A 72,089-nucleotide genomic window follows, 5' to 3' on the forward strand; every position below is an offset into this window, starting at 1 on the left:
ACCCAGGTGGCCAAATTGGTGAAGTTATACATTTTGAATGGAATAACTATATACTGTACAAAATACCAAAATGGTATTCTAACACACCCCCACTCAAAAAATGAGAAAAAACATACATTTACAAAATAACACTTTCAATATTTGGAAGACCCTCAGTCCTCTACCCAATATTGTGCTGCTGATGCCAGGTGCTATAGCAGTTTATTTCTGCTGTAAAGGGTTTGGTCGGTAGGGATGTCCTTGTCTCATCACGCACCAGCGACTCCTGTGGCGGGCCGGGCGCAGTGCGCGCTAGCCAAGGTTGCCAGGTGCACGGTGTAGCCTCCGACACATTGGTGCGGCTGGCTTCCGGGTTGGATGCGTGCTGTGTTAAGAAGCAGTGCGGCTGGTTGGATTGTGTATCGGAGGACGCATGACATTCAACCTTCGTCTCTCCCGAGCCCGTACGGGAGTTGTAGCGATGAGACAAGATAGTAGCTACTACAACAATTGGATACCACGAAATTGGGGAGAAAAAGGGGTAAAAATAAAAAAAAATAAAAAAAATAAACTTGCAATGAAAACAACTTTCTGACAAAATTAAAAACGTATAATATCTGAAACTGTAGCTAGATTCTTACCCGAATACATGGATGAAAGCTTCATGGCAGACTGCAACCCCTTTTATTACTTTTTCAGAGTCAGAGTCAGAATGGCATGAACATCCTCCAGAAAGTAGCCCATCACAATTTTTTCCCACTGACCTTTGTCGATTGTGCCTGATAAATTCAGGGCAGCAATGTTATTGAGAGCAGTAGCAACATATTTTCAGCTCTTCATGGCTAATGTTATAATGTATTTCGTAAAAACTGTAGTAGAAAGGATTATCTACTCATAACGAGCAGCTCATTTTTATAGACACAAGCTGCTACACCGCAGACAAATCCAAACTCATCTCTCGGCATGTCCAGCCCACTCATTATCTCAGCCAATCATGGCTAGCGGGACGGTTGCTGTCTTTTTCTGTGGATAAACAAACTAGGCTCGTAGTTTAACAATTTTATTTGTATTTACACATGGCATACAAGTTTGTTATTAAGGCACATGAAAGTTCACATGGTCGAGAAGGCATTTCTGTCAAAAAAAATGTATAACGTTCAAACGGCTCTCCTGTGAAGTTGTAACTTGCGACATACGCCTAGTTTCCTGAATCGGGTCACAGATGTGGATATGTGTATGTATACCCCAAAAATATATGGGAGATTGGAAATTATGCAGACAATTACATTGATGGAAGCTACAATCTATCCGCTATATTAAAGCTGATCCACCCTGTTAAAAAAATACTTACAGTGTAGTGAGAGCGGCTTTATCTCAATGCTACCTCATACCTGCCAAATTTCTGTCTGCTTGAACGGCAATTTCTCAGATATACATGAAAACATGAATTGACCCAGGGAACCGATAGAACATTGCTCAGAGATGCACACAAACAATATAACATTCAAAATGGGTGAATATTTACTTTAATAGGCACTTACTATAGTATTTTGTTTAAATTTAAGATGGGAAAACACGTTTATTATTAACTTGAACATTTGCTCTTCATGACAGAATGTTAAAATTAAGTAAAATTTTGTTTTGTTTTTTTACTACTCAAAAGGCACCTAATTGGTGGAATGACCAACAAGCTCTGTGTCATTGCAGAATCTGATGTTTTACCATTAACAAACATTTCAATGGTTAAGTTTAGGAATTCATTCAGAATTGTTAAGGTAATGGTTAAGGTTTGGGATAGGGTTAAAATTCAAAATGCAAAACGAGGGTCTAGCCCTGGGATTGAAAACTTGACCCTCGGAGCTGGAGCTCATCCGCCATCCCCAACACCCTATTTGATGGTAATAGCTCTCACTGTTGCCCCTAGTGACCGGTTTTCAGTGGTGTAAAGTATTTAAGTAAAAATACTTATAGTACTACTTAAGTAGTTTTTTGGGGTATCTGTACTTTACTTTACTATTTATTTATTGACAACTTTTCCTTTTCCTCCACTACATTCCTAAAGAAAATAATGAACTTTTTACTCCTTACATTTCCCTGACACCCAAAAGTGCTTGTTACATTTTGAATGCTTAGCAGGACAGGAAAATTGTTGGGAGATTAATTCAAAACCGGCAGTGGTGGAAAAAGTACCCAATTATCATACTTGAGTAAAAGTAAAGATACCATAATAGAAAATGAAAAGTCACCCAATAAAATATTACTTGAGTAAAAGTCAAAAAGTATTTGGTTTTAAATAAACTTAAGTATCAAAAGTAAATGTAATTGCTAAAATATGTACAATATTTCAAAACCAATGTGTTAATTGGGGATATTCTCCCATTTTCACAAACACAAAACATAAAAAAATTCAATATTTTTAAGTACAAACAATTTCATAATTAATGTGGTTTAACACTTGGTTTAACATTGACAACAATGTCCTTTTTTTAACTATCTAAAACATAACACTTGGGAATATAGGTACAATGATTATTTTTGGGATTCTCTGCTAAATAGATTTGCTGAATTGTTTTCTTAAAACTGAACGATTATTCAGCTGAATTAACAAAGATTAAGATATGTACAGTATATTTGGGACTGATATGTGGACTAAATAACACCTTAGCATGGGAACGCTATGCATCAACAGCTGCATCACACCACGCTTTGTGATACATTTCCATATAAATATATACATTTTTCTTTTAAATACAGTGGCTTGCGAAAGTATTCACCCCCTTGGCATTTGTCCTATTTTGTTGTCATGCAACCTGGAATTAAAATAGATTTTTGGGGGGTTTGTATCATTTGATTTACACAACATGCCTACCACTTTGAATATGTAAAATATGTTTTATTGTGAAACAAACAAGAAACAAGACAAAAAAACTGAACTTGAGTGTGCATAACTATTCACCCCCCCACCACACCCCTAAAGTCAATACTTTGTAGATCCACCTTTTGCAGCAATTACAGCTGCAAGTCTCTTGTGGTATGTCTCTATAAGCATGGCACATCCAGCCACTGGGATTTTTGCCAATTCGTCAAGGCAAAACTGTTCCAGCTCCTTCAAGTTGGATGGGTTCTGCTATTGTACCACAATCGTTAAGTCATACCACAGATTCTCAATTGGATTGAGGTCTGGGCTTTGACTAGGCCATTCCAAGACATTTAAATGTTTCCCCTTAAACCACTCAAGTGTTGCTTTAGCAGTATGCTTGGGGTCATTGTCCTGCTGGAAGGTGAACCTCTGTCCCAGTCCCAAATCTCTTGAAGACTGAAACAGGTCTCCCTCAAGAATATTCCTGTATTTAGCGCCTTCCATCATTCCTTAAATTCTGACCAGTTTCCCAGTCCCTGCCGATGAAAAACATCCCTACAGCATGATGCTCCCTTCACTGTAGGGATGGTGTTCTCGGGGTATTGGGAGGTGTTGGGTTTGCGCCAGACATAGCGGTTTCCTTGATGGCCAAAAAGCTCAATTTTAGTCTCATCTGACCAGAGTACTGTACTTTTGGCGAACACCAAATGCGTTTGCTTATTTCTTTCTTTAAGCAATGGCTTTTTTCTGGCCACTCTTCCATAAAGCCCAACTCTGTGGAGTGTGCAGCTTAAAGTGGTACTATGTACAGATACTCCAATCTCCACTGTGGAGCTTTGCAGCTCCTTCAGGGTTATCTTTGGTCTCTTTGTTGGCTCTCTAATTAATGCCCTCCTTGCCTGGTCCATGAGTTTTGGTGGGCGGCCCTCTCTTGGCAGGTTTGTTGTGGTGCGATATTTTTTCCATTTTTTAATAATGGATTAAATAGTGCTCCGTGGGATGTTCAAAGTTTCAGATATTGTTTTATAACCCAACCCTGATCTGTACTTTCTCCACAACTTTGTCTCTGACCTGTTTGGAGAGCTCCTTGGTCTTCATGGTGCCGCTTGCTTGGTGGTGTTGCAGACTCTGGGGCCTTTCAGAACAGGTGTGTATATATACTGAGATCATGTGACAGATCATGTGACACTTAGATTGCACACACTAATTATGTGACTTCTGAAGGTAATTGGTTGCACCAGATCTTATTTAGGGGCTTCATAGCAAATGGGGTGAATACATATGCACCACTTTTCCATTTTTTTATTTATTTTTATTTATTTAAGTAATTATGTAATTTTTTTCATTTCACTTCACCAATTTGGACTATTTTGTGTATGTCCATTACATGAAATCCCGACAAAAAATCTATTTAAATTCTAGGTTGTAACACAACAAAATAGGAAATACGCTAAGGGGGATGAATACTCTCCAAGGCACTGTAGTTTATAAAATGCCATCCCTTCTCTCAAAGCTCAGAAGTCAGCCAATGTCATCTGCCACACAGAGATGACCGTGTGTCTAACTAAGGGCTTTCCCCCCAGCACCAGTAGCAAATCAGGCAGGTTTTGTGCTATGCTCTCATGGCTCTCCTCTGGTTTACCTGAACCATTCTCCTCTATATTCTCACAGCTCCACTGCTTACTGAAGGCCTCCTGGTTCTCAAAGGTCAGACAATTCCCCAACAGCTGAGTGTCATTCCCACTTAGACCATTACAATAGTCCTCCACTTCAGTCAATAGCTTCTCCGAGCTACTAAACGTCTCCAGCTCTATAGTGCCCTCTGTCTTTGAGGAGGATGGGAAGCATTTGTTCTTGAACGGCCGTATCTTGCTGTCAAGTCTGTTTCTGATGGTGGTGCTGGGGATCAGGGTGGTGCTGGTGGTTGTGGTCACGGAAGGCTGGTAGCTAGGGCCCAGGCCAGCACAGCAGTGGTAGATCCTGTGGGGAGGTGGGTTGGAGCCGGGTAGCACGGCTAGCTTCCCCCAGGTCTGGGTGGTGAAGCTGTACCTGTGGATAAAAAGCATCTGCTAAATGGCATATCTTATATTATTATATATTCAGTGTAGCTTGCTTCAGCAAGCGCACTCTAGATATTTCTCATACTTCTGACTTATAGTTATTACTATTATTTAGGACGCTATTTCTCTTACACCACCATTTACGATAGAAACTCCATTCAAAATGTGAAGAGTGACTCAGGTCTGAATGGTGAAGCTGTACCTCCATAGACAGCTCCTGGGTGTGTGCTGGCTCTCTCCTCCTCCAAACAGAAGCATGCTGTCCCGGTAGACCACAGTTGAGTGGCCCACCAGCTTAGAGGGTCCTGATCTGTATAACACATCCACAGGACAGACAGGAAGGAAGGAAAAACAACACAACGCATTGTTAAACCAGCAACACAATTCGTCTATTGTTCGTTTTTTTGCTTTGTGTGGAAAAGATAACATCACTTAGATTGCTGATTTACTTAATGTGCTGTGTGTACATAAACTGCACAATCCCAATTATTTATTCAAACATAAAAATTAAGAGTGAATTATGATAGAGGTTTGTGAGAGGTTAAAGCTACAAGTTAAGCAAATGAATCTGGTGGCTCGGCGCCAGATAACATTGTCTGGTTTCAGCTGTTTTGCATTTCCTGTTGAGAGTAGAAACGCTGAACAAATTGCCACACAAAATAACTGAGCCCATAAAGAGACATTATAATTGACATGATATTGCCCTCCATAAGGCTGTTGAGGTTGTCAGTGCCTGAAACAGACCTGGGTCAAATACATGATCTCAAATTTTTTCAAATACTTGACCGGAGCTTGACTTAGCTTACCCAGTACAATGGAGCCAATGGAACAGTCCTAAAAGTATTCTCCATAATGGTATTGAAAGTTGTCAGTGCCTGAACCCTTGAAAACTACTTTCACAGATCTGTAGTATCCAGTGAAACCCCAGAGGCAGAGAGAGAGAGAGAGAGGCAGAGCGAGAGAGAGAGGCAGAGCGAGAGAGAGAGGCAGAGAGAGAGAGAGAGAGAGAGAGAGAGAGAGAGAGAAAGAGAGAGAGAGAAAGAGAGAGAGAGAGAGAGAGAGAGAGAGAGAGAGATAGAGAGAGAGAGAGAGATCACTCACGTGGCGTTGAGACAGCTCCAGGAATGACTGGTAGAGTTCCATCTCCACAGATCCCTCTGCTCCCTCAGGCCTCTCAGACCCCCGAAAAGGTACATGCAGTCCAGGTGTGTCATGGCAGAGTGGCTGTGTCTGGGACCAGGACCCACCTCTGTCTGGGTACAGTCCAGCAGAGACCACAACATAGTGTCTGACACACACATGGATGGACACACACACACACACACAAGACAGTGTTAAGTGAAGTGTTGAGAAATTCAAAACATATTCCAGTCATGACATCATTATTGTTTTCTCTGGAAATGTGACAGCAATGCGTTGTTATTAAATGATAATCACGAAAACCAAATGATCTATCCATAGAAAACGTCTAACTCACCAAATTCTAACTTCCAAAACTCCTGTGATGAGGCTCTCATGTCAATGTATCCTCCGTAGATGTACATGGCAGAGCTAAACACCACGGCACTGTGGCCCTTCCTGTTGACTGGCACTTGATTCTGTTAACATGTTAGCATATGGACGGCCATGAGGGATGTCATCAATATCAGTACAAAGCATGGGAACCGTACTTGATCAGCTATTACTATTAATCATGCTATGGGCCAGTTTATAGAGCTACCATATGCTGTTGTTACATTTAGTTAATCAATTGATTATGTTTTTCATTCATTGCAGTTAAAACCGTACTTGATATGAGAGGGTATACAAATTCATATGTACTGTTCTTTTAATAATTTATAGTGGTGCATTTGTGCGAGTGCAAGCTGTGGAAAATGAGCATGGTTACATTATCACACTCAATTTCCCTGGTATATGGAGCATTTACTTTTACATTACATACCTGAGGGGGGTTCCTATCCTGCCAGGACACCCACTGCTCTTTCACTGCAAGAGATATGAGAAAGGACACTGACAACTGTGCAGGACTCACAGAGAAACAAAGGCAGAATGGCAGCTTTTCTTTGCCGTCACTCCCTGTGAGAACTGTGAGCAAGTACCAACTTTTTATGTTGTCAGGTAGGATTTTAAATGCCAGATTGCACATGTTTTAACACTTCTTTCTTGTGAGGAGTAGGAGTGTTTTGGATGTTGTTGGATCATTATGATTGTGTCAGTAGTTATTGAGGTGTATGTTGCCCACAGTGGATTTTACCAATATCAAACACCCAGAGGGGGGTTTTCCATATAGTGTACGCAGAATCAATCATTCCACCGAAGACATACAGAACACCCTGTAAAGATAATGATTTACAATCAACATTGAGCTACATGAAGCCTACCATGTACAGCAATGCTAAGCAGTCTGAGATACAATGACATTGATATTACCTTGATATAACCATACAGATGACATAGATAGAACCCTACCTGATGGGCCACCATGGAATGTTCCTGAAGCTCCTCAGGTGCTGCCTCACAGCTACAGTCCAACTCTGTCCACTCATTGCGTACTACATAGACACACACAGTGGTTAGGTCCATACCCACATTCCTAATGTGTAACAACATCACTGTTTAACACTGTTATAACATGATTGAATCACAGTCTGCATAACTGACATATACAGTTTGTAGCAGACCAGGTCACAATATATACAAAGTTATAATAATTATGACTTAGAAAAAGTATAGTGTATCTGACACTTACTAATCTTTTAATGAACCTAGAAGAAAATATTGGCTGCATGCTGGCCAGCTATATTAACAGCCTGTCACCAGAGACTAGTCACTTACCAACATTATACCTCCAGAAGTCCCTGAGCGAGTGGCTCTCCCTCCCTCCCAACACAAAGACACTGTCCCCGTAGGAGCAGCAGGCATGCTTGTAGCGTTCACATGGTGCAGGGCCACTCTGAGGCAGTACGGTCCACAGGCTGGGGCTGCTACTGCTCCTCCGGCTCATCCTAGGGCATCCTCAATCTCAGCTGTCATTGGGCTGCTATTCTCCTCAGGAAAATGACTGCATGGTGAAGAATAGGGCACAGCAACACTAGTTGTCAACCACTAACCACTACAGGTGTCATGTGACAGTGAAGAAATCTTTAACCAAAACAGTGAACTATTATCCTCAGGAAAAAACTAACAGTGAGGTTTCTGATGTCATGCTTCTCTCTGAGGGGAATGGACAAGTTCCCTGGATTATGAACGGCTTCTCTGTCCCCGGGTGTGACAAAAACCTGTTTGAAGAGGCACCTAATATAATAGACAATGCACTGCAACCCCAGGCAACACCATTGGTCAGGACACAAAGTCGGCCACCACCACACTCCATTATGTCGCCAACGTATGGATGACAGTCCTACATAGACAGTTACCAAGACAGCATTTGTTGTTGCTGCTGAAGTATGCTTGTGTGCTCATCTGACACCCTCTACAGGCAGAGCACCTGACTCTGTGGGTAAAGCAGCGAGGAGACTTCCCTATGCACGCAACATATTCATTATTTTAACTCCTCACACTCTTATGACTATATAATAGCCTGAGCCTATATCTGCTATGTTGTCTTGCCAACTTTGCCAGGCCAAACATACACAGCACAATTAGATCTGGGACCAGGCTAACTGTATACAAGTACTTCATTATATAATCAGAACAGTCAGCTTCATACCCAAAAAGAGACATTTGTCTTAGTACTTTGTATGGTTTTTTCAATATTCATAGTATATTGATTTGTAGAGTACAAACAAGCAACAAGTAACCATGGCAACAGTACACATGTTGTCACCACGAATGATGCAGCTCCCCCTTGGGCCAATCAGTGTAATTTTGTAAATGTGAATCTCTATGGCAAGACATATTATTCACCCAAGTTTCATCAACATTGGGCCAGTGCTGTCTGAGATATCGCATGTGACTAACGTACTAACGAGCTAATGGACAGAAACAGATCCACAGTCCCCTCCAGGGGTATAGTGCTACACAGAGCTGGTAAAAATATTTCTGGAAAATGTATTCCGAAGCAATGTCTCGCAAGATCACATAATGATTCATTCATATTATAACAGAACTGAATATAATAGCATGACATAATAGGCCTATAATGTTACTGTTACAAAAAAAAAACTTTAAGATTTTAGGATGGTTAGCTTTAAGATGCGCCAAAATCCGCACCTGCCACGAGGCAGAATATATACTTTGATTGAAACAAAATACAATGTTTATAGTTTAACAACATCTGGTCTAATTCGCTCACAAAACAGTAATTCAAGAAGATCTAAATTCATATTCCCATGAATCTGATTGAAATCAAATGATTGGTATGCAGACGAGGTTTGGACATTTCACCGGTAAAACATGAAGAATTAGGCCTATCATTCACGATTCACAGTGATGATGACATATTTTGAAAATAGGTATGCCTAACTTGGTGTTTGAGGGTGAAACAAGTAAGACATTTTCTTGACACAAACCAGGTTTCCATCCAACGTTTTTATGCAAGTAAAGTAGGCCTACATGTCGGATTACAAATGTCACGACAGGCCTGATGGAAACAGCAGATTTGTCCATAAACTTTCCAAATGTTGACAAAACAAAATACGTTTGACAAGATGGGATCTTTTTGTGTCGGTAAAATTAATTATGCAAAAAATGATGCACCTTTATATGCAAATATTGATATAATAACTATCATATCGATGTCACGCCATAACATGTCGTGTGGTCCTCCCACTAGGACTTGCAGTTTATTATGCTACAGATTAAATAAGTTATGATGAACTTCACAGGGTGGTGAAAGTGCATGGTGATGAGCTTGATGCTACTTTCTAATAAATATTGATATTATTCTGGTGACATGATGATCAATGATTGGCTGCCGTTTGACAAATAAAAATAATCTCGCTATTTTGTCTATAAAAATCTCATGTAGGCCTGGTAGGCTATACCTGCTCTGTATCTGCCAGCTGTTGGCTAGAGTGCATGTGCCATGACCAGTGTTTGCACATTCGCTATATAATCCAAAATAGTTGAAATAGTAGATGGAAACATCTCTGGTGGGAAAATGTGAATATTGTTTTTATGCAGATTTTTGACCTAAACTGTATCTGGGAAAGTCTACACTTTATAGTTATCAGATTCACATGGAATTGTTATCCAATTCCAATGTTTAAATATAAAAGTATTGGTGAAAAGATTAAATGTCATTTTAGCTTCCAAATGAGAGATTTGAGTTTTCATAAGGTTAGGGCTCTGCTGTCCCCGTAGGAGCAGCAGGCGTGCTTGTAGCGTTCACATGGTGCAGGGCTATAAACTATGAAACACACCCTTCTCCCTCCACTATATAAGTCCTTGATGAAAATATAACCTCTTGTTCCAGGTACATTAGGATGATGGTCCGATGTCAGAAGGGTTCAAATAATAACTACAGAATGAAGCCAACCTCAGCATGAGCTTTGGTTGCGAATGGTATGAACTCTTATTCACTATAGAAGTGATTCCTCCTAGCCGTTGAGTTAGCAGCAGCCGCTGTAAACGTGGGCTAGGAGAGGACAGACAGAGTATCCCGTCTACCACACAACGACGACACTACAACATTTCCACCAGAGACACTCTTCAAAGGACTCTATTGGGCAACACGGCCTTCAATCTACCACCAACCTATTGAAGCGCAGTTCAGAGTAAATATTTATTGCATTTTCCTTTTCCAAATGGCCGGTAATTTAGAATGCATAAGATTCTGTATTTACGATAGAGTAGCTGCCTACGGCCCGATAGAGACATCGCTTCTCCCTTTGTTCCTCAGTCTTCCCGCTCTTTCACTCAAACCCAACACCCGTTCTTTGTGTAACCAGCTGTCATATATGTTCCGTCCGCTAGGGATGTTTTCCTTTATGACATAATTTGTAATCATGTATGATTCAATCTGTGTATATGTAATTCTGTGTGATTAGTTAGGTATTTAGTAAATAAATAATTAAATCCAATTTTGTATTGCTGATTCAACTTGTTAGCCAGGGTTCGTGAAGATAACCAAGAATTTACAACTTTCAGATGAGACTGAAATAAGGTGACGATTAATATTGACTGCTATTGATGTAAAATATTACTAGGTCTTTAAGAGTTTATTCGGAAGATAACAGCTCTATAAATATTATTTTGTGGTGCCCCGACTTTCTAGTTAATTACATTTACATGATTAGCTCAATCAGGTAATATTAATTACAGAGAAAGGATTTTATAGAATAGCATGTCATATCACTTAATCCGGCATAGCCAAAGACACGACACACACCAACAAAAGCTGAAGAACATACGCACATCCTGGTTCTTTCCGCAGGTGCTCGAATTGTAGACAAACTCATGGAAAACAGAATGGAAAACGCTGCACACTGCTGCTCATGCTCCCAGGTGATTTTATTTATAACAACGTTTCGACCCTTAGGTCTTCATCAGGCATCCATATCCCAGGTGGGGGTGAACAGTCCTATGCGGCATTTTCCTTTCTGTTTTCCATATACCAAACCCCCTTGGGCCTTATTGCTTAAATATATAATTGATGCAGTTTCAATGTTGTTTGAGTTGCTTTGTGTATCACCAAATTTGCTTGAGATCATTGATACTGCAACACCTCTCACTGCATCCAAGTTGCTTGACATAGGCATTTCAAAGAGTTGTCAGTCAAGGCGAACTCATGAATATAATCTCCCCGCCCACTCAGCCTGTCTTTTCAAGCTTCCTGGTAGTTGCCATGAGAGAAAAAGTACCTTTCAGAATGACTGTTCAGGAACTTTAACATACTTATTTATAACATTTTTGGAAGGAAAACTATTTCACTCATATTGTAATTAATTCTAGATCATATTTCATATAAATCTGGAAACACTGGACAGTTACTTTAAAAGGTTGACTTTGGGGAAAAACCCAAAACAAAGGCTTTAAACTGTATAACTGATAAATGCACCATATCAGGTAATTTAATGGTTACTTTTTTTTTTAGGAATACGATATTTTGCTACGGTAGTGCCATTTCTTACTGATCTCTGTCCAAAAATAAATCATGTGAAATGACATCAACACATACTGGAGGAGTTCCTAGCTAGCTACAAGTGGCTAGCTTAGCTAATGAACTAGCTAGGCCAGTCACAGCCTTCATGACCAGAATGACACATCGATGAACCACCAAAGGCATACCTCATTTCGGTAAAAAAAATTCAGAAGGAGTTGGATCGTTTTTTGTGCCCAAAGTCGACCGTTAAAGCTAATTTCCTGCAATTCTACACATTTTGCCATTGCTTATGACATGTTCATATGCTATCTGGGGGGCCCCCAACCTCAAGGTTGTTTTTGTGTTCTAAAAAGCAAGTAGGTCATTGGGAGCAGTACCTATCTTCCTCTATCTTGAATTAAGAATTTAGATAATTGTAAATGAGTCAATAAGATATGACACTGATTAAATTGAGAAGCATAAACACAGCCCCATGACTGTGTGAAGGCATACCCTATGTGAACAGGAAATTATATAGTCAATTCCTTCACTGATATTATATTATATTCTTCTATCTCAACTGTTTTCAAGTGATTTTCTGAAGGCTTCTATTTCTCTGTTCAATCAACTAGCCTACCCTGATTAGAAAGGTATGGATTAAGAAAGGTGCGTTGCAATGTTATTACAAACTACAAAGCACAAACTATTATTACATTGTTATTACGAAATCGAAGGAATAGTCAGATCATGGAAAAATACAAGTTTGACATCTCTGGAAGAGAACGTCTAGGAGGGGCACGTGACCGTTATTTCAACACTCAGGGCACGCTATTTCACTCTGTGCCTGTTTCTTACCACATTCCTCCTACTGACTTTATAGTTCCATGCTGTTATAGGCTACTACAACCTAGTCAGTAAAATTAAAAGTACACCTACATCTCAAGATGTAGCCAAGGATACTTATTCTACAAATATCCTTTGCCTAGGCTACTACATACAGTACATTACATGAAGTGTCTTTTCCAGAAGAGAAACTCACAAGTGACAAAAGTTTAGCTACAATGTGAGCACGGTCACTGGCCAGAAATGTTTCATTGTGTAAAATAAAATGAATAGATGATTTGCAATGTCTTACTTATGGCATTAGAATAATTGTTGGTTTCATTGTGGAAATATATCATTATAAAACCCTTACGAAAAATTAACCAAAACCACTATTTCAATAGCTAATAAAAACGTAATGTATTTTATTTTCCTTTTAGGCTACATTTTACTAGGCTACATAGCCTACACAGCCAAAGCTGAACTCACTTACTGCATCGTTGAATAGTCTATACATTGAAAATGTAAAGTTACATCATAGAAAACAAAATTACCGATTAGAGAGCGGATATCTCACCCGTTCCTCTTCATTGGGTTTTGATGCGCTGCAGTGATCATCCGGGCTTTGAAGAGCATTTCATTCAGAAGGAGGGGCATATTGTGGTTTGAGCAGGAAGTGTGGGTGTTTCTCTAGACTGAAAAATGAGAAACTCTTCCCCAGCACTGGAGAAAGCACGTGATAGTAGGCTACTATTTGCACCCACATATTACAGTCAAATGTAAATGTTTGTCTGTCAGTGTAATCTGCATATGTCCACTTTACTACTATAGGCTACTATGACATAAGGAGAAAAAGATAAGAAGCACGAGATAGGCCACTATGAAAAGCATGTGATTGTTTATGATAACGAAATATTCCATTCAAACTTGACCTTGAACCAATAAAAAGTTATTACTGCATACTGTCTATGACAATTAGGTGATTTATATTCCTTATCAAATGCCAGATCAATGGAATATTTTCTGTCACTGGAAAAATATCCCTCTAAAAATGATATCCAAAATGAGTAATGAAATCTTATCTGTTGGTTCCATAATAAGAATTGGCCCTCAAATCTGGACATTAAGGACAAAGAGCTGGCTAATGTACTGTTCCATATTACATATTCAAACATAATTGACTTGTGGGGATGAAGAGTAATATTTGTACTTGTTATATTCTTGTATTCTTATATTCTTGGATTTTTGTATTGTTTGCTATGGCATATACACTGAGTATACCAAACATTAGGAACACCTTCCTGATATTGAGTTGCACCCCTCAGTAATGAATGCACTGAGGTCAAGTGAGCCGACACTTGCAAAACGAGGTCAAGCCATCCGCACGTTTCCACTTTACTGTATTGTATGTTTTCTGGTAGGGAAACTGAGTCGGATGCACGCTCATGCACAGATAGAGACGATATAGCTACAAATAATTCCAATTAAACAGTTTGAAGCACACGTAGTGAGTATTCCATAATCAAAATGATACAAAATCATGTATTTCATTTTTGCGCCTTATAAAACATTTCTTTGATATCACGATTAGAGTGCGGCTGCAGATGCTGCAGTAGCCTAACGGTGATGCTGTTTAGGAAATATTAAATTGTTAAAATGTTATAATTTTAAAATGTTAAACTGTTATAATCTAAACCCGGCACAGCCAGAAGAGGACTGGCCACCCCTCAGGGCATGGTTCCTCTCTAGGTTTCTTCCTAGGTTCCGGCTTTTCCAGGGAGTTTTTCCTAGCTACCGTGCTTCTATATCTGCATTGCTTGCTGTTTGGGGTTTTAGGCTGGGTTTTTGTATAGCTAGCACGTTGTGACATCGGCTGATGTAAAAAGAGTTTAATAAATAAATTTGATTGATTGATTAAAGCAAGATGTGTTTACAGTAATGACATACGAACACAGTACACAGACATACACAGATGCACACACACACACACAGCTTCACAGCAAGATCTAAGTGAACTTGATATATTTTTAGTAGATTACTAATCTATTGTGATGACCATTGTTACCATACAATAACCATGTTATGCCAGTTTAAAATGGGTTAATGTAATTGGTTATTCTATATTAAAGTGAACTTTTAAGTAACAATACCATTTTAGCAAATTAAATTGGATGGTAAACATTTTGTCACATCTGCCACTAGTACATCATTAATCCATTGTCATTAAAATTGTGAGGTATCTGTGACCAACAGATGCATATCTGTATTCCCAATCATGTGAAATCCATAGATTAGGTCCTAATTTATTTATTTAAATTGACTGATTTCCTTATATTAATTGTAACTTAGTAAAATCTTTGAAATTGTTGCATTTATATTTTTGTTCAGTATAGGTGAGCTTGATATAAGGACATCCGTCTATTTAAATAAATAAATTAGGCCTTAATCTATGGATTCCACATGACTGGGAATACAGATATGCATCTGTTGGTCACAGATACCTCACAATTGGCCTCCGGATCTCCTCACGAGATTCACAACGTTGACATCAACAAACCGCTCGCCCACACGACGCCATATACGTTATCTGTGATTGTGAAGCCGGTTGGACATACTGCCAAATTCTCTAAAACGACGTAGAGAAATTAACATTCAATTATCTGGCAACAGCTCTGATGGACATTCCTGCAATCAGCATGTCAATTGCACGCTCCCTCAAAACTTGAGACATCTGTGGCATTGTGTTGTGTGACAAAACTGCACATATTAGAGTGTCCTTTTATTGTCCCCAGCACAAGGTGCACCTGTGTAATGAGCATGCTGTTTAATCAGCTACGTTATATACCACACCTGTCATGTGGATGGATTATCTTGGCAAAGGGGAATGCTCACTAACATGAATGTAAACAAATTGTGCACAACTTTTGAGAGAAATAAGCTTCTTGTGCTTATGGAACATTTCTAGGATCTTTATTTCAGCACATGAATCATGGGACAAACACTTTACATTGCATTTATATTTTTGTTCAGTATACATCATGACCGTAAACACATCTTCCTTGAAAAAATTAACATTTCCTAAACAGCACCACCATTAGGCTACTGCAGCCTAACTCTACCTGTGATATCAAAGTAACTTTTGATAAGTCGCGAAAATGAAATAAACGATTTGGTATAATTTTGATAATGGAAGATTGAATATGTATTCTTCAAACTGTTTGCTTGGAATGATTTGTAGCGTACTGTCTCTACCTGTGCATAACGGTTCAACAGACTCAGTTCCCTACCAGAAAACACGTGATACCGTAAAGTGATGTATATTCACTCAAAAATGGTAGGCGTAAACTGAAGAGCGGATGGCTTGATCGTGTTTTGCAAGTGTCGGCTCCAGCGATGGGCATTCCGGCTCTTTTCAGTGAGCCGGCTCGTTCTGCTCAGCTCACCAAAAAGAGCCGGCTCTTTTGGCTCCCAAACGGCTCTTTTAAAAATATATGTTTTGTATTTTTTCAAGTCAAACAGTTTGCAATAGTTTGACTAAGATTGGTGTTAAAACAATCCTAATTAAATTCTTAAATGAAATCATACTCTACCTTAACCACAATGTATTTCAAATGCATCGGTTTGTTATGAAAAAGAATGCTATTAAACATTTGCATTTAAAGTATAACTTTTTAATGTATATAAATAAATGTAAAAAAGACGGATGCTATTACACATCTGCATTTAAAGTATGACTTTTGTAATGTATATAAACAAAGTGCATATAAATGTAACAATTCAAAACAATTCAAAACGAATACAATCTGAACAACATAATAATAGAATATTGCACCATATCAAAGAAAAATAAATAACAATGTGCAAAACTGCAGCATCCCACTTAAAACATTAAACTGGTCCCTCTTTTCTCTCTCTTCTTTATTGCCATGTTATAACCAGCAGAACACACCAATGCTGACCATATTTTTATTTTATGAGAGATTTGCATTCTGAAATACAAGCTGCCTCACTTTCGAGGGGCTGATGTGGTTTCTTCTCTCAATAATTATTTGTCCCGTTTTCGAGAAGACCCTCTCAGAGGGAACGGATGTGGCCACTATGCAGAGTCTCCCTGTCATGACTTTGTCTCCCGATGGCTTACTAGAGGCCTTGTTCTTCCACCAGCTCAGAGGATCTGCAGATCTATGGAGGATGGGCTCCTCCAAATAAGATCAGACATCCATTATGACATCTGCTGAGGGATTCCTTCGTGCTGCATCCCCAGTTGCTCTCTGGTCAAAAAGCATCCAAACAGCAGATGTTTGTGGCACTACTGCTGGTGCTTCTGCTCCATCTGATCCCTCTTCTTCCTGTTGCCGTGGTGCTTGAGCCAGCTGACTGCTGGGGCTGTTCCTCCCTGCTGCTGAGGTTATTCTTTGAAGAGCCTCATCAATCGCTCTGGCATCACTGAAGGCTAACTTCTTAAACCTGGGGTCAAGTGCAGTGGTTTCTGAAGGCACGTGATTATATTCCATTCTGTAGAACTTTCTGTCCATTGATGAACATAGGGTGTCCATCAATTCTGTCACATGTCCTGTGGTTACATTTGCTTCTCTCTGGCAGCTGGCTGTGATTTGCTGCAAACCACACGGGAGTATAATTTCTGCGGCTGTCATATAGCTGAAAAGAGAGAACAGTAACCTATTAGTTCAGGTTCATGTTTTGTCTACTGATACTACATTCTCATCTACTGCTCATTTACATATATAATACTGGATTAAATAATTATGTAGTAATAACTGCTTACTGTACCTCTCCCCACAGGGACCTGCTCAAAGGGCTCCAGGACTCTGCACACCTCCACCACCTCCCATTCCTCGGGGGTCAGAGCATCAACAGGTGCATTGACAATGGGTAAGGGAGAGATGACATCCTTTGACTCAAGAAACCACTTCAACATATAAAATGTTAAATTCCACTTTGTAGTGCAGTCTTGTTTAGGCCTCAGCTCAGGCATCCCCATCTGGCGTTGTGTAGACTTTAGTTTTTCAGCACCTACTGTGCCCCTGTGGAAGTATTCCACAGCTGCTTTCATTTTGTCCACAGTGGGATTCATCACCTTCAGAGCGTCTCTTACAATCAGGTTGATTGTGTGGGAAAGACATGGATGATGGGTCCATATAAACATTTTCATTTCATTCCTTGGTTAAATTAGCTGGATTTTCGCTAACACAACAGACCACTTTTCCATCTACTTGCCATTCTCTGGCCACACTCAACAGTTCCTCTGCCAAGTTCTCTGAGGTGTCTGTCACTGAACTCAAAGCAGTCCAGAAGACAGCTAGACATTGAAAAATCTTCAATGATGTGACATGTAACCAACATATAAGAAGTGGTTACCCTTGATGTTCAGCAGTCAGTGGTAAGGCAAACTGCAGTAGCTTTTTGGACTCTTTCCCACACTGAAGCCTGTGTGTTCTCATACAGTTGTGGAATAAGTGATTTTGAAAGGGTTTTCCTGCTTGGAATTGTGTACATTGGATTTAGACTATCGCTATCATTTCTAAAACCTCTGTCCTCCACGATCGAAAATGGCTGGAAATCAGTGGCAATCATTATAGCCAATTCAATATCAATTTGATCTTGTTTTGCTACAGACATAGACTTTGGCATAAACTGGTCCATAGAAGAATGTGTTGCTGTGGGTTGCGGAGTAGGCCTACTTGAATGAGTGGATACATCTCCACGTGTGGAGGTGCTGGCTCCACCACTATCACTAGCAGGCCTGCTAGTTTCTCGAAGCTCCGCTACAGCTAGCTTCACAGTTGGGTGCACAGTTGGCACATGCCGGTGTAGGTTGTGCGTAGAACCGGCTTTATATGAGATTTTGTTTTGACAAATTCTACACTGTGCTCTAACATTGTCTACATTATTATAATGCATCCAAATGTTACTGTGCTTCCGACTCATTTTCCAGCTGTTGTTTTCACAGCTGTCCTTCCTCTCTCTCCTCGGCTGCTAAGTGTGTGACTGTGAGTGAGTTGGCCGGGTCCTCCCTTATGTATCTTTGGTTCATTGGTTGATACTGCGTGTCTGACAGGAACAAACAGCACTCACAAACTTTTACAGATGCACAATCGAGAGCATCCTGTCGGGCTGTATCACCGCCTGGTACGGCAACTGCTCCGCCCACAACCGTAAGGCTCTCCAGAGGGTAGTGAGGTCTGCACAACGCATCACCGGGGGCAAACGACCTGCCCTCCAGGACACCTACACCACCCGATGTCACAGGAAGGCCATAAAGATCATCAAGGACAACAACCACCCGAGCCACTGCCTGTTCACCCCGCTATCATCCAGAAGGCGAGGTCAGTACAAGTGCAACAAAGCAGGGACCGAGAGACTGATAAACAGCTTCTATCTAAAGGCCATCAGACTGTTAAACGGTCACCACTAACATTGAGTGGCTGCCGCCAACATACTGGCTCAACTTCAGCCACTTTAATAATGGAAAATGTATGTAAAAAATGTATCACTAGCTACTTTAAACAGTGCCACTTCATATAATGTTTACATACCCTACATTACTCATTGTCACGTTCTGACCTTTATTTCCGTTGTTTTGTATTTATTTAGTATGGTCAGGGTGTGAGTTGGGTGGGCAGTCTATGTTTGTTTTTCTATGATTTGGGTATTTCTATGTTTCGGCCTAGTATGGTTCTCAATCAGAGGCAGGTGTCATTAGTTGTCTCTGATTGAGAATCATACTTAGGTAGCCTGGGTTTCACTGTGTGTTTGTGGGTGATTGTTCCTGTCGTTGTGTTTGCACCAGATAGGGCTGTTTTGAGTTTTCACATTTCTTGTTTTGTTAGTTTATTCATGTATAGTGTCTTTATTAAAGTACCATGAATAACCACCACGCTGCAGTTTGGTCCGCCTCTCCTTCACCACAGGAAAACCCTTACACTCATCTCATCTGTATATACTGTACTCTATACCATCTACTGCATCTTGCCTATGCCGTTCTGTACCATCACTCATTCATATATCTTTATGTACATATTCTTTATCCCTTTACACTTGTGTGTGTATAAGGTAGTTGTTGTAGAATTGTTAGGTTATTACTGCATTGTCGGAACTAGAAGCACAAGCATTTCGCTACGCTCGCATTAACATCTGCTAACCATGTGTATGTGACAAATAAAATTTGATTTGATTAGATTTGATTTGAACAACAGGTGAGGCTGTTAGTCTGAGCAGACAGTTAGAACAAATGTGTGTGCGCTTGAGCATTTAGGCCTATATATTTTTTTCCGTTCTTTGAATGAGTAATTTCTATTAATTAAAATATTTGGATTATTCATATCTTAATTTAAAAAATATTTTTATAAATAGATCTGGCTCTTTTGATATGCGAGCCGGCTCCCAACATTCACCTACAAGAGCCGGCTCTTAGAGCCGACACGTTCGCGAACGACCCATCACTAGTCGGCTCACTTGACCGCAGCCTCAATATATCGGGGCATGGACTCTACATGAGGTCGAAAGCGTTCCACACGGATGTTGGCCCATGTTGACTCCAATGTTTCCCACTGTTGTGTCAAGTTGGCTGGATGTTCTTTGGGTGGTGGACACGAGAAACTGTTGAGTGTGAAAAACCCAGCAGCGTTGCAGTTCTTGACACAAACCGGTGCGCCTGGCACCAACTACCATACCACGTTCAAAAGCACTTACATCTTTTTGCACATATACACAATCCCTGTCTCTTGTCTAAAGTCTTAAAAATCCTTAATCAACCTTTCTCCTCCCCTTCATCTACACTGATTGAAGTGGATATAACAAGTGACATAAATACGGGATCATAGCGTTCACCTGGATTCACGTGGTCAGTCTATGTCATGGAAAGAGCAGGTGTTCTTAATGTTTTGTAGACACTGTATTCTGTTCTATTCTGTTTATTCTTATCAACAGGTGGCACTATGATACAACATTATTTAGGCCTATTACCAGCAGCAAAACATCCTACACATCTTATTTAAACATCTGTCAAATGTAATCCATAAAGAAAACCAGACAAAATATAACTGATAACTGATTCTGTGTTCATACATTTACACAAACGAAAGACAAATAGGCCTATGTATGAAGATCAGTATTCATACTAGGTGCAGTGTTCCTATTCAAATGCTTTCAAACGAACCCCTCGCTTTTTAAAGTAGCTCACTGACCTAACACAGATGGATTGGTGAAAGGAGAGATTTATCCCATAACTTTCATCGTTCCATGTCACTCCTGATCAGAGATGAGCATACTACTTAAAGTAAGGAGGAAAGGAAGGATCCATTTGGACGATATTATGACGGGGCCATTTGGAGTGCCAGCGCAAGTGAGCTGTTGTTGACATCATATCCTGTCGGGCTTCTTCCTCCCTGTATGTCCGGAAGGTGGGGTTTTGAGTTGCAGCGGACGGTCGGTTTGTGTTGGAACAGTGGAACTCGGCAGCCCTATGCCTCGCTATTCACCATTAATGCACTCATCAAGATAGCAGCAAGAAAGGGGAAACGTCAAAATCTTGCTTTGGTAAGCTTTCAAAAATATCTAATAAATAAATGTATATTTATTACAGAGCATTTATATGTAGCTATAGGGCTACTACGTCTCTGTTCTTTCAGGGTGAGACTACCTACCAGTCGAGGCAGGTTTTCCCTCCCTTCCTTCCTTCCCTAACTAAAATCCTATAGATTTGCAGACTATGGGAATAAATGCCCACATTTGTGACTTATGTTTGAAACGACCATAATACAATTATTCCAAATAGTGGTAGGGCCTTTACCAGTTGCACTTATCCAATTGAAAGCACACTCCCCGAGGCAGTAACGGGGATGTGGCACGATGATAATAGAAGTCCTTTAGAGACCATCAGTATTTTTATACATTGTTGCACTCGGCGGTATTATGGACTAGTAAAACAACAATGTTGCTATAATGTTGTTCTTGTATCAAGGCCAAAACAACGATCATTGATGATTAGGCTAGGCTACTGTATCACTGCGATCTTTTCGTATGTTTATTTATTATCTTTTAGTCAGCTGTTTTGGCTGAATGTAATTTCAATCATATTTTAATCCAAGTATTTAATCTGATCCCTGGCCATGAGCCACACACATAAAAAAAAACACATTTCAATTTCACACCACACACTTGTACAGGTTACACACTTGTCGATGTGTTTAACAAGACAAATATATATATTTGTATAAATATGTTTCCTTTAGATACAGTAGGCCACATATTAGATACAGTAAGAGTGTCTTAGGCAGCTGGCTTCCCCAGATACAATGTTTCATTTACCTCTCCCACCATTGATTATCCCAACAGACCATTTTGTGGGTAATTACACTGTTAAAACAGGCTACTATGACTTTGGGACCACATCAACCAGAGAATATACATGGAAGGATACTTCACATCTTGTTCCACATTTGCCTTATGCATGTAAACAACACTGTGCTGCCGACATGGTTTTGTACCATTCATACATTGTTTTTACAGATGTCTAATGAGGTTGCCACACCCAAGGTAGCTCAGAAAAATGTGTGTTTTAGTCAAATCTGATCGATAAGCAAAACTGTCTTTTCCCATAATATATTGTCTGTACTTTAGGACACATTTATCATGCATGGGTTAGTATCTTGTCTCTTAAAAACAGGAATGACATGTATGTACTGCCCTGTCAAAATTGTTCACCAGGTCAACAGAGCAAGGCTACTTAGGCCTATAAGTAATGGCATTTTCATTTGTTACCAAAACCGATGCAGAGTATTTAGACTGAATTCTTTTTGGTGTTTAAATCTTTATTTTTGAAACATGTAGGCTAATAACGCAGATCCTTCCTGGTTATGCTCAGCAACAATCATGTCATGTGGCCTTTATGAAGTTTATAAATGACTTAAATATTGCCTTTTTGTTTTAATTGGATACAGCATGCCCATTATTTTGTTACTTCTTACTGTTGTTCTTCAAGTTGGGTGTAACCTTTATATGGCCTTTATCACATGACATGACAGACATGGGCTGTATGGTGTGGAACAGTTACATCACCCTTATCACCAGGGTGTGGGAGGGGCACACACACACACACACACACACACACACACACACACACACACACACACACACACACACACTTTCCTCTCTCTCCAGCATTCTGACCGTACTGTGCTGTAATAAGTTAACATAAGACACTGGCCTTGCAACTCAACATTAGGAAGGTGTTCCTAATGTTTGGTATACTCAGTGTAAATGAAATAAAAATAGCCGAGTACACACCAAATGTTCAAATCAAAAGGCTATTGCACAGAAAAACATGGAGTCAGGTGCATCACAAGTTCAGAACCGCTGGTCAGCAACATAATAAACTAAAGCACTCATCATTGAGAACGAGAATGACTGCTAAGGCTTGATCCATAAATGCAATAATTAAATAGGTAGCCACGCCTACAAAATTAAAACAATCCATATGTTCAAATCAAAAGGCATGATTACCATGACATCAATACAGCAGCTACATACCGAGTCCCCGGTGCCGACACATTCAGAAATCAAAAGATGGTTTAGTATTTAGTTTAAAAGCTCTGACAAAGACCAAGAGAACAAGAAACACTTTTCAGTGAGAAAACAGAAATCCACTTAGGGGGAAAAATATATAAAAAATACTTATCAAATATGTATACTCTTAGAAAAAAAGGTGCTGTCTAGAAAAGGGTTCTTCGGCTGGTCCCATAGGAGAACCCTTTGAATAACCTTATTTGGTCCCATATAGAAGCCTTTTCTTTCCATGTAGAACCCTTTCTACAGATGGTTCTACATGGAACCCAAAAGAGTTCTACCTGGAGCCAAAGAAGGTTATTCAAAGGGTTCTCCTATGGGACCAGTCAACGAACCCTTTTGGAAACCGTTTGTCTAAGAGTGTTGTAGCCTACGATGCAATACTCGTGATCATTTTAATTTGAACACCACCACAGAAGCTTTGGGCACCTTCCCAGTTAAGTAGCCTAGTTTGGCTACTTGAAGAGAACTAGAACCTATCATTCGCAGCCCAACTCTTCCAATGCACTGTGGAAAAGTGTCTAACATCCTGGCATTTAAACCATACTCGATTTTCGAAATGTTGTATACTATTAAACATTCTATTTTCACATACTGAGAATGTATCATGCATGATTGCGTTGTTTCCCGCTATTTGTTGATTTCGGTAGCGCATCACCATATCTAATTGATCAGCTGTTGTCAAAATGAAATGAGTATGACATCCCGGCATTTAAAGTATACTCGATTTTCAAATTGTCACATACTAGTAAACTTTTTTTCCCTCAAGCATACTCAAACAGACTATTATTTAGGATGTAAGTATGGGTGTTCAGGCACAGCCAGTGAGCTGTGTAATAGTAACATCCCCATATTAAGCTCTCTGTGCCTCAGGGTGGACCAAGCCTAGTTTCATTCTCTCTCTTGAGGAATAGAGCATGGACAAAACCCACCCATTTTGACTATATTATGTGTTCCTCTGTTCTGTCATGTGGTAGTGCCACATTGGACTCTGAAGTGCAGCCAGTTAACCGTAACATTTACCCTGTTAAGTGAAACTGCTGACTACAGTATATCCTCCATCAACTGGACCAGTTGTTGTTGGCTGTTACACATTCCTGACAATATTGCAAAAAATAATACAGGAAATAATCATTTCAAAATCAAGGGAATCAAATCAAGGGAATCACAAGGAGATGAATGATTCCGAAGTGTAGTAGCCTAGATATTCCATATGTAAACATAGGCCTGTTTTGTACAGCTGGTGTTGCCTTGTGCTTTCCCTTCCTTGTGCTCTTTTAAGTTTCAGAAGGGCACCCAAAATAAGGTTTTATTCAGAGCATTCTTCTGTCTTTGAAGGCAGAATGTAGAGACCGTCCTATCAGATCCTCATTTAGGTCCCCTTAATAAGATAACATGACTTTCTACAGCAGGAGTCCTGTCTAGTCTTAATTCACATCTTTTTTTAAGTTTAACTTCAGACGACCAGACCAGTGTGTCTGACTGAATGTGAAGGCATTCACATTCTCCTTCCCACAGCTGGTGTTCGTGTCAGGTGTCTTTGTCCCTAACTGAATAAACAGTTTTGTTTATAACCCATTAAAGTCGTCAGACTTTTGTTAAGTGAAGTTCTGAGAGATTCGGAATGTCTTATGACAAGGATTATTAATGGGTAATGGTCTAGGCTAGGGTATGCATGGTGGTCATAAATGAATGCTTTCGCAGATGAGAAAAAAGTGGCATGCAAGGCCTTGACTTTCTGATGCTGTTCTGTCTCAGTGAGACTGCTTTATTTCCCTCACTGATTGTGAAGGACTGTCAGAATCTTTGTTTCTGTGGAGAAAGGTCCTGAGATTGGTACTGGACTGACCCTGAATTCTTTCTCTCTCTCCGAGCCCTAAGACACTCACTCAGGCTGTGGATGTTTATGTGACTGTCTCAGAGCTACTCAAGGCCCTTTCGTTTAAAATGTAATCCTTCTGGTTATTTCCTGTTACTGGGAGCTGTCAGAAAGAATATGACAAGTATTATCTGATATAGCAGGGGAGCGGAAAAAATGGGTTTCCTTCAGGGTTCTTTCTTTCCAGTTTAACCTGATGACATTTCTGCTCCGATCCATGACAGAGAACCTCATGCACTATTTAAATATCTTCCTAGTGACTTTAGCTGACCGTCTCTGGCCTCCTGTCCTGTCTTCTAGAAATTCATTCAGAATGTAATGACATCTGAGTAAGAAGAAAACTGTCTACTAATGATGTTGGCGGTGGAGGTTGGGCTAGACATGCACAGACATAGGGCCATTGTATATGACTTGGGAAAAGCTAATTTTCAGAGCGGAGAAAGAGAGATGGATCATCATGCCATCAATCGTCTGCTCTGCGTCAGAGTCAATGCTGTATATTTGGTTGTGAGAGTTAGGTCCTATCAGTGACCTCCTGGTGATGAATGCCTTGTTGGCTGGATGCCCCTTGTGCCTACTGGAGAGAAGAGAGAGGAGTTTAAGTAGTGGGAGCCAGCTACACCTGGGTTCAAATACAATTTGAAATTCTAAATACTTTAGGTGTGCTTGATTTGAGTATGCCTGTTGCAATGTAGTCAATGGAAAAGTCCCAAAAGGTGCACGCCCCACCTGCCTGATATTCCAGGTAGACTAAAGCACGTATTTCTTTTTGACTGATGTCGGGGATGTCTTCACGAAATGCTTGTTTTCTCACTGCATGTCCCAGCAAGTCCTGGGAGGTGGTAATGTTGTAATGTAGCCAATGGGAAAGTCCCAAAATTTGCAAGCCTCACCTGCCTGATATTCCAGGTAGACAAAAGCAAACGCTCAATGTATTTCAAATACAGAGTATTTGAAGCCAGGTCTGGGTGGTAGTGGGTACCAGCCCTTCACCCTCCCTGGACAATAAACATAAACATGTCCACAAGCAGGGCCTCTCTAGGGAGGCTGGACTGAGGGAAGCTCTCCTCTCGCCACAACCCAGCCCTGCTTGTCACCGAGTAAGCTCCTCCAGCTCTGCTCAACTTCACCCAGAGCCCAGACCCACTCATAGTCTGTTGACTTTGACAAGGGAAAAGTAGGCCTACATGTGGAAAAAGGGTTCTCATAACTTCTCTTTTTGGCCCTGCTTAACTTATGTATCTGCCAGCTAGTTTGTGGTTTTTGTATCCATCTGGCCTTCTTTCCCCTTCTCCCTTTGTTCTCTCATTCCTTCCACATCTTTCTCTCGCTCTCTCTGACTGAAGCTGGGGATGTCCTTACGAAATGCATGTTTTCTCACTCTCGCTTTCTCTTCTTGCTTCCATGTGTCTCTTTTTGACTGAAGCCGAGGATGTCTTTATGAAATGCTTGTTTTCTCACTGCATGTCCCAGCAAGACCTGGGAGGTGTCTGGTCCCCCTGAGATTGTGCTCCTAACACATGAAGTTAAGCCTAATGCATAAGCTCACTACCATAGTAACATGGGTTTGATTAGAATCAGACGTTTTCTCCTTAGGCCTAAATGGTATGCAATCCAATGTATGGATTCTATGTGTTTAACTTTTAACTTTTTAAAACCAATAACACTAAGCAAAATGACTACAAATGCAAACAGGACTATATTCTGCCTTACATCTAAGTACAGACTACAGAGAGAAGCTAGCTATGCATTTTTCATTATATATATTTTCAAGACATGGGCCTTATTCTGAAGTAGGTTGGTCCGGACCGTCGTTGCAAAGTTTATTCTTATCCCCTCCCTCTCTTACATACTCTACTGTAGTACATATTACATAAGGCCGTGTTCTGTTTTTAGGAAACAAGGCTTGATGAGGCTTTACCACAGGCATATACCATTCTACTCTAATTTTTCAATGAACAACAATGTCCCACGGTCTCATAGCCTAGGCCTAACACTGCCGTCAGTCTGTCCCTGACTGTGTGCTCTGTTGAGGTAAGTCTTAATAATCACATTCATGTGGCTAGGTATGTTATGCTGTCTCTCTCTGTGCCCGCTGTGTATGCTAGTGCCTCTCTGTGCCTGCTTGTGCTCTATTGAGGTTGTAGGCCTACATCTCATTTGACTAGCTCAGGCTGTGTGTGTCAGTGTCTCTGACTGTGCCTGCCTGTACTGGGGGACGATTTTCGAGGGCCTCTCAGGCTGATTACAGTTCATGCCACTGCAGATGTGTGGCATTCTCCCACTCATGTCAAGTGCTGGTCATCTCTATGGGTACTGGTAATGGAACTGTGGGTTATGTTGGGTTATGTTGCAAGAGCTGTACTATCTGCACTAGCAGTGCGTGATATGGCTGTAGTGGGAGATAGACAGAGAGCCAGCGGTCTGGGGTCTGTTCAGTGCTTAGAAGGCCCCGACCGTGTCAGTAGTTGGATGAGGGGCTGATATGTTTATCGCCATCACAGTTGCTCTGACTAGCAGGTTTTGATTCCAGGCCACTATGGCCACATAGCATCTGAGTCAGAAGGATGTGAGTGGGATGTGTTGGATAGATATGAGCGTCGCCATCGCTCTGATTGCTGTCGTTTGATTCCAGGCCACCACATAAAAGCATCTGTTAGCATATAATTTAGCACAGCATATAATCTACCGTAGTATAGCATCTACCATACCATAGCATCTAGCACAGTAAACTCAGCAAAAAAAGAAACCTCCTCTTACTGTCAACTGCATTTATTTTCAGCAAACTTAACATGTGTAAATATTTGTATGAACATTAGAAGATTCAACAACTGAGACATAAACTGAACAAGTTCCACAGACGTGTGACTAACAGAAATTGAATAATGTGTCCCTGAACAAAGGGGGAGTCAAAATTAAAATGAACAGTCAGTATCTGGTGTGGCCACTAGCTGCATTAAGTACTGCAGTGCATCTTCTCCTCATGAACTCCACCAGATTTGTCAGTTCTTGCTGTGAGATGTTACCCCACTTTTCCACCAAGGCACCTGCAAGTTCCCAGACATTTCTGGAGGGAATGGCCCTAGCCCTCACCCTCCGATCCAACAGTGCCCAGACGTGCTCAATGGTATTGAGATCTGGGCTCTTCGCTGGCCATGGCAGAACACTGACATTCCTGTCTTGCAGGAAATCATGCATAGAACGAGCAGTATGGCTGGTGGCATTGTCATGCCTTGAGAGTCATGTCAGGATGAGCCTGCAGGAAGGGTACCACATGAGGGAGGAGGATGTCTTCCCTGTAACACACAGTGTTGAGATTGCCTGCTATGACAACAAGCTCAGTCCGATGATGCTGTGACACACCGCCCCAGACCATGAAGGACCCTCCACCTCCAAATCGATCCCGCTCCAGAGTACACGCCTCGGTGTAATACTCATTCCTTCAACGATAAACGCGAATCCGACCATCACCCCTGGTGAGACAAAACCGCGACTCGTCAGTGAAGAGCACTTTTTTGCCAATCCTGTCTGGTCCAGCGACAGTGGGTTTGTGCCCATAGGCGACATTGTTGCCAGTGATGTCTGGTGAGGACCTGCCTTACAACAGGCCTACAAGCCCTCAGTCCAGCCTCTCTCAGCCTATTGCGGACAGTCTGAGCACTGATGGAGGGATTGTGCGTTCCTTGTGTAACTCGGGCAGTTGTTGTTGCCATCCTGTACCGGTCCCACAGGTGTCATGTTCGTATGTACCGATCCTGTGCAGGTGTTGTAACACGTGTTGTAACACGTGGTGTGTCACTGCGAGGACGATCAGCTGTCCGTCCTGTCTCTTTGTAGCGCTGTCTTAGGCGTCTCACAGTACGGACATTGCAATTTATTGCCCTGGCCACATCTGCAGTCCTCATGCCTCCTTGCAGCATGCCTAAGGCACATTCACGCAGATGAGCAGGAACATCCTTTGGCATCTTTCGTTTGGTGTTTTTCAGAGTCAGTAGAAGGGCCTCTTTAGTGTCCTAAGTTTTTATAACTGTGACCTTAATTGCCTACCGTCTGTAAGCTGTTAGTGTCTTAACGACTGTTCCACAGGTGCATGTTCATTAATTGTTTATGGTTCATTGAACAAGCATGGGAAACAGTGTTTAAACCCTTTACAATGAAGATCTATGAAGTTTTTTGGATTTTGACAAATTATCTTTGAAAGACAGGGTCCTGAAAAGGGGACTTTTCTTTTTTTGCTGAGTTTATATAGCATAGCAGATAACATCTGCTAGCATCTTTTTCCTGGTTATGCTACCACCATGTTGAGCTCCAAGCTCCTCTTTGGATATCCCAAAGACCCCCTTGCATCCTTCACTCTAGGCAGCCAGGCATCCCTGATCCCTGAGAGGGATTTGAGATGAACTGGGACATGCCCTGTCTCCATGGTAACCCATTGACTGGAGCCTAGGGGCCACTGTGTGTGTGTGTGTGTGTGGGGATGCTTTGTTTCCCTTGAAAACTTTCAGAGGATGAGTAGGCCTACAGCTTACAAATGTTAGCCGATAGAGCTAAGAGATGGGGACAAGACAACTAGGAGAGGAGGATGCAGTTTCTTTTTTGGAAAACATGGAGAGTGAGCTGTAAATTAGTACTACAGATCAAGAAATGTACCCGAGTCTCAAATGAAAGGGAATAAATAGAAAAGCTGATTGAGTGCTTAGGAGTTGTATGAGTGTGTGGTAGCAGTATGGTATTGGGGGGTGGGGAGTATCTGGGAGGTTCCCTGTATCCCCTGTATAAGTCAACCCCCCCCCCCCCCCCCCCCTTTCCTAATCATCCCCAGATAGACAAAAAAAAACAGTCCTCTGGTACTGAACCCCAACTGAAAGACTACTCCTCTCTGATGTCATCATTTTCTACATATTCAAGAACATTGTGTATAGCTCCTATAAGACCTATAAACAGTAATCTGTTTATCAGACCTATAAACACTGATCTAAGTGTGTTAGATCAGCCCTTATATATGATCTATTCTCCCTATTTAAATACTAGGGAATGCCCTCCACAAGTGCATTTATGAATGTAGTGAATTAGGGGTGTTAAGAATTCAGAAGAGTGAATATACTACTAAGCGACTAGGGTGGTTGGATCAGGCTTGAAACAGAGACCCAGTTTAGCACCCTGCTGCCCAAATTAGTCAAAGAGTCCTCTGTGTGTTCCTCTGCTGGGGATGGTTAGTATGCATTGTGGGGTGTCGGGCAGCTCAGATTGGGGAGCTGCTTTACCTCACAAATTAGCCCCAGAATCTTTATTTTAACTGAATGGACCTTAAATACTGTTTCAAATATGATCTTTAAAGAAAGTAAACATTGAACAAAAATGCAATTAAAGTACAAATAAATCCCTCTCTCCGTCTCAATTATTCATAAGCCGTCTGATGATAAACAAGGGGTGGTTCCCAATAATATTTCCTTTCTCCTGAAGTGTGCACCCGTTCACTACTTCCTGGTCGAGGCATGGACGTTTAACCATATTTCTTATACTAGGCAATTCCTTTTAAATCAGTGAAGGGAAGTGAAGAAGTTTACACTTTGGGAGAAAGTAGGTCATTGGGACATTCCCAGAGTCTGTGAGTATTCCCCTGAACTCCCTTTCCCTCTGTGCAGGGTGCTGCTTAGGTTACAGATGAAATCCCCTTCCCCTAAACACCTGCTTCATGACTTTAACTGTAGAGTCCACTCTGGCCACAATCAATGCAACAATAATCCATAAGCTATCTACCATACTTATTCTAGAGAAAGACTAGAAGGGAACTTGCTGCTCGTACCATTCCCTTTGTGTAAATAGGAGAAAGAGAATAGCTTTTTGTGTGTCTCTTTCTCATCGGTTCTGTGCCCCTAGTGTGTGATGTGCTGAACAGGTGAGGAGGTTCTGTGCCCCTAGTGCATGATGTACCGAACAGGTGATGAGGAACTGGCTAGTCCTGGTACTGTTTTGGAGGGAAGTGAGATGTGAGTTCGTCCAGAGGAAGTGCATATACTGTGGCTTGGGGTGAGAGCCAGGGTTTTAGAAAAGGGAAGGGAGGCCTGGCTGGGGGATGTTTTCTGGGCCATCGATCCCCCTGTTTTCCCCATCACATTTTTCAGAAAGTCCCCAACTGGCCTTTAAGGTGAAGGCAGGAAGAGTCCTACCAGACAACTGCATTCTAAACACTTTACCAGAGTATGCTAACATAGTGGTCGCATCATGGCTCATGTTTTGAAACTCATCACGTTTTATAGCTTCAACTTACTTTTATGATTAAGGAAGGAAGGAAGGACTGACTAAGATTTGTTGAAGATATTGTAGCATGACTAACTGAATGAATAACTGATCTGTTGTTGATGAAGTTACATTATCTGAATTAATTTAATTAAATGAGATTGTTTTCCAGTACTATACTTCTATTTCAGTCAGTGTGTTGTTGATGTGTCAGTGTAAATGGCAGGATATGTTCTCTATCACAATAATATGGACCTGACTCTGGCTTCTGAAACCCATCATTTCAGTCAATGTTCTGTTAGGTTGACTGCTGTTTAATTGTAGTTACCTGTACACCATGTTGCCTGTCACCTGACTTTATCCTGACTGGCATCCTGACTTATCCTGTCTTTATCCTGACTGGCATCCTGACTTATCCTGACTTTATCCTGCCTGACTGGCATGTTTCTAGCAGCAATCACCTGTTCTGCTCCTCGTCCCTTCCTCCTGCCCCTCCTCCACCCAGTGTCCTGGGCTGAGCTCCTTTCCTGACATGTGCCTTGATTGACCCCAGCCCTCCCCTCCCCCTTGTCGCCTCTGCAGTGGAGAGGGTTTGAGGTCACCCTGATCAAGCACTTCTCATCCAACAATGCACTGATCTACAGATAAGTATTTGTAGTGGACAGAGTAGTACACATGCAGAGGACACCTGACTGAAGCCTGGTTCTATCCTACACTGCATATTACACATTACACTGCAATAAATAGGCCTACTGGATAGGCTGTGGGAGGCTAAAGACTTTGCCAGGAATTTCCCAGTGTCGCACTGTGTTGTGGGCTATTCCATGTCAGAAGATGCCAAGACAGTGAAGAGAACATGGGACTGCCTAATGGGCTCTTCTCTGCCGCTATATGGACTCACTGTGCTGTCTGTTGTATGGGATGTGGAAGGGTGGAAGACAGTAGAGAACATTGGATGCCTGGCTGTGCTGTATGGACTCACTGTATCGTCTGTTTGGAGAACATAGGCTTCCTTCTGCCTGCTATATTGACTCAGTGTATCGTCTGGGGAATCCTAATGAATTCCTGCAGCCTGGTTGTATGCTCTAGTCATTTATATTTCAGCAGCTCCTAGCTGTCAGACACAGACCGATCATGCAGATAGGCCTTGTATAGCCTTACAACCCTCTACTGTACTATGTTGTATATATAGGTCAGGTAGTTTGCAGTGTTTTCTGTTGGGGACGGGCACTCAAGGCCACCCTCCATTTAACCTTAGCGTAGACTTCATTGACTGGCACTGAAGTTAGAGGAAATGGAGGATCCCATGACTCATTCTCGATGGGCCTCTCATTCACAAGTCATGTTCGTTTTTCTTCTTCATTGAGCCTACAATGACAATGACGTTATCCACAATGAAACTGTAGTAGTACTATAATGTAGTGTATATTAGGCAGTAGCATTGATTGGTACAACATTTTAAATTGAGACCTACCTGAAAGTGAATGAGTGATAAACTAGGCTGAGTGGTAGTGTAGCGGTTCTGCTTTTCTTGCTCGGTCTCATTGTGTGTTGGATGGAAGTAATACATTTACTGTACCTCCTGTTTTAAAGTGCTGAGCTCGTCACTTAGCAGGTTCAGCCTGCAGCCACCCGGTGTGTCCTTCCTGTCCACTCAGGTCTGCCTCTGTCGGCCTCTAGAAACAAAGACAGGATGTTACATGGGCAGACCCATTTTTTCCTTGACAGGAAGATCCAGGGTGACCTGGCATCCCATAAGGCCACTCCTCCCTTCACCCCCCCAGTTAGTGGTTTTACCTTCATGAAGCTATTTGTTTTCTGCTACAGACATATCATAGCTTAGCTGTGGGCAAGTGTGCAGGAAAAACAGTTGAGTGTCCAGGTTTGTTAATCGATATACTCCACAGCAGGTATTCCCAAACTGGGGCAATGCCGTCGGGGGTACGCCAAATAAAATACAATTAAACCATCTAGTGTTCAGCGAAATAACAACACAATGTCAAGTACAGGTAGCCCAGTCAAATAATTAACATCCAATCACATTAACCTTTACTCTCTCGCTGGAATTCCACTAACGGTCCGTATGTAGCCAAACGTAGCTGCTGCTCATTCCGTTTGCTCAAAAATTGATAAATGGTTAAAAAAATGAAGGCCCGCGTCCAGAGAGACACATACCAGCTCTACTGGTAGTACTGCTACTACCAGCAGTACTACACCTGCACCTGTCGACAACACAAGTTATTCCGCTTCCACGAGCACATCCAATGCTAGCATCAGTAATTCTACATTTGTTGTTAGCCCAGCTAGCATGGACACTGACAGTTGTGATTCTGATGAATAAAAAAAAAGTTGTGATTATGATGCAGCCGAAGAGCTACTGCCCCCTTACCTGGGAAAACACCAGACAACAGACATGGGCATTGGACCATCGAAGAGGCGCAAATATGATGAGAACTACATTGATTTGGGGTTCACCTATATTGAGAGCAGTGCCTTTCCTCAGCCACAGTGTGTTATATGTGGAAAAGTACTATCTCACAACTTGATGAAACCTTCACTCTTGCGCAGACATTTAGAAACAAAATATGGCAATTAGAAAAATAAGCCACAGGAGTTTTTTGAGCAAGAATTAAGACGACTTTCGAGTAGTAAGACATGTATAAAAGCAACAGACACCATTAATAAGAAGAGGCTAGAAGAGTTTTATATGGTGTGCTACTGAGTGGCTAGGACAGGCAAGCCCCATACTATTGTGGAGGACCTAATTTTTCCTGCTGCCGCAGATATGGCTGGGACAATGCCGGGGGGAAATGCCAAAAAAACTATACAGACAATGCCTTCATCAAACAACACTGTTTCACGATGCATTAGTGACATGGCAGGAGATGTTTTGAAACAATAACTGCTTCGCATACAGACGTGGTGAGCCTGGCCCAGCTCCTAGTACATGTCCATTACGTTTATGGGGGGTCAATTAAGGAAGACATCCTATTCTGCAAACCACTGGAAACCAGGACAACAGGAAAGGATATTTTTAAAGTACTGGACAGCGTTGTGACATCAAATGGGCTTGGTGGTCAAGATGTGTTGGTATCTGTACTGATGGCACAAAAGCCATGACAGGGAGACATAGTGGAGTGGTAACGTGCGTGCAAGCAGTTGCTCCTGACACCACTTGGGTACACTGTAGCATCCACCGAGAGGCTCTTGCTGCCAAAGGAATGCCTGACAGCTTGAAAGACATTTTGGACACTACAGTGAAAATTGTTAACTTTGTTAAAGCAAGGCCCCTGAACTTTTGTGTATTTTCTACACTATGCAATGATATGGGCAGTGGCCATTTACAACATACAGAAGTGCACTGGTTATCAAGGGGCAAAGTATTGACACGTTTTTTTTAAATTGAGAGACGAGCTATCTGGGTGATGTTTGGGTCCACTTACCGATATCTGAGCAAGAGCGCCTCATCGAAATTGCAACAAGCGGTTCTGTGAAAATTGTATTTAATCAGAAGCCACTGCCAGATTTCGGGATCGGGCTGCTCTCCAGAGTATCCTGCCTTGGCAAATCGTGCTGTTAAGACACTGATGCCCTTTGCAACCATTTACCTATGTGAGAGTTGATTCTCGGCCCTCGCTAGCATGAAAACTAAATACAGGCACGCATGTGTGTGGGAAATGATTTAAGACTCTCTCCAATACAACCCAACATTGCAGAGTTATGTGCATCCTTTCAAGCACACCCTTCTCATGAACCTGTGGTGAGTTATTCACAATATTCGATGAACAGATAAAGTTTTATCTGTAAGGTGTAAAGAGAAAAATGATTGATTATAATAATGTGTGCCCTGGTCCTATAAGAGCTCTTTGTCACTTCCCACGAGCCGGGTTGTGACAAAACTCACACTCATTCTTATGTTTAATAAATGTATCGTATAGTGTATGTGTGGCAGGCTTTCAATGATGGCAAAAAACAACATTTGAGAGTGTACTGACCCTGGTGCTATAGATGGGGTATGCAGCTGGTTTGGGAACCACTGCTCTTTAGTAATAAAAAATGTTGTTTTTGCTTTAAATTCACCATCAAGATTATATATTCTCTATCCCGGATGCCAGTTATTTGACTTGACTTTACAGTCAAACAGTAATATGCACACTCACTGAAACACTGTTTGAGTGTGTTTATGTCGAGCTGACAGGTTTGCTGGTATGGAGGATCAGACAAGAAGACTTTCCCAGGAAGCTGGGAAAGCTCTGAGTTTCCGAAGACAGAAATCCCCTGAGGCAGGATGAGAACCGGAGACCAGCAAAGTCTCCACCCCTCTAAACAGAAACTCTCAGCCAGTTTTGGGCAAGTCTATGGGCTAAATGTCCCCTCCCTAAAATGATCAGTGATGAAAAATCAGCGTGCTGGAACAAAGTTCGTCTTTAGTCGTCACGTCCCACAATCCGTCGACAGATGCCACTGGGCAATTCCACAGTAATGGAATATTTTTTTTTTCGCTTAAAATATCTTTGAAATCAATGGTTTTTGTTTGGTATACATTTTAAAGTGGAAAATCTGAGTCTCAGTGTAATTCCGTTACCATGCAATTGTCCTACTAACATTTTTCTTATGTGCATCAGTCCATGAGAGTTTACCTGTACAGGTGTGGGGTGGGGGTTGACATGGTAACTAGCTAAGCTTGGCCGTGGCCATGCCTTAGAGTGAAGGGTAGAGTGGAGAGAGAGATGTGTGTCAGTAGGCTACTATGCTACACAGAAACAGGAAGGACAGGGCTTGGTCCCATCCTTGACAAAGCCTTCACAACAGTGTGAAGGGAGAGGTCACAGGATGTTACATAATACAATTAATTTTTACAGCTCCAATGAATCATCATTACAGCGAATGTATGAGGGGAGTTGTTAAAATGTTTGGAGATGACTTCACTTGTTCGTGTGGTCAATGTGTGTAGGAGAGTTGCCTAAAAATAATAATCTGTTATTTCCATGACTCTTTCTGTTGATAACTCACAGTTCAAACACTGCTCTAAGAAGTTCTAAACCTGTTCTCACTGAAGCTCAAAGAACATGATTGTTAAAATATATTGCAGACGATATGTTATTAAACTGCTTTATCAAAGGCTATCAAGTTGCCCAGAGCATATTATAATTTCACCCACTGAACTAGTTTGACATAATGTCCTTCGTCACTAAAATCCACCTGAAAGCAATTGTACAGTTTTCTGTGTATGCAGATATATTGCCCTGGCCTGAAGGTGTCTTACTGCTCTTCCTTTTAGGTTTTCTATGAGTTAGGCTGTCCTTAAAATAGGTATTTATCATGGTTCAAAATCCCACCCTACAGTAGGCATGCGTTTGATCGGTGGTATTGCCCTTTAGATGGTGAACCCCACTAAGCCAGCTATTAAAGTCTGCTGTGAGATTCATGACCAGCCTATTTGGCAGTGTGGGGATGAGGTTTGGGACTGGCTGCAACGTAGGCTAGTTTAGTTTCACAAGCTTGGTTCAACTATGTGTAAGGTTTTGTGAGTGCTTTTCATCAAACAGGTTGACCATCAGTTTTAGTAGGCTCTGTGATTGACTGGGCAATGTGTGTGTGTACTGTGTGTATTTGGTATTTTATTAGGATCCCCATTAGCTGTTGCCAAAGCAGCAGCTACTCTTCCTGGGGTCCACACAAAACATGAAACATAATACAGAATGACATAATGTCACGTTCTGACCTTAGTTCTTTTGTTACGTCTTTGTTTTAGTACGGTCAGGGCGTGAGTTGGGTGGGTAGTCTATGCTCTTTTTGTCTCTGATTGAGAATCATACTTAGGTAGCCTTTTCCCACCTGTGTTTTGTGGGTGATTATTTTCTGTACTGTGTTTTGCGTCACCGTTCAGGACTGTTCATTTTATTGTTTTTGTTCAGTATTCTTATTAAAACAATATGGACACTTACCACGCTGCGCATTGGTCCTCCTCTTCTTCCACCCACGACGAGCGTTACACATAATACAGAACATCAATAAACAAGAACAGCTCAAAGGACTGTTGCTGTGTGTATTATCTGTATTGTTTGTGTGTGTTCACTGACTGACTGTTGTACTTTCTGTCTCTACAGGTGGTGTCAGTGAGTGTTTGGACATAGTGACGGTGTGTGACAGAGACCAGAGATGGCTGCCAGTAAGAGTAAGACCCAGAGTTCTCTGGCCTTGCACAAGGTCATTATGGTGGGGAGTGGTGGCGTGGGCAAGTCCGCCCTCACACTGCAGTTCATGTACGACGAGGTGAGAGCACAACACACATACTTGTTAGGGCTGGGAATATCCAGGGTCCTCGCAATATGATATTATCATGATACTTAGGTGCCGATATGATTTTATTGTGATTCAATGTTCTTAACATATTGCTTACCATATATCTGCTGCAGAGGGACAAGAGAGAGCCATAAGAAAATTTGTTTTGATCAGTCATGGAAATAAGTGCTGAAAACAAATTGGCTCCATATTTAAAAATAATATGGAGAACAAGCTATGAAGGAAAAAAACTGGAATTTTGGTGCAGGTACAGCCAACTAGTGCAAAACATGATATGATAGTCAAAACTATACGATATATCGTCAGTTAAATATCGGGATATTATTTTTATCGACTTTCCCCCCCATCACTAATACTTGTTACTTTTTGTCATATGTTAATGTTTCAAAGCTATATTGTGTAGAATATTGTGTTTATACCTAACTTATACCTAATATTCTTGATGATGCCTCCCAGCCTATTTCCACATTACACTCTGATGTACTGTCGTGACTGATGAATCGTTCTGACGGTTCTGTGGTTCCTCCTCCTAGTTTGTGGAGGACTATGAGCCCACCAAGGCAGACAGCTACAGGAAGAAGGTGGTGCTAGATGGAGAGGAGGTCCAGATCGACATTCTGGACACGGCTGGACAGGAGGACTATGCTGCCATCAGAGACAACTACTTCAGGAGTGGAGAGGGCTTCCTGCTAGTCTTCTCCATCACAGAACACGAGTCCTTCACAGCTACTGCAGAGTTCAGGTTGGTACTATGACTAACTCCTCATGTATCCTAGCATGGCATTGACGGCAGCCTAATGTGATTCAGACTGAACACTCACTATGACAGAAGTGACAGAATACTTGGAAACTATGATTTGCGTGAGTGTGTGTTTGCCTGCGATTTATAGACCTAGGAAATAATTTCCATGACTTCTTGATTGTAAGACCATACACCTCTATTCCCTTTTCCCTATGTTTGTCCTTTGCACCTGACCTCAATGCTTGTCTCTGGATCCAGATAAAGTATTTGTAATGCTTGTAATGTGTGTTTCAGGGAGCAGATACTGCGGGTGAAGGCAGAGGAGGATAAGATTCCTCTGTTGGTTGTGGGGAACAAGTCTGACTTGGAGGACCGCAGACAGGTCTCTGTAGACGAGGCCCGAGCCAAGGCAGAGGAGTGGGGGGTGCAGTATGTAGAGACATCAGCTAAGACACGAGCCAACGTTGACAAGGTACTGTCACTGTGTGTGTGTAATTACTGCAGACAATTGTGTTCTATATGCCATTTTCAAGTTGATAAAGTGATACAGAAATAGTGGTGGACCATGACTGATAATTGTCTGTTCAGGTAAATGTGTCTAGCAACATTGTTTATTTTAAATTCTCAAGGTATTCTTTGACCTAATGCGAGAGGTGCGAGGCAAGAAGATGTCGGAAAACAAGGACAAAAACGGCAAGGGAAAGAACAAGAATAAGAACAAGAAGAGTTTCAAAGAGCGATGCTGTTTACTCTGAACCCAACATAGACCTTTACAACACAAAACACCACAATCTATTGTTACTCTGAGGAACCAACCAGCTCAGAATCACATCAGAACATCCATCCTCACATTGAGTCAAAAGTTTTAGATTTGTTTTTAATCTGGCCATAGTAGGTTTGTTTAGCAGGTATGGGGTTAGTTCCATTTCAATTCTGTCAATTCTGTAAGAAAACTAAAATTCCAGTAGCAATTTTGTTCATTGCTTTTCAATAAGGGAAATTGGAATTTCAGTTTACTTCTAGAAGTGAAATGGAATTAACCCCAACCCAGGTGTTTACCATGTTCTCAACCACTGTTTTTGCAACTAAAACTTAAGGTTAGATAGCCTGACTGTTTATTGTTTTTAATGGAAGGTGGCCATTGTTCTGCTACTCTGTGACTTGATCTGCAATGCCTGACCGCTCCCCTGATAATGACCAAACTGCCTCCAACACTAACTTCAGTCTGCTTTGATCTTGTGCTATCTCAATAGATCTGTCCTTTATGATCAACTTATGATTATACCATTTATTTTCATCAAGAATGGTCCTTGGGACATTTTTGTCTAGAATGGGAATGGATCTGTGAATGGGGATTGTTTCAGTCAAGCACAGAAATGTAGCGAAACTCATTTCAATGCTTTTCACTGATGTCTATGTGGTCATGGACATCACCACTAATCTGTGTTTCTTAATGAAAAAAAAAAAAAGATTTCCGAGTTAGTAAGAGTTGGGGACTAAGACTGAACTTGTCATTGTTTCCTCTACAATAGGATAAAGCAATTGTCAATCAAGAAGGCTCATGGCCTAAGGATTCAAAGCACATGTGGGGGCCAGGAGTTTCTTCGGGTCAGTTTACATTGTCAGGAAAAACTCCTGAACCTAGTCTAAGAATGATGGATGTTGAGGTGTGAAGTTGTAAGTTTACTAACCAGAACTCCCGTGGCAGTTAGCATGCAGTGTTTTTGGAGCCACCTGCTGGCACTTATTGGGTACTTCCTGGTAAATACAGGAACTGAAATGGAACTTTGCCACATCTATTAGTCTGTGCAATATGGGTCAGTTGGCACCATAAGAGGAGAGTGAGATTTAAGTACACTCTGTGTTGCCATTAACTATCAGCCAGTCAACGTCAGCTTTGGGTTATTAATATTTGTACTTATTATGGATTTTATTCTAATGCTTTTGTAGAAAGTGCACTACATTGTTGCCAATACCTTAAAAAATAAGAACTCTTCAAAGTTCCCATGCTGGAGAATGCTTAAGCAGTTTGTGCCAACACCATTAAGGATATCATGAAATAGGCTACCAACTTACTACCAATTCACCCCTCTATATAAATAATGTTTGTATATTAACTGAGTGTATGTATGTATGTGCATCAGACAACAGTTGATACTTCTGGTTCATTTGTGTCTGTGTGAACAAACTTTGGTCATGTTCATAAGGCATCAAATTGAACAAAATGGACAGGCACATGAAGGGACTACCTGGACTTGACCAATAGGAAATTGATTTCTTTTTTTTCTTTTTTTACATAAAATAATGTATTGTGCCCTAATGAATGCTACTCTGGTGAGGGACACAGCTCATTTGCTGTTATTGTTGGATCAGTCACTCTGTTCTGCCCTACAACAGTAAAGTAATATTTCCAACAACCACTGTCCTAATCATTCTGCTCTTTAATAACAATGTGTGTCCTACTCTTTTCTTTTAAAGTTAGTCTATTATTGCTAGGTTTTCACCTTTTCTGAACAAAAAATACTTCAAAATATGTTGCCAAATAAATGCTTTTTTCTTTGTAAAGTTGGTGGTCTTCAATCGCAATGTAAAATGGTCAATCATGAAATATTGGATTCAACCTGTTAGATTTAGACAATGTTGTCTTTGTTGGTATGTGTTGAATGTATATTTTGAAATGCCTACTAGTCTCAGTACATGATACATCTCATATTTCCTTCAGAATTATAGTGTAAAGTACTGTAATGGTAGGGAAACAAACATGCCATACAGTATCCTCTACAGGTCATTCACAGTACATTGAGATCTTACTTTAGATGCAAAAAGTGCATAGCAATGAATGGGTACACATATTTGAGCTGTTAAGCATTTATATTAACCCTAAAAGCACCAAAAGGAGGACACTTTTTTTTTACCCCTCGGGGTCAAAATTATATTTCAAAACCCTTGTTTTTATCCTTCTGAAATTTTAGGACTTTGTCAAGCAGAGTTAGTTCCCCCCCATCACTCAAGCAGGTGGAGTGAAATGCTATTCACACTTCCCAATCCAAAGCTTAGTTTTAAAAAAAGATCAGAAACCAAGTCCCTAGTAGAAGGTAAGCAAATAAACTAAAGAACTGACCCTGTAAAGAAACACATTTTACTGTACCTATCTGGTGTATGTGACAATAAAATAAACATCTACAATTCAAGTCAGAGGTTGACATACACCTTAGCCAAATCCATTTAAACTCAGTTTTTCAGAAGTTTACATACATTCAATTAGTATCTGGTAGCATTGCCTTTAAATTGTTTAACTTGGGTCAAACGTTTCGGGTAGTCTTCCACAACATTCCCATAATAAGTTGGGTGAAATTTGGCCCATTCCTCCTGACAGAGCTGGTGTAACTGAGTCAGGTTTGTAGGCCTCCTTGCTCACACGCTTTTTCAGTTCTGTCCACAAATATACTATAGGATTGAGGTCAGGGCTTTGTGAAGGCCACTCCAATACCTTGACTTGTTGTCCTTAAGCCATTTTGCCACAACTTTGGAAGTATGCTTGGGGTCATTGTCCATTTGGAAGACCCATTTGCGACCAAGCTTTAACTTCCTGACTGATGTCTTGAGATGTTGCTTCAATATATCCACATAATTTTCCTTCCTCTTGACGCCATCTATTTTGTGAAGTGCACCAGTCCCTCCTGCAGCAAAGCAACCCCACAACATGATGCTCCCCCCCCCCCCCCCCTCCCGTGCTTCACGGTTGGGATGGTGTTCTTCGGCTTGCAAGCCTTCCCCCCCTTTCCTCCCAAAATAACGATGGTCATTATGGCTAAACAGTTATCTTTTTGTTTCATCAGACCAGAGGACATTTATCCAAAAAGTACGATCTTTGTCCCCATGTGCAGTTGCAAACCGTAGTCTGGCTTTTTTATGGCGGTTTTGGAACAGTGGCTTCTTCCTTGGTGAGCGGCCTTTCAGGCTATGTCGATATAGTACTTATTTTACTGTACTTTATCTTCACAAGGTCCTTTGCTGTTGTTCTGGGATTGATTTGTACTTTTCGCACCAAAGTACGTTCATCTCTGGGAAACATAATGCATCTCCTTCCTGAGAGGTATGACGGTTGCGTGGTCCCATGGTGTTTATGAACATGGTACCTTCAGGCGTTTGGAATGAAGGATGAACCAGACTTGTGGAGGTCTACAATTTTGGCTGATATCTTTTGATTTTCCCATGATGTCAAGCAAAGAAGCACTGAGTTTGAAGGTAGGCCTTGAAATACATCCACAGGTACACCTCCAATTGACTCAAATTATGTCAATTAGCCTATCAGAAGCTTTTAAAGCCATGACATCATTTTCTGGAATTTTCCAAGCTCTTTAAAGGCACAGTCAACTTAGTGTATGTAAACTTCTGACCCACTGGAATTGTGATACAGTGAATTTTAAGTGAAATAATCTGTAAACAATTTTTGGAAATATAACTTGTGTCATGCACAAAGTAGATGTCCTAACCGACTTGCCAAAACTATAGTTTGTTAACAAGACATTTGTGGAGTGGTTGAAAAACAAGTTTTAATGACTCCAACCTAAGTGTATGTAAACTTCTGACTTCAACTGTATCTAGCTGAAAATATGGACTCAATGATAAAAAAAAATTAAAGTTTGTGATAAAAGCACCAGATTTGGCACAGAGATAGAAAATATATGGAGCCGCCGGTCTACATATCACCTGTAATGCCCTGATCAGTGGCTATTTTAGGACATACCGGTATGTCAGATTAGCTCAATCGCCTTTGAATGAATAACAGAAACATGTTCATGACAAGTTGCTATGGATGAAATGGATCAAAATAACTTGACTATAAATGTGTGAAAATGTTACAAATATATGCTTATTTTGGGGATTTTAAACCATTTACTAAGATTGAAAGAAAAAGTGTTTCCAAGTTTCCAATTCCAATTTGAGGTAAAAACATTACCCCTGTCGGTGTTTATAGGAGTTGAAATATGTTGGTGCTTTTCGGATTAAAACTATTATATTTGCTTGTTTCATTAGTCATAAAGCAGAAAGTATTTAATAAGACACTCCCAAGGAGTCTACAGAATGAGTCTGGTTTTCTGAGGGGAATCCAGGGCATTATTAGGGCTCTCAGCTTGATTTTACCCCTCTGAGACTGCAGGCCAGACTGTCTTTTTAGTTTAATTTAGATGGATTATCAAGCTAGTTAACTAACTAGGTATAGGCTATTGCTAGGTAGCTTTTGATGCTTATGACATTGTTACATTTATCAGGGACTTTTTTATTAACTAATACTCATTTTCATTCTGATTTACCTCACTAACCAACTCAGCAAGCAATCTTGAAGCTAGCTAACTGACTGTAGACTATCACAGGCTAGCAACCTATACTGGGTATAATTTTTGATATGTTGTTAAATTATAGGCCACACATAGTGCATAGTGCATTTCATCAGATATCTTCTCTATTCTACCAATATTTGGTGATATTGCATTTCTTCTTCCTCTTACCAGATGGTGGCTCATTCACTGAGAAGCTTTACTGGTTTTATTTTGGGCCGTTTGAATTGAGTGACGTCACGTTACACGTGAGGAAAGAGGAGGGATCAGGGGAAATGGTGGTTGCTAGGGCTGCCTGATCTTGTAACAGAGGCTCGTGGAAATTTCACCTCAATCTCACCTGTAAACCATGCCCACGTTCAAATAAAATCTAATTGTATGTCACATGCATACAACAGATGTAGTAGACCTTACAGTGAAATGCTTACTTACATGCCCTTAACCAAAAATGCAGTTTTAAGAAAAATATGTGTCAAGTAAAAATAGAAAAGTAAAGAATAAGAAATAAAAGTAACAAATAATTAAAGAGCAGCATTAAAATAACAATAGCGAGGCTACATACAGGAGGTACCGGTACAGAGTCAATGTGCGGGGCACCAGATAGTCGAGGTTGACCATATTCCAACAACAGCATATTTCCATGAAACTTTTAACACTATAAGGTAAATGGTTATTACTCCTGAGTCCTGCTGTCCACGTTTACATTTAAATACCAACTCAAAACAAGTCTGACCAGACGGACAGCCCGGCAGCATGATATGAAGCATAGTTTGAAGCATGCTAGCTTTAGTTAGCTAATGTTACATCCAGAATACCAAACTGAATAAATACAGCACTTTGAACCTCAAAACTTCTTAGCTAAACTTGAGGTCATGTTACTTAACATATCTTGAGAATGAAATTGCAAAATGACTCACCTTTTTATTGTTTTAGTTAAGAATAGTCATACCATTATGTATTAGGTATTATTGTTTATTGTATTTAACTCCAATTTTTTTGCCAAGTAAGTTGACAATTTTCCAAATCATTCTCATTTACTTACAGCAACAACCTGGGGAAGAGCGACACGGGAGAGACGAGGCATGAAGGACCCCGCCATGTTGTCAGGTGAGTGATTAGTAAAGATGGTTCTTAGCCTATTACTTGCCTCCCTGACATCAGACCAGCTGTGATACTTCTTCTTAGCTCTGCCTTCCCTTGCCCCTCTTAAACAGATTAGGAGGTCTGCTAAACTCACAGTGCGGTACTTATTTAGAAATGTCTGAAAAGGGCAAACTGAGGAAGACTAATGACCGATGCAGTGTCACCAGCGCACTCCTAAGTCTTTTATCATTCTACAGAGTGGCTCGTCCTCTGTGTAACCCTCATTATATTTGAGCTAATGTTGGGGATGAGTATGGACTAGTGATAAAGCACCATCCCACTTTTTCTATTACACAGAAAGAGAAACAGACTCAGTGTAATTGCTCTGGAACAAAATGTAAATATAATGGACAGAAAATGACTTATATTTTATCAGGGTAAATCACCATGGCTTCGTATTGGATAGTTTGGAGGGGGCTATACTTGTTGGCCACAAGGTGGAAGTCACACCATTCATAACTTTTCATCTGTCTATATTTTCAATGTTTCATGTAGTCTTCATAATATGATGGATATGTCCATACTGCTGATTAGCTCTTTTCATATAGCCAGTAAATTATTTTTGATTGCACAGTAGAAGAGACACTTGTCAGTAAGACCAATTCCTCTTTCAGCAATTCTCTCTCTGTAGATGACTGATGGTGTATCCCCAAATATTCTATACAAACAAATCCCATATTATGTGAACATCAAGACCTGGATCCATATTGTGAGATGGGATAGACTAGAGGAGATATGGGGAAAATGGCGGTGGCAGAGGTATAAGTACGTGAGGCTGTATATTGTGACATCCACCTTGCTTGAGAGTGCCGTTGTACAGTAGTTCCCTATATGGCTGGTTAAACAGACCCAGATTGTCCAGGAGTAAGCTTAATCTGGGTCCGGGAAACCAGTGCCTTATCATTGCTCTCCTTATTGTTCACTAGCAGCCATGTTGTGTAGCTATCAGGGAGAGGGGATTGGGGACTGTGAAGTTCTCCATTGCATCTCACAGTAGATGACCCATAGAGAGAAGTTGCCTTAATGATCAGTGAAATTGTCTGTATTAATGGTGGAACGGGGCTGTGGGGAGTATACTGCACTGGGAAATGTTAAATAGGCTGTTTAATGATTCCAATTCAACAGCATCTCAGTATCTGGCCTCACCATTCATCAACCCTGTAGGTCTAGAGAACAGTGCCCACAGAGCTCAAAATATATATTTTCTTCTGCTTCACTTTGCAAATCGTGAGTTTTAATATACATTTTTTACCATCATGAGATGCTTGAGGTTCATGAACCTGTATTGTTTATTGACACACCTGAAATGAACTACTCCCACATCCTCTACATATAAAACACTGATGGGAAGTTAGTACAAGGAGAGCCTGAAGGAGAGTGGAAAAAGTAAGGAAAAGGCAACCACAAGATCACACATCACGGTCAGCGTTGCTTAGTTTAACTAACTTGTAGAGCCATGTGAATAGTATGAATAACTTGTAGGTCTGAATAGATTAATTAACTTGTACAGTATATGTAAATGGTGTCAAATGTGATCCTGAAAGCATAATTTCTAATCATACTCGGCCCTGACAACCTACTTAATATCAGTCATCAGGGATGGGATGTTGTCGAAGAAAACAATTTACTGATGACAATTCATTTGACCCTCGGTGTCAGAGGGCTTTGTGATGGAAGGGACTCAGCATGGGAGCTGAGAGAGGAAGGCTGCCTCATTACTTCTGCTTGATTGCAGGGGATTGAGAATGAGAACAATGGCAGGAGGCAAAGGTAAACTATCCTATCCTACTATCCACATTAATCTGCATGACGTGTGCGCAATGATTGCATCAGGAATTCAGCCTGCTTTGTTTTGATGGAGCTATAAAGTAGGGAATGATCCAGAGAGAATGCAGTGAACTGAGGGGTGAATTGTTGGAAGTCCCCTAAACAAGTTGAGCAACGAGTAGAATACTAATGGGTTTGGAAAGAAAGAAATCAGATGAGATGTGGCCAAAACTAATGATTGTGATTCTGATCTGTTATTTGTAAAAACTGAGGAACTTGTCTGATGAAGGACCTTGTACAATAGGCTTGTAGCATACTGTCTGTGCCTATAAGTTATTAAGAAAGATCCAGGAAATGAGATGACCTGTAACATTCTATGATACATTTGCATTCACATGTATGCATCCGTCCTTTTAAAACACATACAACTGTGATATTCTGATTCCCTCTCTGTGACCGTTCTAGCGTATATACAGTACCAGTCAAAAGTTTGGACACACCTACTCATTCAAGGGTTTTTCTTTATTTGTACTATTTTCCAAATTGTAAAATAATAGTGAAAACATCAAAACTATGAAACAACACATATGGAATCATGTAGTACCCAAAAAGGTGTTAAACAAATGAAAATATATTTTTTATTTGAGATTCTTCAAAGTAGCCACCCTTTGCCTTGATGAACGCTTTGCACACTCTCAACCAGCTTCATGAGGTAGTCACCTGGAATGCATTTAAATTAACAGGTGAGCCCTGTTAAAAGTTTATTTGGAATTTCTACCTTCTGAATGTTTTTGAGACAATCAGTTGTGTGGTAACAAGGTAGGGGTGGTATATAGAAGATAGCCCTATTTGGTATAAGACCAAGTCCATATTATGTCAAGAACAGCTCAAATAGGCAAAGAGAAACGACGTCATCATTACTTTAAGACAAGAAGGTCAGTCAATCCGGAAAATTTCAAGATCTTTAAAAGTTTCATTAAGTGCAGTTGCAAAAACCATCAAGCGCTATGATGAAACTGGCTCCCATGAAGACCCAGAGTTATCTCTACTGCAGAGGATAAGTTCATTAGAGTTAACTGCAAAAAAAACAGCCCAAATAAATGCTTCACAGAGTTCAAGTAACAGACACATCTCAACATCAACTGTTCAGAGGAGACAGCGTGAATCAGGCCTTCATGGTCGAATTGCTGCAAAGAAACCACTACCAAAGGACACCAATAACAAGAGACTTGCTTGGGCCAAGAAACACGAGCAATGGACATTCGATCGGTGGAAATCTGTCCAAATTTGAGACATTTGGTTCTAGCCGGCAGTGTCTTTGTGAGACGCAGAGTAGGTGAACGAATGATCTCCACATGTGTGGTTCCCACCGTGAAGCTTGGAGGAGGAGGTGTGGTGGTGCTTTGCTGGTGACACTGCCTGTGATTTATTTAGAATTTAAGGCGCACTTATCCAGCATAGCTACCACAGCATTCTGCAGCGATACGCCATCCCTTCTGGTTTGCCCTTAGAGGGACTATCATTTGTTTTTCAACAGGATAATGACCCCAAACACACCTCCTGGCTGTCTATGGACTATTTTACCAAGAAGGAGAGTGATGGAGTGCTGCATCAGATGACCTGGCCTCCACAATCACCCGACCTCAACCCATTTGAGATGGTTTGGGATGTGCAAAGTGTGCAAAGCTGTCATTAAGGCAAAGGGTGGCTTTGAAGAGTCTTTAACACTTTTTTGGTTACTACATGATTCCACATGTGTTATTTCATAGTTTTGATGTCTTCACTATTATTCTACAATGTAGAAAATAGTTTTAAAAAATAAAGAAAAACCCTTGAATATGGAGGTGTGTAAACTTTTGATTGGTACTGTTTATATATGCTTTGAGGCGCACACAGTGCCAGTAGAACCCTTGGGGATAGAGATGGGGCTTTGGCCTGATACAAGATCACTTTTGATCTCCACGCTAATAAGCAGTATATTCCATTTCCATTTGCTTTACTGTTGTATGTTTGTTTGCACACAGGTATAGAGACAGACTGAGACAAACCAGGGATATTTGCATATGCATTCGTGGACTCTTCCCGGAAACGTATGTGGCAATTATATTTTGACAGACCATGCATAATATAACGAAAGCATTCAATAAAGTTCTAAAAAAAATGTGAACATACACCAAGGAAATGTCATCTGTTTTAGTCTCACAGGATTTAGATCAAAGAATGTAAACTATAGAGAACCTCCTCTGGTTTGTGCTTTACTGTCCAAAATTATTTAGAGGTTGTTATTGTTGTTGTGTTTATTTCAATTTAAAAGTTGTTATAGTGCGGCATTTTCTCAATATTGCATGGAGATTAACATAGAGATTCCGTTATAAGGGCTGCCTGCTATAAAGGTATTCATATATGGACAGCTGCACTCACTGGCACTCTGCTCCCTGTCAATCAAACCTAGCCATGGGCAATGATGAAGTCCGTCTGAACAGTGCATGTCATTACTTCTTAAGTGCAACCTCTCAACTGACAGTATATTCAGCTTTATTTTTACAGACATCATAGTCTATATTTACTAATTTAGTGGAAATAGCCTATTAGCCACATGGGCGAACACACACACACACACACACACACACACACACACACACACACACACACACACACACACACACACACACACACACACACACACACACACACACACACACACAGAGAGTGATTCATTATTAGTTTGTCTGTGCCATTGAACAACGTTACTACTGTATGCCTCATTTGATCTGGAAAAACACTCATTAAGAAAAAGTGAGCTATTGACTTACAACAACAAATAAAAAGTTAAAAAGCAATGGTATTGAGGGAGGCGAAGGTTTATAAAAAAAATAACCCTAAATGAAATAAATGTGGTGCATGCCAATTAGTGTTGAAGATATTGTCTCTTGACTGATGCGTTGCTGCTGTTGATACAGCATATCTAGGATCAAAGCTGGAGTTGAAGGATCACTTTTGGAGATTGTTTTGATTTCTAGACTTTCTGATTTTTGGAAGAAAGTATATATTTAAAGTTAGATGGGAAGAGAAAAACTAATGCTGTATTGAAAATTAGGAGATAAATACTTTAAACATGCTGGTACTTACTCTTTCCCGATTTAAAGATGACATTGTCTAGATATGAACCAACAATTGTCAATTTCAATTGGTACTGAGCATTCATATCTATACGAATCACAAAATTAATAGAACATTACATTAATTGAAATGAAATCAACTAATTTGTTGGGATTTTTTTTAAATATAGATTTTTTTTGGGGGGGGCTCACTTGGCAATACAGTCTCCAAGAGATTGCTTTGCTTTGAAGAATCTGACTCAAAATGAAGGAGTAGACATTTTCAAGCACAAAGGAAGGATTTTATGTATTGTACAGATATGACATGCAAGCTTCCATCCAGAAGCAATTTTTAAAGTAAAGAACAATCTTTGAAAGTGCAACAGCTCCCCATTCATAGTGTCACTTTGGCTTCAGAGAACGAAACAGATTCCCGCAATGCAACTGCCACATGTCATTCGCACTTAAAGTGAAAACTGAAGTCAATAGAGACATTTCTCCCTGTGTAAGGTCAATCACTGTTGTAAAACAAGCCTGGGACTGTACTAGTCTATGCCACAGGAGGTTGGTGGCACTTTAATGGGGGAGAATGGGCTTGTGGTAATAGCTGGAGCGGAATAGGTGGAATGGTATCAAATACATTTCCATTCAATTTGCTCCGTTAAAGCCATTATTATGAGCCGTCCTCCCCACAGCAGCCTCCACTGGTCAAAATGCTGGTGTGTTTTGGATTTCTAACCCCTTTTAAGCGTTGTGTTTTTGAGCTTCAGACTTTTGGGTTGTCTGTCTCTGTAGATACCAACCATTAGTATGTGAGATTAACAGGGGCTGAGCTAGAGCAGTGTTTATGAGACAAGGGCGGATTCCGAAGGCCTGGGGCCGAGTCTTTTTACAAAATTGTCTGTTGAATCCAAATGGTTTAACCTACACGCTACTAAACAAAAATATCATAGGAAATCCCAGGACATAATTGTCCCTGACTAGTTGGATATTAATTTCCTAGTAAGCAAACTATTTCTGTACTTACAGCATTCATATAAATATATTTCTATCAGGATTTTGCTTTGGTGGACCCTATTTTTTTATTGACATTTAAACTCAGGAATGCAACTTTTATGTTCTACTTGCAGCCCTGGTTGTCCTGAAAAGAAAATGTCAAAACCCTTCACTGTGAGGATAAATATAAGGGCTGGACATACATATAAATAGAAAAAGTCAGAAAAATGAAAAGTCAATTTTTTCTGTGCTCTCAGGATCGATAGGGTTAAACCAACTTGAAAAGGACCACAAGCTTTGCGTTCGAGATGCTTAATGCACATTAAAAGATTACCTGAACAGAGGAGTGCATTTCTGTGGAAACTGCCCTTTGCAGAGTATTGATTGAACAGTGGAATCAAGTTGGATTGATGAGCGGAATTTAAACTGTATCCCTCAATCTAACAAGCACGCTCACTGTTCCAGGAGACTTAAAAAGTGCCTTTTACAGTTGGCAATTGAACATACATGAGTTAGGGGAGAGGATCAATTCTTGCTCACCTCATAACTGGATTGCCTTGGGTTGTGTCACAAATGGCACCTTATTCCCTATATAATCCACTACTTTTGACCAGAGACCTATTCGGCCTGGTCAAAAGTACATAGGGAATAGCGTCCCATTTGGGATTCACACATTGTGATGTAATTACTACTATTATTACTGTTGCTCTTCCCTACTCAATTTACAATCTGAATTTATTTCCTCTAAAAATAAAGTTCAAAGTAAGTAAATATAAAGCACAGTCAGGGTTGGGGATGAACTGATTACATGTTCAATCAGTTTGTGGACCCCAGGAAGAGTAGCTGCTGCTTTTGCAACAGCTTATGGGGATACAAATAAAAAGTAATCTGATTACAAAAAACCGGCAACTGTAATCAGTTACAACATTTTGTAATACGATTACAGATAGTTTTGAAAAACTAGATGATTACTTTTTGGATTACTTTTACATTCGGAAAGGATGTTTGTGAGAGAAAAATACATCACGACACGTTTCTGTTTTCTTTAATACAGCATTGAAAAGAGAGTTTGTTCCACCTGAGTGAGTCTGACCACAAGTCGGAGACCACTATGATGACACACCAAATGCATTTGATGGAACTTGTTTTCTTCTTCTAAGGGACGGATCGCAATTTACTGGGGGATGGGTTACATTTCATTTGGTACTTCCCTTATGCACTGTGCTTTTCCATGTGCTAAATTTTACTCTATCACAGGTCAGTATAGTCTACCAGTTTAACGGTCTATCCAGCCCTTTATCCACCATTCATTGTGAAAATAGTGGTAGGTGGATCGTTTGTCCAGATCTGCAATTGGTTAACTAGCAATCATACCACACATGCAGTAAAAACTATAAAAAATGCATCAATATTTTATATGAATAGACAAGAACAAATAGGAATAGCTGATGGGTAGCGAAGAGGCCAGGTGCATCATTACGCATGAAAGAACAGTGAAGACAGTAAAAATTGTTTGACCTTGTTTAGGGACAATACAATTATCCTACCTAGACTAACCTACAACACTACAATGCAATGAATAGTTGCTTTATTGTTTTCAAGTCAGTACAACATTCTAGCCTACTCTAAGCTGCAGTAAAAATGTCATTTGAATAACGGAGCAAAAGCCCTGTGATTTGAACGTTTCATTTGAATCAGTTGTGGGTCTACTCTCAACAGTTTATAAGGTCTAGAAAGGCACAGTAGCAGGCCAGTCTTGCTATATTTTTACTTCAGATACTGAATGTGCTGCCTGTTGCTGTAAGGACCGACTCTGGAAAAGAGAAGCAGGTACGCAGAGTTGAACATTTAATAAATAATGGACACGGAACAGGACAGGAACAGCATCAGAACAAGGTACACAATGACAAACAACAAATAATGCAGAAGCGGGGAACAACCTCGGGTACAGACAGATATAGGGGAGGAAATATACACAGGTGAGTGAGTCCAGGTGAGTGTAATGAATAGCTGATGCGCGTGACGAGGGGAGCACGTGTGCGTAATGATGGTGGCAGGAGTGTGCAATGCAGGGCAGCCTTGCTCCTTCAAGCGCCAGGGAAGGAGAGTGGGCATCAGGGAAGGAGAGCAGGAGCAGGCGTGATGGTTGCAGATCATCATTCTCCCAATTCACTCTATAATAATGTGGCCACATATGCTCCCAGCAGGCCCGGGGCTCGGTTGCATAAAACATCTTAAGTTAATGTTCTCCTCATCATTTCCTTTAAGGTTTACTTAACTTTAAGTAAGTTGCACAACATTTTTTAAGGTGAATTTCTCCCTTAAATTAAGTGAAAAGTTCAAGGGTGTCCATGAGGTCCCTAAGTGCTTCATTCAGTATGGATATCAATGTAAACAGCATTTGTGGAGGTGAATGTTGTTTTCTTTTGTCTTGGTTTCAAAAGGAAAACATCCATCAACTAGCTAGCTAGATACTTAGCTAACCAATGGAAGGTGCACCATGCACAATCCATGGCTACAAAGCTAGCTGGCCAGCTAGCTACCTACTCTGTAAGTTAGCTTGACGTGCTAGAAAGTAATCGAAACAAGTTAAGATAAAAGTAACTGAAAGAAATGTGTTTTATTATATTCTGAATCAATTAGTTTATCCTGTCTTGAATGTAGAGGTTCTATTTTGCCATCTTCAAAAATAAATGTGATCTCTTTAACAAGAGTTTCAGTCAGTGAATCAGGTTATTGCCGTGGTAACCATAGACTCTTTCTGCCATACATGCCTTCAAACTACAGTAAAACCCCTAAATTATGCCCTTACCTAAGGAAATGTTTGAGGGGCTCTATGCAACACGCTTAAACAATTCCCTTAGGTAAGGGACAATGATTCCTTATGGTAAACCCTTAAGGGGAACACTTAAGGTTTTGTTTTTTGCAATCGGGCCCATTTATTCAGGAGAGTTTAACACATGCTCTGCCTCCTCTCCAATCCGAGCGGCTATTCCTAGCGCACCTAGAACTTAACGCTTCAATATAGCTTAAATATTTATCATTTAACTTTTAAAATTGATTTTCTTTTATATGTGGCATAAACATAACCAGTCACAATGTTTAAATCTAGGCTACTTCAAATGTTTCCTGTAGGTATGTGCACATTCATCTAAAATATACTTCCAGCATCCTCAAAATGGCTTGACATAAATTGGGTTTCCATCCAACCTTTTGAGTAAAGAAGCCTACATGTCTGATAAAAATGTCAACACATCATGGGAAAGAATGCAGTTTATTACAGATGAAATTAGTTATTCACAGGATGATGTGAACTTCACAGGGTGATGAAAGTGCACAGTGATGAGGTTGATGCTCCTTTCAGTAAATATTGAGTATTATTTTGGTGAAATGGTGATCGATGCTTGGCTGCCTTTTTGACAAATAAAAGTAATCTTGCACTTTTGTCCATAATAATCTCATCATGTAGTAGGCTATACCTGCACTGTATCTGCAAACTGTTGGCTAGAGCGCCCTTGCCAATACCAGAGTAATGCGATGGAAAATGCGATGGAAACCCATTTAAATGTTTTATTCAGTACATGGGAATTTGGTGGACTGTATGAAACATGACCCACCAAACTGCACTTCTAACACTCGCCCGCTTATCCGTGTCAGAGGAAACACCATTCAACTGATGAAGCAGATCAGCCTGCAGGAGCCTGACCCACCACAAGGAATCGCTAGAGCGAGATGAGCCAAGTAAAAACAAAAGTTTGAGGGAAAATAGTATGCCGATAGTGAAAAGCATACAAGAATATACATTTTAAAATTAGAAGAATGCTGGCTACTGTTCAACTCCCTATTGAGGTAGGATGCAATTTTGGAATTTAAATGTATTTATAATAATTTGTTTTGTCATTATTATTATTGTACAGCAATGTTATTATTGTAAGCCTATTTATTAATCGAAACCAGTTCTTTAAATATGCAAAACCTGTTTTGTTCAATTCTGTTGAGACATTTTCATTGGCTAAATTAAATTTGATCTGTCTTTTTAATTGTGTGCTCTGTATCTGGTTTATGGCTTTATTGTAAGTAGGTATGTTGTAAAATAAATAACATTAGCCTATTTCTGTCATTTGTTGAGTATGGTAAGCACTTGCTTTTGTTGGTAATTGTGCAATATACCTTGTTCAAAAGTTTTGTAAAGGTTTAAACCAGTGTTTTGTTTAATTTTGTTGAGACATTTTCTTTGGCCAAATTAAGTTCCAACTATATTGCTGTGTTTGCCACAATATAATAGCCTGCTCGTATTTTCCCTATAGACAATAACTTGACTACATTTGATATTATCCTAGCAAAGTGTAAAACCTTTTGTGAAGGTTTGGTGTGGCTATTATTAAGCTTTAGCTACTGCATGTCATGCCTGCTCCCGCTCTTCCCCCCCTGGAGCTCGAGCATTAAATCAAATCAAATTGTATTGGTCACATATACATGGTGAGCAGATGTTAATGCTAGTGTAGCGAAATGCTTGTGCTTATAGTTCCGACAATGCAGTATTGTCTAACAAGTAATCAAACAAATTCACAACTACCTTACACACACAAATGTAAAGGGATGAATAAGAATATGTATATATACAAGTTGAAGTCGGAAGTTTACATACACCTTAGCGTAGAGGCACTGAGTTTCAAGGTAGGCCTTGAAATACATCCACAGGTACACCTCCAATTGACTCAAATGATATCAATTAGCCTATCAGAAGCTTCTAAAACCATGACATAATTTTTTCCAAGCTATTTAAAGGCACAGTCAACTTAGTGTATGTAAACTTCTGACCCACTGGAATTGTGATACAGTGACATAAGTGAAATAATCTGTCTTTAAACCATTTTTGGAAAAATAACTTAAACATGCACAAAGTAGATGTCCTAACCAACTTGCCAAAACAATAGTTTGTTAACAAGACATTTGTGGAGTGGTTGAAAAACGAGTTTTAATGACTCCAACCTAAGTGTATGTAAACTTCCGACTTCAACTATACATATGAGATGAGTAATATAATATGTAAACATTATTAAAGTGGCGTTATTTAAGGTGACTAGTGATACCTTTATTAAGTCCATTTATTAAAGTGGCCAGAGATTTGAGTCTGTATGTTGACAGCAGCCTCTCTATGTTAGTGATGGCTGTTTAACAGTCTAATTGTTACGGTGCGTGAATGAGGACCCAAAAGCGAATTAACGTAAACAGAGCTTCTTTAATAACAAAACATACGTAGGCTCAGATGGACCGGCAGATTCCGACAGGACTGGACAAGGTTGCAGCAAACATGACGATAGTCTGGTTCAGGCATGAATAACACAAACAAGAATCCGACAAAGACAGAAACAAAAACAGAGAGAGATATAGAGGACTAATCAGAGGGAAAAAGGGAACAGGTGGGAAAAGGGGTGACGAGGTAGTTAGGAGGAGACAAGGAACAGCTGGGGGAAAGAGGGGGAGAAAAGGTAACCTAATAACGACCAGCAGAGGGAGACAGGGTGAAGGGAAAGGACAGAAACAAGACACAACATGACAATACATGACAGTACCCCCCCACTCACCGAGCGCCTCCTGGCGCACTCGAGGAGGAAACCTGGCGGCAACGGAGGAAATCATCGATCAGCGCACGGTCCAGCACGTCCCGAGAGGGAACCCAACTCCTCTCCTCAGGACCGTACCCCTCCCAATCTACTAGGTACTGATGACCACGGCCCCGAGGACGCATGTCCAAAATCCTACGGACCCTGTAGATGGGTGCGCCCTCGACAAGGATGGAGGGGGGGGGGGGAAGACGAGCGGGGGCGCGAAGAACGGGCTTGACACAGGAGACATGGAAGACCGGGTGGACGCGACGAAGATATCGCGGAAGAAGAAGTCGAACTGCGACAGGATTAATGATCTGGGAAATACGGAACGGACCAATGAACCGCGGGGTCAACTTGCGAGAAGCGGTCTTAAGGGGAAGGTTCTGAGTGGAGAGCCAAACTCTCTGACCGCGACAATATCTAGGACTCTTAGTTCTACGCTTATTAGCAGCCCTCACAGTCTGCGCCCTATAACGGCAAAGTGCAGACCTGACCCTCTTCCAGGTGCGCTCGCAACGTTGGACAAAAGCCTGAGCGGAGGGGACGCTGGACTCGGCGAACTGAGATGAGAACAGCGGAGGCTGGTACCCGAGGCTACTCTGAAAAGGAGATAGCCCGGTCGCAGACGAAGGAAGCGAGTTGTGGGCGTATTCTGCCCAGGGGAGCTGTTCTGACCAAGACGCAGGGTTGCGAAAAGAAAGACTGCGTAAGATGCGACCAATAGTCTGATTGGCCCGTTCTGCTTGACCGTTAGACTGGGGGTGAAAGCCGGAAGAGAGACTGACGGAAGCCCCAATCAAACGGCAAAACTCCCTCCAAAATTGAGACGTGAATTGCGGACCTCTGTCCGAAACGACGTCTGACGGAAGGCCATGAATTCTGAAAACATTCTCGATGATGATTTGTGCCGTCTCTTTAGCAGAAGGAAGCTTAGCAAGGGGAATAAAATGAGCCGCCTTAGAGAACCTGTCGACAACCGTAAGAATAACAGTCTTCCCCGCTGACGAAGGCAGTCCGGTGACAAAATCTAAGGCGATGTGAGACCACGGTCGAGAGGGAATGGGAAGCGGCCTGAGACGGCCGGCAGGAGGGGAGTTACCGGACTTAGTCTGCGCGCAGACCGAACAAGCAGCCACGAAGCGACGCGTGTCATGCTCCCGGGTGGGCCACCAAAAACGCTGGCGAATGGAAGCAAGCGTACCCCGAACGCCAGGGTGGCCGGCTAACTTGGCAGAGTGAGCCCACTGAAGAACGGCCAGACGAGTAGGAACGGGAACGAAAAGAAGGTTCCTGGGACAAGCGCGCGGCGACGGAGTTTGAGTGAGTGCTTGCTTTACCTGCCTCTCAATTCCCCAGACAGTCAACCCGACAACACGCCCCTCAGGGAGAATCCCCTCGGGGTCAGTGGAGGCTACTGAAGAACTGAAGAGACGAGATAAAGCATCAGGCTTGGTGTTCTTAGAGCCCGGACGATAAGAAATCACGAACTCGAAACGAGCGAAAAACAGCGCCCAGCGCGCCTGACGCGCATTAAGTCGTTTGGCAGAACGGATGTACTCAAGGTTCCTATGGTCAGTCCAAACGACAAAAGGAACGGTCGCCCCCTCCAACCACTGTCGCCATTCGCCTAGGGCTAAGCGGATGGCGAGCAGTTCGCGGTTTCCCACATCATAGTTACGTTCCGACGGCGACAGGCGATGAGAAAAATACGCGCAAGGGTGGACCTTGTCGTCAGAGAGGGAGCGCTGAGAAAGAATGGCTCCCACGCCCACCTCTGACGCGTCAACCTCGACCACGAACTGTCTAGAGACGTCAGGTGTAACAAGGATAGGAGCGGATGTAAAACGATTCTTGAGGAGATCAAAAGCTCCCTGGGCGGAAACGGACCACTTAAAGCACGTCTTGACAGAAGTAAGGGCTGTGAGAGGAGCTGCCACCTGACCGAAATTACGGATGAAACGACGATAGAAGTTCGCGAAGCCGAGAAAGCGCTGCAGCTCGACGCGTGACTTAGGGACGGGCCAATCAATGACAGCCTGGACCTTAGCGGGATCCATCTTAATGCCTTCAGCGGAAATAACAGAACCGAGAAATGTGACGGAGGAGGCATGAAAAGTGCACTTCTCAGCCTTCACAAAAAGACAATTCTCTAAAAGGCGCTGGAGGACACGTCGAACGTGCTGAACATGAATCTGGAGTGACGGTGAAAAAATCAGGATATCGTCAAGGTAAACGAAAACAAAGATGTTCAGCATGTCTCTCAGGACATCATTGACTAATGCCTGAAAGACAGCTGGAGCGTTAGCGAGGCCGAAAGGAAGAACCCGGTATTCAAAGTGCCCTAACGGAGTGTTAAACGCCGTCTTCCACTCGTCCCCCTCCCTGATGCGCACGAGATGGTAAGCGTTACGAAGGTCCAACTTAGTGAAAAACCTGGCTCCCTGCAGGATCTCGAAGGCTGAAGACATAAGAGGAAGCGGATAACGATTCTTCACTGTTATGTCATTCAGCCCTCGATAATCTATGCAGGGGCGCAGGGACCCGTCCTTCTTCTTAACAAAAAAAAACCCCGCTCCGGCGGGAGAGGAGGAGGGGACTATGGTACCGGCGGCAAGAGCTACAGACAAATAATCTTCGAGAGCCTTACGTTCGGGAGCCGACAGAGAGTATAGTCTACCCCGGGGGGGAGTGGTTTCCGGAAGGAGATCAATACTACAATCATACGACCGGTGTGGAGGAAGAGAGGTGGCCCTGGACCGACTGAACACCGTGCGCAGATCGTGATATTCCTCCGGCACCCCTGTCAAATCACCAGGCTCCTCCTGTGAAGAAGAGACAGAGGAAACAGGAGGGATAGCAGACATTAAACATTTCACATGACAAGAGACGTTCCAGGAGAGGATAGAATTACTAGACCAATTAATAGAAGGATTATGACAAACTAGCCAGGGATGGCCCAAAACAACAGGTGTAAAAGGTGAACGAAAAATTTAAAAAGAAATGGTTTCGCTATGATTACCAGAGACAGTGAGGGTTAAAGGTAGCGTCTCACGCTGAATCCTGGGGAGAGGACTACCATCCAAGGCGAACAAGGCCGTGGGCTCCCTTAACTGTCTGAGAGGAATGTCATGTTCCCGAGCCCAGGTCTCGTCCATAAAACAGCCCTCCGCCCCAGAGTCTATTAAGGCACTGCAGGAAGCTGACGAACCGGTCCAGCGTAGATGGACCGACAAGGTAGTGCAGGATCTTGAAGGAGAGACAGGAGTAGTAGCGCTCACCGGTAGCCCTCCGCTTACTGATGAGCTCTGGCTTTTACTGGACATGAAGTGACAAAATGACCAGCGGAACCGCAATAGAGACAGAGGCGGTTGGTGATTCTCCGTTCCCTCTCCTTAGTCGAGATGCGGATACCTCCCAGCTGCATAGGCTCAGCACCCGAGCCGGCAGAGGAAGATGGTAGTGATGCGGAGAGGGGGGCAACGGAGAACGCGAGCTCCTTTCCACGAGCTCGGTGACGAAGATCAACCCGTCGCTCAATGCGAATAGCGAGTTCAATCAAGGAATCCACGCTGGAAGGAACCTCCCGGGAGAGAATCTCATCCTTTACCTCTGCGCGGAGACCCTCCAGAAAACGAGCGAGCAAAGCCGGCTCGTTCCAGCCACTGGAGGCAGCAAGAGTGCGAAACTCAATAGAGTAGTCTGTTATGGATCGATTACCTTGACATAGGGAAGACAGGGCCCTGGAAGCCTCCTCCCCAAAAACAGATCGATCAAAAACCCGTATCATCTCCTCCTTAAAGTCCTGATACTGGTTAGTACACTCAGCCCTTGCCTCCCAGATTGCCGTGCCCCACTCACGAGCCCGTCCAGTAAGGAGAGATATGACGTAGGCGATACGAGCAGTGCTTCTGGAGTAAGTGTTGGGCTGGAGAGAAAACACAATATCACACTGGGTGAGGAACGAGCGGCATTCAGTGGGCTCCCCAGAGTAACACGGCGGGTTATTGATTCTGGGCTCCGGAGATTCGAAAGCCCTGGAAGTGGCCGGTGGATCGAGGCGGAGATGGTGAACCTGTTCTGTGAGGTTGGAGACTTGGGTGGCCAGGGTCTCAACGGCATGTCGAGCAGCAGACAATTCCTGCTCGTGTCTGCCTAGCATCGCTCCCTGGATCTCGACGGCTGAGTGGAGAGGATCCGAAGTCGCTGGGTCCATTCTTGGTCGGATTCTTCTGTTAAGGTGCGTGAATGAGGACCAAAAAGCGAATTAACGTAAACAGAGCTTCTTTAATAACAAAACATACGTAGGCTCAGATGGACCGGCAGATTCCGACAGGACAGGACAAGGTTGCAGCAAACATGACGATAGTCTGGTTCAGGCATGAATAACACAAACAAGAATCCGACAAAGACAGAAACAAAAACAGAGAGAGATATAGAGGACTAATCAGAGGGAAAAAGGGAACAGGTGGGAAAAGGGGTGACGAGGTAGTTAGGAGGAGACAAGGAACAGCTGGGGGAACGAGGGGGAGAAAAGGTAACCTAATAACGACCAGCAGAGGGAGACAGGGTGAAGGGAAAGGACAGAAACAAGACACAACATGACAATACATGACACTAATGGCCTTGAGATAGAAGCTGATTTTCAGTCTCTGGGTCTCAGCTTTAATGCACCTGTACTGACCTCACCTTCTGGATGATAATGGGGTGAACAGGCAGTGGCTCGGGTGGTTGTTGTCCTTGATGATCTTTTTGGCCTTCCTGTGACATCGGGTGCTGTAGGTGTCCTGGAGGGCAGGTAGTTTGCCTCCGGTGATGCGTTGTGCAGACCGCACTACCCTCTGGAGAGCCTTCCGGTTATGGGCGGAGCAGCTGCCATACCAGGCGGTGATACAGCCCGCCAGGATGCTCTCGATTATGCACTCCTGCCACCATCATTACGCACAACTGCCATCCCCCGTCACGCGCGTCAGTGATTATTGGACTCACCTGGACTCAGTCACTTCTGTCGTTACCTCCCCTATATCTGTCTGTTCCACCTCTCTGTTCCCCGCTTCAGCATTGATTGTCTTATTTCCTTGTGTACCCGTGTGCTAACGCTGTTCCTGTCTTGTTTCATGTCTGTTCCTGATTTTAAAGAATTGACTCCCCGTACCTGCTTCTCTACTCCAGCGTCGGTCCTGACACTGCAAGCCTATGATATGAAGGCAGTGTACAACAGCGCTCCAACTGACTCCTACAGTTGAACTTGAGGTGAGGAAGAATGTTACTCCTATAATCTAACAATATAATTATTTTCTTTATATAAAAGATTCTGATTGATAAATAATGAATTAGCCTCCTTCTGTACATCTATATCTGTATAGCAGACGCAGTTGCCATATTACATAAAAATATGCATGTTGGTGTAGTACCATGCCACCGGCATATCTCCATCTCTCTGGGGTTAGGCCTAAGCTTCTCTTCCTTTGTATAGTCTATATCTTTTTGTAAATATGAATATCATACAGTGGACACCTAAGCCTATAGGCCTATGCATGCAATGCCCTGATGCATTTAGTGCTTAAATCTCCGACAGCTGAAGGTGGACAATTGTTGCTTTAGGATAATAGCCTAAAATCAAATAAAAATCTAAAGTTATATAAAGTTTTGCATGTTCTGCACATCAAAACACAAGGAATGGTGTTTTTGTAGTTTGTTATAGGCTGTTTTTTAGAACAAGTAAATGTGGTTCATTTGGCCAATATCCCTTGTTTATTTATGGCACTTGCTGCTCCAATTATGATCTGAATGCATATGGATGTCCAGTAAATGTCTCAAATGTCTGGTAAATTAAAATCTTACCGGTCACGTTGGTTGGCGTCAAATTTTCCTAAAGGAAACCCTGAAATGTGCATATTGTTTTCATGCAGATTTGAGAATATTCGCATAGAAATCTGTCGCCAACTGGATGGAAACCTATAGACACCCTAAAGACATGTTGATTATGCCTGCACATCATGTTTTCCTGGTATTTTACAAGTGTTCCATCCCAAGAATAATCAGAAACATATTAATATGTCTGCATGTGTTTAGAGCTTTGATCGGCATGGAAATTCTGTCTGATGCTACCTGATCCTAATGATACCATACATTAAATACATTTTATAAGCCCTACATTAGACATTTTATGAGCCCAAGCTCAATAAAGCCCAAATGATTGTGACGTTATCTAACACACAACCAACGGTATGATATAGGCTACCACACATTACGCACGACAGAAAAACATAAAAGCACATAGACGTAGCGATGTAAAAAAATAAGGTGACACCTGAAAGCCGACCCCCGAAAGCCAGATGAAGATGTGTAAATTAGAGGTGCATTCAGTCCTTATATTACTGTAGCATATGCTACAGTAAATGTAGGGACTACAATGGAAATTGGTCCCCTACTTTATTGTGCAATCTCGGTCACTTTTACAATTATTTGTGTATATACTGTGCACTACCGTTCAAAAGTTTAGGGTCACTTGGACATTTTCTTGTTTTGAAAGAAAAGCACATTTTTTGTCCATTAAAATAACATGAAATTGATCCGAAATACAGTGTAGACATTGTTAATGTTGTAAATGACTTTTGTAGCTGGAAACGGCTGATTTTTTAAATGGAATATCTACATAGGCATACAAAGGCCCATTATCAGCAACCATCACTCCTGTGTTCCAATGGCACGTTGTGTTAGCTAATCCAAGTTTATCATTTTAAAAGGCTAATTACTCATTAGAAAAACATTTTGCAATTATGTTAGCACAGCTGAAAATGGTTGTGCTAATTAAAGAAGAAATAAAACTGGTCATCTGTAGACTAGTTGAGTATCTGGAGCATCAGCATTTGTGGGTTCAATTACAGGCTCAAAATGTCCAGAAACAAAGAACTTTCTTCTAAAACTCGTTATTCTATTCTTGTTCTGAGAAATGAAGGCTAATCCATGAGAGAAATTGCCAAGAAACTGAAGATCTCACACAATGCTGTGTACTACTTCCTTCACAGAACAGTGCAAACTGGCTCTAACAAGAATAGAAAGAGGAGTAGGAGTCCCCGGTGCACAACTGAGCAAGAGGACAAGTACATTAGAGTGTTGTTTGAGAAACAGACGCCTCACAAGTCCTCAACTGTCAGCTGTATTTAATAGTACCCGCAAAACACGAGTGAAGAGGTGACTCTGGAATGCTGGCCTTCTAGGCAGAGTTTCTCTGTCCGGTGTCTGTGTTCTTTTTCCCATCTTAATCCTTTCTTTTTATTGGCCAGTCTGAGATATGGCTTTTTCTTTGCAACTCTGCCTAGAAGGCCAGCATCCCAGAGTCGCCTCTTCACTGTTGACGTTGAGACTGGTGACTAGTGCCAATAATTATAAATATGGCATCAAAATGTTGAATATCAGATTCCCCCTAGCTGATCATTGTCTGCAACCAGTTCTGATCGTGAAGTAATGAATCAGGCAGTGTGGGCTGTTCAATTTATTTTATAGTACAATGTAGGGTCATGAGAAAATATATTTACGTTTGGGGGAGAGGGGCACATTTTTTTATGACAACTTGAGTTGGACCAGCCCCCCCTTGGTTATCTGTCAGAGTTTCCAGTCACTATCCTGTCAGTTAAACCTAAGTGGGATGTATATGTTTTTAAATAGACAAGTGTGTGTGTTTGCGACTGGCACTTGGACAGACAGAGGAAAATAAAATATGTCTACCATCCACAGACCATATTTAGAAAACATAAATAAGAAAAGAAAATCAAATATGTACCTGTATTCATTTTATTTTTGTCAAAATGTCATGTTAGGTGTGGTCTTGGCTATAATTGTCATCAAGCTAGATAAGGACAATAGACAATACCTGCACCTTCCGTTTTTCTGTTTGGGATTATTTCAGGTGAACGCACAAACTAACTTTCTGAAGACTGGGTGCGTGGTACTTACTAAATGTTACCCTATGGGCCCTGGTCAAAAGTAGTGCACTATAAAGGGAATCGGGTGCCCTTTGGGATGCACCCTCATTTCAAGTGCATAAGGTTTTTCCTTACTTCATAGCTCATGGATAAAGCCAGGATATTTGTCTTAATAAGGAAGACTACTAAACTGCATCCAAATGGCACCCTCTTCCCTACAGCAGTGTTTCCCAACTGCAGTCCTCAAGTACCCCCAACAGTACATATATTTTTTGACATATTTTAATAAAATAATAGTATTTTACCCTCTTTTTTGATCTTGATCTGCAACTCCCCAACGTGCTCGGGAGGCGACGGTCGAGTCATGTTTCCTCCAAAACATGACCCACCCAACCGCGCTTTTTAACACCCTCCCGCTTAACCCAGAAGCCTACCGCACCAATTTGTCGGTGTGGAGGGAACAGCCTGCAGACGCCCAGCCTCCCACAAGTAGAAGCTAGAGCACGATGAGCCATGTAAAGCCCCCCCTGGCCAAACCCTCCCTTAACCCTAACGACGCTGGGCCAATTGTGTGCCACCTTATGGGACCCCCGATCACGGACGGATGTGATACAGCTCGGGATCGCACCCAGGTCTGTAGTGATGCCTCTAGCACTGCGATGCAGTGCCTTAGATCATGCGCCACTCAAGAGGCACTAACAGCACACATTTTTGTTGTAGCCCAAGACAAACTAATTTGATTCAACTCATTGAGGGCTTGATGATTGGTTGACAAGTTGAACCGTGTGCTTGTCTAGGGCTACAACAGAAATGTGTGCTGTTCAGGGTACTCAAGGATTGGAGTTGGGAAACACTGCCCTATAGTGCACTACTTTTGACCAGAGTCCTTTGAAATAGGGAATAGGGTGTAATTTGGGACGCACCCCTGGACTCCTGCTTAGCTTTCGACAGGCAGATCATTTCACCCACACCGACGGCACTGTTTTACTGGCTAACCTCCTAAATGCACTTCAGCAGTTACCTGAGCATCTCCGAGCTCATTTTCTGGCTCAGTGCAGGTATGGACAAAGCTAAATCAGGAAGTAATGATGAAGCTCACCCATGTCTAAGCACTAGGAAAAACACTCTGTGCATCCCAAATGTCACCCTTTTCCCTACATAGTGCACTACTTTTGACCAGAGCCTTATGGTCAAAAGTAGTGCACTATACAGGTATTAGGGTGGCAGTCAGCAGGTGTCAGGGAAGCAGATTCACAAAATTTCCTCAGGAACCTCATTAGCCCACAGTTGACTGACTCTCTAATGATTCTTATAGCTCTGTGTAACATACCTACAGTACCTAACCCATTCACAACCCTACTATCTTCCCTTGTAGATATTAACTTATTTTAACACATACAACTTCCTTATAGGTACAGTAGTACTAGGGCATAGAAGGGGACACCTCTCTGCGGAACAGACTAGATTGGAGACATCTTTGTCGCGTCCCTTGGATCACTTAACAGTGGTCTCACGTTTCTCACAAAGCACCAGGGGGGTTAAGAGGGAAAACAGGCAACTTTATTTGAGTTGAGGCAGAAAAAGAAGTGTGTTTTATGATGGATAGTAGAGACTGAGAACCGTGATTTGAGTCTCTAGGAGAGCTGGCAGAACTGTGGTGGTGACCAGTAGGTCAGCCATCGATTCCCAGCCACCTCTACTGAGCCTCTAATAAGACACTTGTGATTTCCCTCATGCTAGATTACTCCCCTTGTGTGCTTCTCCTCCACCTTGCCAGTTATGTACAGTCTCACTAGGGGAAGTATGAAGTTGTGTGTGTGTGTGTGTGTGTGTGTACCAGGAATATATTAAATCTTCAATGACTAAACTATATGCAGTGTGGTTGGCATAATGAATAGATCAGAATTGGGCTGCCTGTGTAAAAGCAGTGAGCAACTGGAGAAAGCTTGTGGTCGACTGTTCTGAAGCCGAACAAAAATGATATGCCTTAGATCCAAATGCCAATAATTACATGTGACAGTCATCAAACTCCTCCTTTCCAACCTGAAATATACAATACTTTGACCCCAGCCTGAATGCCCCAAGGACACAGGGGCCTGAGGGTAACAAATCTTTCTGAGGCAAGATGATGACAAACAAAGCCTTTTAAATGTTCCCATTTTCTCCCCATGTCAGTAAGAATTGATGTCTTGCTATGCAGGCCACAAATTATCCAGAAAGGGAAAAGAATGCGCTGCCAGTTCAGTTTCCATGTGGACGGGAGGAACCCTTCTCTGGAGAGGTACTGCATAATGCATCCAAAATGGCACCATATTCCCTATGTAGTGCATTACATTTGATCAAGGCCCATGGGTCTCTGGTTAAAATAATACACTTTTTAGGGAACAGGGGACCATTTGGGATGTAGTCCTACAGAGGTCAACCTTTTGCTTATTGTTTTTCATGAACACACTTAGGGAATGCGCCGACCTCCAGCCATCTTGAATGCTTTTTATTGAGTTTATTTTGCAATTCAAGAGAAGCGAGAGAGGAATTCCAGTAGCTATAATAAAAACAAAAAAATACAAGGTTACTAAAGGTTGACTAAAGGTTAATGATCAAAAGGTTAATGTCATTGATGGTGATGCCATATTTACCGTTTCAATTTGACACACACTTGGGTATAATGTAAGATTTCACTAAGCCTGATGCTCAGACTGATAGTTGAGCTGAATCCCTGTACATGGTTCTGAAATCCCAAATCCCCTCTCCGTCCACCACATGGGGACCTCTATCCTCCAGATTGGTTGAGCAGAGCTCCACAGGTGCAGAGCCCCAGCCTGAGCTTCATTAACTGATAGCAGCAGAGATGGAGGCGTCAGCAGGGGAAAGAGACAGGGAGATAGTGAGGAGTCAGATAAAAAATTGTCACCCAACTGGGAGATGGACTGCGTCCCAAATGGCACCCTTTTCCCTATATAGGGCACTAGTTTTGACTAGGGCACATAGTCAAAAGTAATGTACTATATATGATATAGTGTGTAATTTGGGACACACCTGGAGACTGGGGCACAGTCTGCCGTTGGGACTTGCATCCACTCACCAGGACTCCATTTCAGATGTCTGGTTCCTCTCATTGCCTCTGGTAACCCCTGAAGAGGGTAACAGCATGTGGTTTCAACACTATAAGAGAGTTGAAATATCACAAACCTGATCAAATGTAGGCCTTCATATAGTCTAGCGAGTTGTGTGGACTTATAATGGCTTCACTTGACTTAACGTAATCTATTAACATGATCTTGCACTAATTTCGACCAGGGTCCATAGAGAGCCAGAGAACCTGTATAGAATGTGATGATATAGAATATATAATAGAACGTGATCATGTCTTACTATTATGCTGAGGATATATATATATATATATATATATATATATATATATATATATATATATATATATATATATATATACAGTTGAAGTTGGAAGTTTACATACACTTTAGCCAAATACATTTAAACTCTGTTTTCACAATTCCTGAAATTTAATCCTAGTAAAAATTCCCTGTCTTAGGTCAGTTAGGAACAACACTTTATTTTAAGAATGTGAAATGTCACATAGTAGAGGGAATGAGGGAGGGAATTTTATTTGTTTCATCACATTCCCAGTGGGTCAGAAGTTTACATACACTCCATTAGTATTTGGTAGCATTACCTTTAAATTGTTTAACTTGGGTCAAACTTTTCGGGTAGCCTTCTACAAGCTTCCCACAATAAGTTGGGTGAATTTTGGCTGAATCCTCCTGACAGAGCTGATGTAACTGAGTCAGATTTGTAGGCCTCCTTGCTCACACACACTTTTTCAGTTCTGCCCAAAAATGTACTATAGGATTGAGGTCAGGGCTTTGTGATGGCCACTCCAATACATTGACTTTGTTGTTGTTATTTTTGTTTCATCAGACCAGAGGACATTTCTCCAAAAAGTATGATCTATGTCCCCATGTGTAGTTGCAAACCGTAGAATGGCTTTTTTTTATGGCGGTTTTGGAGCAGTGGCTTCTTTCTTTCCAAGCTGTTTCAAGGCACAGTCAACTTAGTGTATGTAAACTTCTGACCCACTGGAATTGTGATACAGTGAATTTTAAGTGAAATAATCTGTCTGTTAACAATTGTTGGAAAAATTACTTGCGTCATGCACAAAGTAGATGTCCTAACCGACTTGCCAAAACTATAGTTTGTTAACAAGAAATTATTGGAGTGGATGAAAAACGAGTTTTAATGACTCCAACCTAAGTGTATGTACTCTTCCAATTTCAACTGTGTATTCCTACTAACACTGACTTTGTTAATAACTACTTTATAGAGGGAAAATGCACTTGCTACGACTGATATGTGGTTGTCTCACCTAGCTATCTTAAGATGAACACACTAATTGTAATCCACTCTGGATAAGAGTGTCTGCTAAATTACTAAAATGTAAATGTATGAGGATTTGATGATCAGAGCTTAATGATGCCTTTTCTCCGGCCTGGAGGGGATCCGTTCCTCCTACTGCTGCATATTCATGATCCTGTCCTCTTTTGTTGGGATGACTAAGAGAGGCACATCCTGATCACAGCACTGGGAGCTCAACCTTGTTCTTCTATCCAAGCGCCTGTATAGAGGTACACTGGAGGTACACTGGTAATTATGTTAAACAATTGGCCGAGCAGGAATCCTCTAATATAAGATGAGAGACATGACAAGACCAGGTCTATTAACCTGGTAATGACCTTGAAATGTAGACAGTGTATATCCAATGGTACAGTGAATGGTGAAGTTAACTAGTGGTGTATATCAAGCACACAGAGAATATGCCATTTATTCAATATGGCTAGACAAAATGACACAACATGCAAAACTATACTTTATGTTAAGAGAAAGGTAAAGGGGATACCTAGTCAGTGCATTCTTCCATATTTAACCCAACCCCTCCTAATCAGAGATTGTAATGTATGATTGTAATGTTTCTGACGTATCATTCTGATAGAATAGACATTGAAGCTGCATGCACTCCAGGCTGTTGTGGTATGATACAGATGGAGGATGTAGATCTTAATTTGATCGCCCAGTTGCAGGATAACGTTCTTGCAATGAAGGAAATGTAAAACTTGTAGTGTATTTGAAGTTTAAAAAGGCATTTGAAGTTCTCAATATTTACGATATATACAACAGCCTCTTTATTGATTTCTCTCATATATGGACATGATCTATATCCCAAAGCAAAGAGATTATATCCTGTCATTATTCTGTTGATAGAACGGTAATGACTAGTTATAGTAACAATCTTTTCCTGAACAATATGACTATTACCATAATGGAAACTACCCAATTTGGAGGGATGTCAGAAGGGGTAGCCAAATGGCAGACAGATGACAGGGCAGACATGATTCTAATGGATTCCAATGACTCTGTTAGATTTGTTTTTAATCAACAGGGAAGTACACGGAGAGGAGTGGAGAGGAGAAGAGAGGGAGGATGCAGTTCTGTTTCAGAATCATCAGTGTTGAATGTATTTTAATAGTTCTCTGTGTGTAACAGAGAGTTAATGGAGAATACAGTGGCTCTCAGGACTGCTGGATAACTGAAGGCTTTATGTCACAAATTGTCAATCTTGATTCACAGGTGGGACGGAAGTTGCATGTCTACAATACATCATTATAAAGGGCTATTGTTTTATCATCTGTGAAATGCTGTAAATGCCCTTGGATTTGGCAGATCCAGTGTACTAGTTGTTTGTAATAATGCCTCCTGATCTGGAGGTCTCTGCTGTGAGATCAAAGCTTTTAACAAGGGTCTGGCTAGTCAGCATACTGCACAGACAGACAGACGGACGGACAGACGGACGGATAAATAAACGTTTCTTATTTAAAAATACATTCCTTGAATTACTCCACATAACTGGGGGAAAAAAACATGGACAGCTGGCATGTAGAATAAAGGCTCATACTCATACCTATAAATACAAATATTTCACTGACAGACAGACGGACGCCCCTATATCAGACCTAAGGCCCTCCCCAGCCCTCCTTTCATCAAATCTGACCATGACTCCATTTTGCTCCTCCCTTCCTATAGGTATAAACTCAAACAGGAAGTATCTGTGCTAAGGACTATTCAACGCTGGTCTGACCAATCCGAATCCACGCTTCAAGATTGTTTTGATCATGCGGACTGGGTAGCTAACATTGACAATTATACTGATACGGTGATTGAGTTTATCAGGAAGTGAATAGGAGATGTACCCACTGTGACAATTAAAACCAACCCTAACCAGAAACCGTGGCTAGATGGCAGCATTCATGCAAAACTGAAAGGGCAAACCACTGCATTCAACCATGGCAAGGTGACTTGGAATATGGCAGAATACAAGCAGTGTAGTTATTCCCATTGCAAGGCAATCAACAGGCAAAACGTCAGTATAGAGACAAAGTGGAGTCGCAATTCAACGGCTCAGACACAAGACATATGTGGCAGGGTCTACAGACAATCACGGACTACAAAAGGAAAAACCAGCCACGTCGCGGACACCAACGTCTTGTTTTCGGACAAGCTAAACACCTTCTTTGCCCGCTTTGAGGATAACACAGTGCCACCAACGTGGCCCGCTCCCAAGGACTGTGGGCTCTCCTTCTCCGTGGCCGACGTAACTAAGACATTTAAGCGGCCCAGACGGCATCCCTAGCCGCGACCTCAGAGCATGCACAGACCAGCTGACTGGTGTATTTACGGACATATTCAATCTCTCCCTATTCAAGTCTGCTGTCCTCACATGCTTCAAGATGGTCACCACTGTTCCTGTACCCAAGAAAGCAAAGGTAACTGGACTAAATGTCTATCGCCACGTAGCACTCACCTCTGTCATCATGAAGTGCTTTGAGAGACTAGTCAAGGATCAGATCACCTCTACCTTACCTGTCACCCTAGATCCACTTCAATTTGCTTACCACCCCAATAGATCCACAGACAATGCAATCGCCATCACACTACATACTGCTCTATCCCATCTGGACAAGAGGAATACCTATGTAAGAGTGCTGTTCATTGACTATAGCTCAGCATTCAACACCATAGTACCCTCCTAGCTCATCATTAAGCTCGAGGTCCTGGGTCTGAACCCCGCCCTTTTCAACTGGGTCCTGGACTACCTGACGGCCACCCCCCGGTGGTGAAGGTAGGAAACAACACCTCCACTTCGCTGATCCTCAACACTGTGGCCCCACAAGGGTGTGTGTTCAGCCCCCTCTTGAACTCCCTGTTCACCCATGACTGCGTGGCCACGCACACCTCCAACTCAATCATCAAGTTTGCAGACAACACAACAGTAGCAGGCTTGATTGCCAACAATGACGAGACAGCCTACAGGGGGGAGGTGAGCACTCTGGGAGTCTGGTGCCAGGAAAATAACCTCTCACTCAACGTTAACAAACAACGGAAATGATCGTGGACTTCAGGAAACAGCAGAGGGAGCACCTCCCTATCCACATCGACGAGACCACAGTGGAGAAGGTGTTAAGTTTCAAGTTCCTCAGCGTACACATCACTGGTGAAGAAGGTGCAACAGCGTCGTGTGTACGTGGAACCCTCACAAACTTTTACAGATGCACAGAGCATCCTGTTGGGCTGTATTCCTGGCTGGTACAGCAACTGCACCTCTTGCAACAGCAGGGCTCTCCAGAGGGTGGTGCAGTC

The 72,089-nt window shown here is 41.7% G+C and overlaps 2 protein-coding genes and 1 long non-coding RNA gene across 4 annotated transcripts; 2 read left to right on the plus strand and 1 right to left on the minus strand.

The window, feature by feature from the left end:
• Window positions 1–4,185: 4,185 nt before the first annotated feature.
• Window positions 4,186–13,428, minus strand: si:dkey-3d4.3 (leucine-zipper-like transcriptional regulator 1 homolog). 2 transcript variants are annotated; one of them, XM_021597478.2, is made up of 9 exons: window positions 13,323–13,428; window positions 7,735–7,960; window positions 7,369–7,451; window positions 7,154–7,232; window positions 6,842–6,885; window positions 6,377–6,497; window positions 6,001–6,187; window positions 5,102–5,209; window positions 4,186–4,888 (listed from the first exon to the last, which is right to left on the minus strand). In XM_021597478.2, exons 2-9 carry the CDS (start codon window positions 7,901–7,903, stop codon window positions 4,354–4,356), a joined length of 1,326 nt encoding a protein of 441 aa, XP_021453153.1. In that variant the 5' UTR covers window positions 7,904–7,960; window positions 13,323–13,428; the 3' UTR covers window positions 4,186–4,353. The 2 variants fall into 2 exon arrangements, with proteins under 2 accessions (XP_021453153.1, XP_021453152.1); XM_021597477.2 differs by having other exon boundaries at window positions 4,187–4,888; window positions 13,300–13,422.
• Window positions 13,429–21,214: 7,786 nt separating this feature from the next.
• On the plus strand, window positions 21,215–39,955 carry ralb (Ras-related protein Ral-B). Its single transcript, NM_001165088.2, is given in 5 exon segments — window positions 21,215–21,304; window positions 37,562–37,727; window positions 38,291–38,499; window positions 38,794–38,971; window positions 39,129–39,955. Coding segments are annotated over 4 exon segments (627 nt in total). The 5' UTR covers window positions 21,215–21,304; window positions 37,562–37,613; the 3' UTR covers window positions 39,255–39,955.
• A 6,225-nt stretch (window positions 39,956–46,180) lies between these two features.
• On the plus strand, window positions 46,181–48,921 carry LOC118964187. The gene is made up of 2 exons (XR_005051240.1): window positions 46,181–46,754; window positions 48,776–48,921. It is a non-coding gene; the product is annotated as an uncharacterized LOC118964187 (long non-coding RNA).
• Window positions 48,922–72,089: the final 23,168 nt, after the last annotated feature.

The sequence above is a fragment of the Oncorhynchus mykiss genome, chromosome 3 (genome assembly GCF_013265735.2).
Source record: "Oncorhynchus mykiss isolate Arlee chromosome 3, USDA_OmykA_1.1, whole genome shotgun sequence".
NCBI classification, from domain to species: Eukaryota; Metazoa; Chordata; class Actinopteri; order Salmoniformes; family Salmonidae; genus Oncorhynchus; species Oncorhynchus mykiss.

What these genes read in the sequence shown, in the direction of transcription:
- si:dkey-3d4.3 (XM_021597478.2), bottom strand. Translation starts at nt 7,903, where the DNA reads ATGAGCCGGAGGAGCAGTAGCAGCCCCAGCCTGTGGACCGTACTGCCT. An exon ending in CCTCTGGGTGTTTGATATTG is followed by an intron (nt 6,886 to 7,153) that starts GTAAAATCCACT and finishes TATCTCTTGCAG; the next exon opens with TGAAAGAGCAGTGGGTGTCC. An exon ending in GTTTTGGAAGTTAGAATTTG is followed by an intron (nt 6,188 to 6,376) that starts GTGAGTTAGACG and finishes TGTGTGTGTCAG; the next exon opens with ACACTATGTTGTGGTCTCTG.